Source organism: Helianthus annuus, chromosome 13 (genome assembly GCF_002127325.2).
Source record: "Helianthus annuus cultivar XRQ/B chromosome 13, HanXRQr2.0-SUNRISE, whole genome shotgun sequence".
In the NCBI taxonomy this organism is placed as follows: Eukaryota; Viridiplantae; Streptophyta; class Magnoliopsida; order Asterales; family Asteraceae; genus Helianthus; species Helianthus annuus.
The window spans coordinates 82341072-82394107 of NC_035445.2; the positions used below are offsets into that span (position 1 = coordinate 82341072).

General features: G+C 38.3%; 1 protein-coding gene across 11 annotated transcripts; it reads left to right on the top strand.

The window, feature by feature from the left end:
• The first annotated feature begins 23049 nt into the window (after positions 1-23049).
• LOC110898362 (increased DNA methylation 1) lies at positions 23050-37857 on the top strand. 11 transcript variants are annotated; one of them, XM_035982012.1, is made up of 22 exons: positions 23436-23709; positions 23848-24011; positions 25461-25556; positions 26247-26376; positions 26926-26981; positions 28201-28285; positions 29994-30067; positions 30825-30887; positions 31361-31435; positions 31532-31613; positions 32184-32243; positions 32323-32375; positions 32464-32630; positions 33951-34146; positions 34236-34293; positions 35049-35105; positions 35188-35433; positions 35903-35967; positions 36068-36124; positions 36234-36327; positions 37322-37462; positions 37568-37857. In XM_035982012.1, exons 7-22 carry the CDS (start codon positions 30012-30014, stop codon positions 37682-37684), a joined length of 1587 nt encoding a protein of 528 aa, XP_035837905.1. In that variant the 5' UTR covers positions 23436-23709; positions 23848-24011; positions 25461-25556; positions 26247-26376; positions 26926-26981; positions 28201-28285; positions 29994-30011; the 3' UTR covers positions 37685-37857. The 11 variants fall into 11 exon arrangements, with proteins under 11 accessions (XP_035837904.1, XP_035837905.1, XP_035837906.1 ...); XM_035982013.1 differs by having other exon boundaries at positions 23940-24011; XM_035982011.1 differs by lacking the exons at positions 25461-25556; positions 26926-26981 and adding an exon at positions 23050-23065 and having other exon boundaries at positions 23546-23709.
• Positions 37858-53036: the final 15179 nt, after the last annotated feature.

Consider the following 53036-nt stretch of genomic DNA (forward strand, 5'->3'; position numbering starts at 1 on the left):
AAAATTCTCCTTAAATTTTCTTAAAACAAGGAATAAATTGCTAAGCCAAGGGGTGAAACCCTAACCTTGGCAGTTTGTTCTGGACTTTATTTATCTCACCAAGGCCTCGATGGACTCCAACGACCTGAACTCACGAAGTATGACCTAGGGAATACGTGTTCAATGCCCAAGAATCGAGGCAAGGACACGAGCCCGAGCGTTGAAAGTGACAACAAGTCCGTTGCGAACAGTCGAATCGCTTTGGGTAGTCGATGTCTAGTAGCCGTAGACAATCTACCTCTCGACTTTTATGTGTTTCGATTCTGAGAACCGCAGCCGCGTACTCTGATAACTCGTTGATTTTATGTGTTTCTGTGTACTTTATCTATTTACATGTTTATATTTTGGACATCATTCGATTTTGCTGTCATTTCGATCAACACACACGACTCGCATTTTCTGTTCTATCTCAATTCGACATCCAGTTGTCGCAAATCTAGACGATACCATACTATGTTATGCTATACGACTAAGTTAGGCTATACGATGCTATTCGATATGCTATCCGAACGACACGCGAGCTTTGAAGAATAGGTTTCTATGCTTAATGTGTATTGTGCTTCTGTGTTTTTTTGTGCTCTACGTGCTTGTGTGCTTTCGTGACCTATGTGCTCTATGTGCTTCTGTGCTCCATGATTAGGTGTATATGTGATTCTGTGCTTATATGTTACGTGATTCGACGTGATTCTAAGCTTTAGTAGTCTAGACGTGTGAGGTGAGATTCGATTTCGTTATGATTGAGTCTCGTGACGATGTCTAATGCAGACCATGTCGTCGTCTGGATCACGACACCGTCTGACTCGTCAAGAAAAGAGAGACCGACGCCTCGCTGCTATCATCTCCAAGCAAGTGGCAAAAGTCGTGAGTGAAGTGTATGAAAATGCCAGCAAAACGTCTGAAGAATCCCGAGCTGAAAATCCTAAGGATTCAAGCAAGACTGCTTTCAGCTTCAAGCAGTTCAAAGCATGCGTACCCAAAGAGTTCACTGGCGAAGATGGTCCTACAACCATGTTTCACTGGTTCGACTCAGTCGAAGTCACTCTGCGCCAGAGCGGATGTCCTAAACATCTCCGCACTCTCAATGCTACAGGCGTCTTCCAGTCCCGTGCTCTAGACTGGTGGACGGCCGAACGAAACAAGCGTGGAAGTGATGCAGCTTATGAGCTAACATGGGAGGAATTGAAGGCAATTATGATCGACGAATTCTTCCCTCCTCATGAACGCCAGAAGCTGGAGGACGAGTTCTGGGTAATCAAGCAGAAGGATGGAGACAACGCTGCTCTCACTGCTCGCTTCAAGCAGCTTAGCATCATTTGTCCCGACCAAGTCAAGACCTCAGACCAAGCCATCAAAAAGTACATTCGAGCTCTGCCCGATTGTGTAGCCGACTTTGTTCACGCCGCCAAGCCAGCAACGATTGAAGAGACTTACCTACTCGCCGCTGAGATCAATGACAAGCGAGTAAAGTCTGGTTTTTGGGATAAGCAAACCAAGTCTCTGCACCAAGCCACCGCAGCACCCACCGACTCATCTGCTCAATCCTCCAAGTCATCGAGAAGAAAGAAGAAGCACAACAACAACAGCTCCGGCAACAAGAACTGTGCTGTGACAACCACTGATGCTCCCCTACAAGCTGTACCAGCTCAGCAGCAACAGCATCACCGCCCAGCCCCTGTGATCAATGCACCGCCAGCGAAGCGTGCATACACAGGCCCTCACCCACTCTGCCCAACGTGCTCGTATCATCACCCAGTGGGTCTAGCCTGTCGTTTTTGCGCTCACTGCAACCTTTACGGTCATTTCACTGCGAACTGTCGCTATGGTCCCCGTCAAGCCCCAGTTCAAGCCATTGTCAACCAAGATCTACTCCCTGCCCCTCAAGGCCAACCAGCAGCTCAAGCACCAGCAGCCAATGCTCGAGTCTGCTTTGCATGTGGTGACCCTAACCACTTTACAAACAGGTGCCCGAACAGGGTGGTTAAGCAAGAGCCCCAGCAGCAACAACAGCAGCCTCAGCAACAACAGCAAGCAGCCCATGCCTGTCACACCTCGGTTTCCACGTGTATCACCGGTGGGCCCGGTGGGGGATTACCGTGACGTAGTTGGCAACAATATAGTCAAACCACACAATTATATAAATGCACATCGGAAGCTTAAAGATAAATATATACTTCAACCTCTGGTGGTAATACCAAATGTATTACAGAAGTCGAATGTATCCACAGCGGATCAAAATAATAATAATTTATTGTTCATTCAGATACGGCATCGAGTTTGCGAGACTATTCGTGATGCCTAGGAAGCTATTACCAGCCCATTTCGTATAGTACCTGCACTTAATCTTTTGGGGAAAAATACGTCAGTTTACACTGGTAAATACGTTCAACTGACACATTTGAAAATGTTTATTAAAATTGATTTGAATGCACAAGGCACAAACTCTTTTATAACTTGGGAAAATTATTAAAATCTTGTGAACGTATTACATGTTCTTTTATGCGTTCAGTAGCCCGGATCGTGCCGGGTTAAAGATTAATAGACACACCACATTGCGTAAAACCGTAGTATAGAAACCAACGGCTACGTCTTTTAATTAAGTGTCGACAATATATACCGGGTGTACGCCTACACCGGGATGTCGAGGTCGTGGCCATTTCGTAAAATGATGCCAAGGATATCCGGGACAACGGTCATTAACCCCCCAAAGGCTTTTAAGAAACAAAACTGTTTAAATGAGCCGATCATAATATTTAATTAACCACCTAAGCGATGGAAGATATGATGCTCAATCAAGCGGTAAATATTATACCGTATCCCAAGCCCATATAGGGGAAATAAGTTAAAAGTATTTACCTTTGCAAGTATATTCCTTAATTTGATTAAATCACCGATAGCTTTTACTGGGGCTCCTAATCTGGAACGAAGGTTTTAATTAACCTCTTAGAATCCTAACGGGTCTTTATATTGGCCGTAGCCTAGACCGGTTGGTTCCGGAATATAAATATGGCTTAATCGCGTGAAAAGGCGAAAACCGAGAATGGAATGTGATTCTGCCCCAAACAAGTTCAGAGACTTGTTTTATATGGGTTCAAGGTTCACACTCTGGATTTTGGGGTCCAAATAATATAATTTGACCCGTATCGGCTAATTTATGAAAACTAGTTTCATAAGCCGAACCGTGCGCGCAATAGGCGAAACGGTTAACCATGAGAGTCTTACGCTTATTTCCTAAGTCAATATGCCTTAAAGAGGTTGTGGTATCAGTAGGATACCTACCGTGATGCCCGTAACGAGTTTAAGTTAATATTACGCCCCGTAGGGGTTTTCCGGTCATTTTAAAGACTTTTAAAGAGCTTTTCGAGTTCTACAGGAAATCTGAGTTTCCCGAACAGTTTCTAAAGTTTAAAATACTTTATTTATTATTTAAAATCAGTAGCAACTGGAATCGGGTCAAAAGACCTTGTAGAATTCATGTTTTGGCCGAAAAGGGCATATTCGGTATTTACCGAACTGTAGCCATAACCGTAGGTTATGAGCAAGGTAAAAATTATTAAAAATCTTTAAAATTCCCAAAATATTATTTTATAACAGTGAGTAAAAGTTTTGGTGACGAGATCTTGGTCTAGATAGGCGTTATGCTAATTGCGTCGTTTATTACAAAAGTTTCTTATAAGTGCGCTATTTAGCATAACTCTCATTCTAGACCTCGGATTGACGTGAAACTTTAAGGACATGCTTATAATTTAGTAAGCAAGGTTTTGGTCCATTCACGTGTCCGAAATACTCGTTTTATTTTCAAAAGGCCGTTACGGTCAACTTTTAGGCGATTAACGGAAACGCGTAAAAGACTCGGACAATTCATGAACCGATCACAGAGGTTTATACCATCATGTAACCTGGTCCTAAGAGAGTCCTAAGGCATATCTATACCTTACTAAAACGGGTCAGAACTGAAGTCAAAACAAAAGTCAAACTTCTGCGACATTCGGCTCCGAACCGGGTCAATATAGCAAATGGTCGATTCAAACGAGCGCAAACAAGTTTATATACTTATTATCATGTTTTATGAGTGTCTAAACAGGTTCCATAGCATATACATTACAGATTATGCACAATTCGCAAAAATAGCTTTCTGTTGACTTTTTAACCGTTCGTTTGACTCGACATTTGAGCTAGTTAGAGTGGTGATCAGAGGGAACCCTGTTAGAGGTTTATTACCCACATAAATACCAACTCATAACTACCTTTGATTCGTCACAAGACAGAACCATCACGGATTTATTTTAAAGTCAAACCGTATTTACGACGGTTTGGTTTCTAGCTATTTACTAAGCATAAATCAAACTTCAAAGGATCTAATGAACTTACAGAAGTTGAGACTTGCTTAGAGAGCAATGAAGAACACTTGAGAGCCTTTAGAATGACCAGAGAAGTGTTGTTGTGTTGTGATGAAAGTTATGAACACAAGTATGCTATTTATAGCCAAAGTCAAGGTCCAAGATCATCACACAACACCCTACAACTGATCATGGATGGATGGCATGTGTCCTAGGGAGTTATGGGTCGAGTAGGGGGCGCCCATGACCCTGAGAAACCCATCATTCATTGTTTTGGCGCTTAAAACAGCCAACAGCCAACAATCTGTCGCTGGGCGTTGCTTACGGACCGTGTGGCTTCGGACTTGCGGTCCGTAAGCCATAGGCGGATCAAAATCAATCATTCCCCTCCTTACGCTCCGTAAGGCATACCCTTTACGGTCCGTAAGGGGTTAAAAATAAATCTTTTTCAAATCTTTTAGTAATGATTACAAGATCTTGGTAATTAATTACCTGACCTTTCGGGTTTGAAGGGGTAACTTTGCGATATGGCCCTCGGTTAATTACAATTAAGGACCTCGCGTTATTTACCCGTATCGTTAAGCCCCTGTTTAATTTATTTATTATTCAGAAGGCTTTAATTTATATTATTGACGCTTTTAACCCTTCTCACACGAATTCGATCGTAACTTTCTCGTTTTAAAACGGAACTTCGCGGAATTTATACAGTATATTCTAGTGAGCGTATAATACTGTTACAAAGCCTTGGGAACGTTAAAGGGTCACTCAGAGGTATAATTAAACATGTTGACACAGTTAACCCCTGTGGTTTGTAATCTCTCACTTTCTTCCGCGTTTCACTTCCGTACGATCTATGATTTACTCGTTTGAAGGTACAAGCATTATTTAGGGTTACTATACAGTATATTTACCCTTGATTGACATTTATAACCCTCGAATTTATATACTTTCAAGGTTTGTCAATATTAGTCCTTTATTTAATATCAATGCCACGTGTAATCAAATGACACGTGTTAACACATTATTGGACACAAAAATTCGAGGTGTTACATCCTCACCCCCTTAAAATAAATCTCGACCCGAGATTTACTCAAATAAATAGGGGTACTTTCCTTTCATTGTGGCTTCGACTTCCCACGTATATTCGGGACCTCTACGAGCATCCCATTTGACTTTTACAATCGGTACGTGCTTTCTGCGAAGCTTTTTCACCTGTCGAAATCGACAACGGTTTCTCCACGAATTTTAAGCTCTCATCTATATGCACATCTGTGTGTGGGATCACCAATGATTCATCGGCGAAGCACTTCTTGAGATTGCAGATGTGGAACACATTGTGAATTCCATTGAGCTCTTCAGGCAAGTTCAATTTATAGGCAACTGATCCGACACGTTCAATGACCTCAAAAGGTCCTATGTACCTCGGACTCAGTTTACCTTTCTTGCCGAAACGCATCACCCCCTTCCAGGGTGATACCTTAAGCAACACCTGTTCACCTACTTCGAAGTGAAGATCCTTACGTTTTGGATCGGCGTAGCTTTTCTGCCTATCGCGGGCAGCTTTGAGACGTTCCCGGATCTGGACAATCTTGTCCGTTGTCTGGAAAACTATCTCCGGTCCTGATAATTGGACCTCTCCTACTTCCGCCCAACAAACAGGCGATCTACACTTTCTACCGTATAATGCCTCGAAAGGCGCAGCCTTTATGCTGGTATGGTAGCTGTTATTGTAGGAGAATTCGATTAGGGGTAGGTTCTTATCCCAGTTACCACCTAAATCGATCGCACATGCACGAAGCATGTCTTCTAACGTTTGAATGGTACGCTCACTTTGACCGTCCGTCTGTGGATGGTAAGCCGTACTGAAGTTCAAACGCGTGCCCAAAGATTGCTGGAAACTCTTCCAGAAGTGAGACGTGTACCTGGTATCCCTGTCGGAGATAATAGTCACAGGTATGCCGTGTAAAGCTACAATCTTATCGACATAAAGTTGGGCTAACATATCGGAGCTATACGTCTCCTTGATGGGTAAGAAATGAGCTGATTTAGTCAGCCTATCGACTATAACCCATATTGTATCGTTTCCTTTCCTGGTTTTAGGTAACTTGGTTATGAAGTCCATAGTTACGCATTCCCACTTCCACTCGGGAAGTTCAGGATGTTGTAGCAAGCCAGACGGCTTTTGGTGCTCGGATTTGACTTGAGCACAAGTCAAGCACTTTGCTACATGGGCGGCTACAGACTTTTTCAAGCCTATCCACCAATAGTTTGCCTTTAAATCTTGATACATCTTGTCTGCACCAGGATGGACAGAATATTTGGAACTATGGGCTTCCTGGAGGATAACATCTCGTAGTCCTCCATAAATTGGAACCCATATACGTCCGTTCAATCTAAGGATTCCATCCTTGCTAAGAGTCAACTGCTCCTCAGTTACTCCTAACTTTTCATTAGGATAATTAGCTTCCAACACAGCCTCTCGCTGTGCAGCTAATATCCTTTCAATTAAATTGTTCTTGACCTGAATGCTCTTGGCATTGATTCGAATAGGTTTTACCCTTTCTTTTCTGCTCAGGGCATCAGCGACTACATTCGCCTTGCCGGGATGGTACCTGATCTCGCAATCATAGTCATTCAATGTTTCCATCCAACGGCGTTGCCTCATGTTCAACTCTTTCTAGTTGAACAGATGTTGAAGGCTTTTGTGATCAGAATAAATCACAAATTTAATACCATAGAGGTAATGCCTCCACAATTTCAGTGCAAATACAACGGCACCCAACTCCAAGTCATGGGTGGTGTAATTCTTTTCATGCACCTTTAATTGTCGTGAAGCGTAGGCAATAACCTTGCCCTTCTGCATAAGCACACACCCCATGCCTGTGTGTGATGCATCGCAGTAAACTACGAATTCTTCTGTACCCTCAGGTAAGGTCAACACAGGTGCGTTGCTCAGCTTTTGCTTCAGGATTTCGAAGGATTCTTGCTGCTTTGGGCCCCAATTGAACTTTTCTTTCTTCTTGGTTAGGGAAGTCAAGGGCGCAGCAATCCTCGAAAAATTCTCAATAAATCTCCTGTAGTATCCTGCTAACCCCAGGAAACTACGAATTTCGGTAGGAGTCTTCGGCTCTTGCCAGTTCATGACTGCCTCTACCTTAGCGGGATCCACCTGGATACCACGCTCGCTTACAACGTGACCCAAAAACTGAACCTCTCGTAGCCAGAATTTACATTTCGAGAATTTGGCGTAGAGTTTCTCACGCTGTAGTAATTCGAGAATGCAACGGAGGTGCTTCTCGTGGTCAGCTTGGCTTTTAGAATATATAAGAATATCGTCGATGAAGTCGATGACAAATTTGTCCAAGTACGGCTTGCAGACGCGATTCATGAGGTCCATGAACGCAGCCGGTGCATTTGTGAGCCCAAAAGGCATCATTAGGAACTCGTAATGACCATAGCGAGTCCTAAATGCTGTCTTATGTACATCTTCATCTCTGACCCTTAGCTGATGATAGCCCGACCTCAAGTCGATCTTCGAGAAATAGCTTGCTCCTTGCAGTTGATCGAACAGACCGTCGATCCTTGGCAAAGGATATCTATTCTTTATGGTAACTTTGTTCAGCTCACGATAGTCGATACACAACCGCATCGACCCATCCTTCTTCTTTACAAACAGGACAGGTGCTCCCCAGGGAGACGAACTAGGTCTGATAAAGCCTTTGGCCAACAGTTCATCCAACTGGGTCCTCGGTTCCTTCATTTCCGTCGGAGCTAGTCTGTAGGGCGCTCTCGCTATGGGAGCTGCTCCAGGTATGATATCTATTCTAAATTCCACTTGTCTATCTGGTGGCAAACCAGGTAGTTCTTCAGGAAAAACCTCGGGATATTCAGAAATGACAGGAAGATCCTCGATCTTCGGCTTAGGTTCTTCAATTATCACCTGAGCCATGTAAATTACACAGCCTCTGTTCAAACATCTAGAAGCTTTGAGCATAGATACGTCCTCGGGTAATCCGTACGGCATATCTCCTCGAATGGTAAGTGATTCACCACTCGGAGTCTTTAGCACTATATGCCTTTTTCCGCAAATGATTTGGGCCTGATTACGGGATAACCAGTCCATGCCTAGAACAATGTCGAACCCTGCTAGTTTGAAGGGAAGTAGAGATAGAGGAAAAGAGTGGTTCTTAATGGACATTTCACATCCCTCTAGAACAGTAGAGACGGTTTCTATCGTGCCATCTGCTAACTCTACCTCGTATTTCACATCTAGGGTTTTGATAGGCATATTTAATAGTTGGCAAAATTTTTGGTCTACAAAGGATTTATCGGCGCCTGAATCGAAAAGTACTCTTGCAAATATATTATTTACGAGAAAAGTACCTGTAAGCACATTGTCGTTCAGCACAGCCTCCTTTGCATCCATGCGGAAGACTCTCGCATTTGTCTTTTTGGTCTCCTCCGCCTTCCTGGCGTTCTTAGGGCAGTTACTCTTGATATGCCCCTTTTCATTGCAACCGTAGCAGGTTGCGTCCTTGATCTTCTTGCAATCCACGGTCTTATGATCCTTGGACTTGCACAGTCCACAGGCAAAAGTCTTTGGCTGAGACTGTGAATTCGACCCAAACCTACATTTCCCAGAGTGGGGTTTCTTGCAGATTTTGCAATTGGGTCTTTCACCAGTTTGCCCATCTTTCTTCGTCTCCGACCCTCTTTTTCCATCACCGTTTCCACGGTGCTTCTTTCCTGACCTTCGTGAGGTATCATCCTCACGTTTCCTCTTCTCAGCCTCCTTGCTCCTTAGCATCCTCAGACGGACAGCATCTAAAGTGAGAGACAAGGAGAGGTCAGTTACTGACCTGAAAGTCGTCGGCCGAGAGGCCTTTACACTCGCCTTTATCGCAGGCTCTAAGCCCCCAATGAAACGGGCGATTCTTCTAGGCTCTGGTGTCACAAGGTACGGAACCAGGCGAGACATCGTATTGAAGCTCGTCAAATAAGCCTGGCAGTCCAGGTTCGTCATCACCAGTGACACAAAGTCAGCCTCGATCTTCTCAACCTCATGCTGAGGGCAGTAGTTTTCCTTAATGAGAGCAATAAATTCCTCCCATGTCATCTTGTATAAAGCAGACTTACCTGACGCCTGCACCAACGCTCTCCACCATGCCAGGGCCTCGCCCTTAAATGACTGGGACACAAACTTCACCACATCCTTCTCCGCACACCCACTGATGTCCACAATAGTGTCCATCTCATCCAGCCAGGTGATACAATCCACAGCACCCTTCTCCCCTGTGAATTCCCGGGGCTTACAAGACACGAAGTACTTGTAGGTGCAACCCTTGGCACCGGACGCATCAGTATATTCTCGTTCACGACGAATACTATTCTCAGCGGATGAGTGGTTATCATCATCTTTCTTGGGTTTGGAGAGTGGTTTGGATTGTGACTTTGGTTTGGAGGGTGGTTTTGATACCGATCTGCTATGAGACTCGGTGTATTGACGATCAAGAGCTGCCTGAACAGCATTGTCAATTAGAGCCTTTAACTGTGCGCCTGTCAAATGCACTGGCGCATTGTCGTAGTCATCTTCATTTGTATGGCTATTCTCTCCATTGGGATCCGCCATTTGTAACTTGAATCTGTTATAGAAGATAACAAAATTTTTATTTAGAAGCTTATTATGGAATTGTCTTTTATGACAATTCGTTAACCATGGTAACAGAGACCATATTTAGTTAACTTATTACTCACTTAGTTTTAGGATCTGAATACATCCTATTTTAGCTATAACAATAATATTGGCGGCATAAAGCCTAATCACGAGGATGTTTTATAATATTAGCCGAGATTTCAGAGAATCAAAGGCATAGAGGTTTGAACCGTAGTTCTCTTACCCCTTTCTGGCAGGGAGTCATAGACCACCACTGTCTTTTGTCTTTATAAGACGATTATTACGGCCCATAGGCACTACACCACTAATGGATGTTTTAATAAGGTTGGCCCGTAGGCACTACATCACTAATGGATGTTTTAATAAGGTTGGCCCGTAGGCACTACATCACAAATGGATGTTTAATATGATTGGCCCGTAGGCACTACATCACTAATGGATGTTTAAATAAGGTTGGCCCGTAGGCACTACATCACTAATGGATGTTTTAATAAGGTTGGCCCGTAGGCACTACATCACAAATGGATGTTTAATATGATTGATCACCTTCATTGGTGATTTAACCCACGATTTATAAATCATTTAGTTGGGTTTTGAAATCCTTAAAGGATTATTGTATAAGAATGACGTGCGTGATTTTAACGAATCACATCTGCCATGATTGTTAACATGCTTGCAGCGGTTAACAGGGAATCTGAATCTTTTAATTAAGTCCTACCATCTTGGCCGGATCTTAAAAGACACCAGGCTAGGTTTCACTCGTAAGATTCTTTATTTAGGCAGATCAATTTAAAAGGAATGGTTTTGATTTATTTCATACATATTAAAACAAAACTCATAACATACATTCCATAATCTTAAATACAATCACATATTGCCCTAAACGGGTCTTTTAAATAGTACATACCTCCATAGAGGTTTAAAAATAAGTGACAAGTCCGCGCAGGGACTAACATAAAATAAGTGTCCATGCAAGGACTAAAAGATAAGTCCACGTAGGGACTGAAATACGATAAGTGTCCACGCAGGGACTTATTTCAAGGTAGAAATTACATTAGTACAACTATTAAGGGCTAGTGGTCACGTTTCTTCTTTTTGCCCTTTAGTAGGTTCGCCAAGCCTTTGAGAAATCCTCTGTGGCTCTTTTTCTCTTCCTCGAACTCTCTCTCCACACGATCTAGTCAATGGAGTATCTCTTCCTGTTCAGGAGGAGAGAAACGTGGTTGTGGCGCTTGTTGCGGAACTGGAGGTCTGGGAGGTATTGGATACCCATGAGCTGAGTAGTCCGGTGCTCCCATGTTCCCATGAGTTCCGTCAGGATAGCGTGCATTATATCTAGCCGACACCACATATGGGTCGCGCTCATAATTGTAGTTGTAATGTGCTTGTGACGGTTCGAACGGGTTGTAAGCCGTTGGACCCGTGTAAGCAGGTATGGGTTGGTCGTACCCAAATGGTGGCGAATTTGGTGCAGCTGGTGCGGAGTTCGCCTCCTGTATAGGACTTGAAGGTCCTTCTTCTTGTAGTGGCGGATAGTGGCTACTACTAGAGTGTCGAGGGGTGCTAAAGTGGATACCCCCTCCTCCTCGTGTGGACATACGAGCATTCGTCCTCCTACGCCTTGGCGGATCAGGCATTACTGGTTGTGCCGGTGGCGGAGGTGGTGGCGTAACTGCCACAAAGCGTGAATCCTCAGAGGGATCTTGTGGATGTCGCGGTTGTTGTGATGTCTGTTGAGGTGGCGTGTAGTACCACTCATGTCGGTCAAACAACGCTTGGAAACTGTCTGGTCCCTGATAGGGTGTGCCATGGAAGGATGACCCATCAGAGACTTCTATCGGATGCGTGGGCGTACCACGAGCAGGTTCTGTTGGATCAGTATCTTCGTCCATATGATCCTCGGAGAAGTGATCTTGTGGCCCTAGTGGAACAAAACCTGAAGGTTCCTGTATGTAGTCAGCTGGATTAAACTGACCTATGAAGTATGGAGTAGGGTCGTCATAATTCCGGTGCGATACCGAACGTTGTAGAGGTATGAAGGAAGGTTGTGGGTTGTTGGGATCATTCTCTGAGTTTGGCCCAAAGGAGTGCCGGTATGATGGCGTCGAGCTGTGCGAGGTGGAATGCCTCGCGAGTTCGTAAAGGTCTCTTCGCCTCTATGGTTCTTCACTCCTTGTAGTCGAAGGAGCTCGCGTACCAGAAGGTCCGGCTTCGTGATCATGATGAGTAACGATCTCTCCTCTGCCTCTTCTTCCCCTTCCTCTTCCTCGGAATATTACTGGCGGCATGTTTCCTGCTTTATAAAATTTTAAATACCAATAATAAAAGAAAAAGACAAAATTGGAATAACAATTCGAATTTGTCCTAAGTTATTGTCTAGACTCAAGTATGTGCAATTGTGTCACTGAGATTAAACACAATGCCTAACGTGTTTAATTCACTCAATGTTGGCTCTGATACCAACCTGTCACACCCCGGTTTCCACGTGTATCACCGGTGGGCCCGGTGGGGGATTACCGTGACGTAGTTGGCAACAATATAGTCAAATCACACAATTATATAAATGCACAGCGGAAGCTTAGAGATAAATATATACTTCAACCTCTGGTGGTAATATCAAATGTATTACAGAAGTCGAATGTATCCACATCGGATCAAAATAATAATAATTTATTGTTCATTCAGATACGTCATCGAGTTTGCGAGACTATTCGTGATGCCTAGGAAGCTATTACCAGCCCATTTCGTATAGTACCTGCACTTAATCTTTTGGGGAAAAATACGTCAGTTTACACTGGTAAATACGTTCAACTGACACATTTGAAAATGTTTATTAAAATTGATTTGAATGCACAAGGCACAAACTCTTTTATAACTTGAGAAAATTATTAAAATCTTGTGAACGTATTACATGTTCTTTTATGCGTTCAGTAGCCCGGATCGTGCCGGGTTAAAGATTAATAGACACACCACATTGCGTAAAACCGTAGTATAGAAACCAACGGCTACGTCTTTTAATTAAGTGTCGACAATATATACCGGGTGTACGCCTACACCGGGATGTCGAGGTCGTGGCCATTTCGTAAAATGATGCCAAGGATATCCGGGACAACGGTCATTAACCCCCCAAAGGCTTTTAAGAAACAAAACTGTTTAAATGAGCCGATCATAATATTTAATTAACCACCTAAGCGATGGAAGATATGATGCTCAATCAAGCGGTAAATATTATACCGTATCCCAAGCCCATATAGGGGAAATAAGTTAAAAGTATTTACCTTTGCAAGTATATTCCTTAATTTGATTAAATCACCGATAGCTTTTACTGGGGCTCCTAATCTGGAACGAAGGTTTTAATTAACCTCTTAGAATCCTAACGGGTCTTTATATTGGCCGTAGCCTAGACCGGTTGGTTCCGGAATATAAATATGGCTTAATCGCGTGAAAAGGCGAAAACCGAGAATGGAATGTGATTCTGCCCCAAACAAGTTCAGAGACTTGTTTTATATGGGTTCAAGGTTCACACTCTGGATTTTGGGGTCCAAATAATATAATTTGACCCGTATCGGCTAATTTATGAAAACTAGTTTCATAAGCCGAACCGTGCGCGCAATAGGCGAAACGGTTAACCATGAGAGTCTTACGCTTATTTCCTAAGTCAATATGCCTTAAAGAGGTTGTGGTATCAGTAGGATACCTACCGTGATGCCCGTAACGAGTTTAAGTTAATATTACGCCCCGTAGGGGTTTTCCGGTCATTTTAAAGACTTTTAAAGAGCTTTTCGAGTTCTACAGGAAATCTGAGTTTCCCGAACAGTTTCTAAAGTTTAAAATACTTTATTTATTATTTAAAATCAGTAGCAACTGGAATCGGGTCAAAAGACCTTGTAGAATTCATGTTTTGGCCGAAAAGGGCATATTCGGTATTTACCGAACTGTAGCCATAACCGTAGGTTATGAGCAAGGTAAAAATTATTAAAAATCTTTAAAATTCCCAAAATATTATTTTATAACAGTGAGTAAAAGTTTTGGTGACGAGATCTTGGTCTAGATAGGCGTTATGCTAATTGCGTCGTTTATTACAAAAGTTTCTTATAAGTGCGCTATTTAGCATAACTCTCATTCTAGACCTCGGATTGACGTGAAACTCTAAGGACATGCTTATAATTTAGTAAGCAAGGTTTTGGTCCGTTCACGTGTCCGAAATACTCGTTTTATTTTCAAAAGGCCGTTACGGTCAACTTTTAGGCGATTAACGGAAACGCGTAAAAGACTCGGACAATTCATGAACCGATCACAGAGGTTTATACCATCATGTAACCTGGTCCTAAGAGAGTCCTAAGGCATATCTATACCTTACTAAAACGGGTCAGAACTGAAGTCAAAACAAAAGTCAAACTTCTGCGACATTCGGCTCCGAACCGGGTCAATATAGCAAATGGTCGATTCAAACGAGCGCAAACAAGTTTATATACTTATTATCATGTTTTATGAGTGTCTAAACAGGTTCCATAGCATATACATTACAGATTATGCACAATTCGCAAAAATAGCTTTCTGTTGACTTTTTAACCGTTCGTTTGACTCGACATTTGAGCTAGTTAGAGTGGTGATCAGAGGGAACCCTGTTAGAGGTTTATTACCCACATAAATACCAACTCATAACTACCTTTGATTCGTCATAAGACAGAACCATCACGGATTTATTTTAAAGTCAAACCGTATTTACGACGGTTTGGTTTCTAGCTATTTACTAAGCATAAATCAAACTTCAAAGGATCTAATGAACTTACAGAAGTTGAGACTTGCTTAGAGAGCAATGAAGAACACTTGAGAGCCTTTAGAATGACCAGAGAAGTGTTGTTGTGTTGTGATGAAAGTTATGAACACAAGTATGCTATTTATAGCCAAAGTCAAGGTCCAAGATCATCACACAACACCCTACAACTGATCATGGATGGATGGCATGTGTCCTAGGGAGTTATGGGTCGAGTAGGGGGCGCCCATGACCCTGAGAAACCCATCATTCATTGTTTTGGCGCTTAAAACAGCCAACAGCCAACAATCTGTCGCTGGGCGTTGCTTACGGACCGTGTGGCTTCGGCCTTGCGGTCCGTAAGCCATAGGCGGATCAAAATCAATCATTCCCCTCCTTACGGTCCGTAAGGCATACCCTTTACGGTCCGTAAGGGGTTAAAAATAAATCTTTTTCAAATCTTTTAGTAATGATTACAAGATCTTGGTAATTAATTACCTGACCTTTCGGGTTTGAAGGGGTAACTTTGCGATATGGCCCTCGGTTAATTACAATTAAGGACCTCGCGTTATTTACCCGTATCGTTAAGCCCCTGTTTAATTTATTTATTATTCAGAAGGCTTTAATTTATATTATTGACGCTTTTAACCCTTCTCACACGAATTCGATCGTAACTTTCTCGTTTTAAAACGGAACTTCGCGGAATTTATACAGTATATTCTAGTGAGCGTATAATACTGTTACAAAGCCTTGGGAACGTTAAAGGGTCACTCAGAGGTATAATTAAACATGTTGACACAGTTAACCCCTGTGGTTTGTAATCTCTCACTTTCTTCCGCGTTTCACTTCCGTACGATCTATGATTTACTCGTTTGAAGGTACAAGCATTATTTAGGGTTACTATACAGTATATTTACCCTTGATTGACATTTATAACCCTCGAATTTATATACTTTCAAGGTTTGTCAATATTAGTCCTTTATTTAATATCAATGCCACGTGTAATCAAATGACACGTGTTAACACATTATTGGACACAAAAATTCGAGGTGTTACAATGCCCGAACCTTCAACATCAATGCCCGTCAGGCTCAGGCGGATAACAACGTGGTTAATGGTACGTTCCTTGTGAATGGTATTTATGCATCATGTTTGTTTGATACTGGAGCCGATAACTGCTTTGTGTCGTTTGAATTCGAGAAGCTCCTTAGTCGTAAGCACTCTTATCTGTCCTCGTCATTCGAAGTCGAAGTCGCTACGGGAAGAACTGTTGCCGTTAATTCTGTACTCCGTGATTGTACTCTCGAGCTCAACACATCTTTCCAATCGACCTTATTCCGATGCAACTCGGAAGCTTTGATGTCATAGTAGGCATGGACTTCCTTCGCGAAAACCATGCTGAAATCGTGTGCTTTGAAAAGATGATTCAGTTCTCGCTTGCAAATGGTGATCTACTATGTGTGTACGGTGAAACAACATCGAAAGGTCTCAAGCTCATGTCGTGTGTTCAAGCTAACAAGTATCTCCGCAAGGAATACCGAGCCTTCTTGGCCAACATTGTAGTAGCGGAGAAGGAAAAGAAAAAGAAAGTTGAAGTCAAAGACGTTCCAGTGGTTCGTGAATTTCCTCAGGTGTTCCCTGATGATCTCCCCGGACTACCGCCAAGTCGCGATATCGACTTTCGTATCGACCTCATTCCTGGAGCTAACCCCGTTGCCAAAGCCCCTTACTGACTCGCACCATCCGAAATGAGGGAACTCTCGAATCAACTCCAGGAATTACTCGAAAAAGGCTTTATTCGCCCAAGCACCTCTCCTTGGGGTGCGCCAGTCCTTTTCGTCAAAAAGAAGGACGGATCGTTCCGGATGTGCATCGACTATCGGGAATTTAATAAGCTAACCATAAAGAACCGATACCCCTTGCCTCGAATCGACGATTTGTTTGATCAGTTACAAGGTGCCTCATGTTTCTCGAAGATCGATCTGCGTTCAGGCTATCATCAACTACGGATTCAAGAGGAAGACATCCCCAAAACCGCTTTTCGGACCCGTTATGGCCATTACGAATTTGTAGTTATGCCCTTTGGTCTAACCAACGCACCCGCGGTTTTTATGGACCTGATGAATCGCGTGTGTAAGCCTTATCTTGACCGTTTCGTCATCGTGTTCATCGACGATGTCTTGATTTATTCCAAAACGAAGGCCGAACACGCGCAACATCTACGTTTGGTTCTCGAGTTACTCCAGGGGAACCAACTCTATGCCAAGTTCTCCAAGTGCGAATTCTGGTTGGAGGAGGTTCAGTTTCTGGGTCACATCGTGAATAGTCAGGGTATCCATGTCGATCCCGCGAAGATTGAAGCCGTCAAAAGCTGGATTACGCCTAAGAACCCGTCAGAAGTTCGTTCTTTTCTCGGGTTAGCGGGCTATTATCGACGATTAATTGAAGGATTCTCCAAAATCGCGGTGCCGCTTACCGCTCTTACTCATAAGGACAGGCCTTTTGTGTGGGGAAACGCACAAGAGACCGCTTTTCAAACCCTCAAGCATATGCTGTGCAACGCTCCGATTCTTACGCTGCCCGACGGAAGCGACAATTTCATTGTCTACTGTGATGCTTCTAACCTTGGTCTCGGCTGTGTCCTCATGCAGCAAGACAAGGTTATAGCTTACGCATCTCGTCAACTCAAGATCCACGAGAAGAACTATACAACCCATGACCTCGAGCTAGGCGCAGTTGTCTTTCCATTGAAGATTTGGCGACACTACCTGTATGGCACTAGGTGTACAATCTACACTGATCACAGGAGTTTACAACACATCTTTAATCAGAGAGAGCTTAATATGCATCAACGCCGATGGGTAGAACTTCTCAACGATTACGACTGTGAGATTCGTTAACACCCAGGCAAGGCGAATGTGGTTGCCGACGCGCTCAGCAGAAAGAGTTACGTGCTCAGTACCCGAAACATCCAAGCCCAGCACAATCTCGAAACCCTTATCCGCGAAGCTCAACATGCTTGCTTTAACGAGCATACATTGAAGAAAGAGAGGATCTATCACGATGGAGCTCAGTTAGTAAGCAAATCCGATGGGATATTCTATTATCTGGACCGAATTTGGATCCCTAAGCGGACCGAATTGCGAAAGATTATCATGAATGAAGCCCACAAATCCCGGTATTCTATTCATCCCGGTGCAGATAAGATGTACCAGGACCTTCGTTATAAGTACTGGTGGCCGGGCATGAAACGAGATATCGCCCTCTACGTTGGAAGTTATCTAACTTGCGCAAGAGTCAAGGCTGAACATCAAAGACCTTCTGGCTTACTCGAACAACCGCCGATACCTATATGGAAGTGGGAGAGTATAGCTATGGATTTCATAACAAAACTCCCGCCCACGCCATCAGGTCACGATAGTATTTGGGTTATAGTTGATCGTCTAACGAAATCAGCCCACTTTTTACCGATACGAGAAGACTATAAGGTGGAACGACTAGCCCAAATCTACACCGACGAGATTATTTGTAATCATGGTACGCCTCGTGACATCATTTCAGACCGTGACGCTCGGTTCACTTCGCGATTGTGGGAATCGTTTCAAGCGGCCCTTGGTACGTCGCTTCATCTGAGTACTACATTCCATCCTCAAACCGACGGACAGACTGAAAGAACGATTCGTACTCTTGAAGACATGCTCCGAGCGTGTGTCATAGATTTTGGTGGAAGTTGGAACAAACACCTGCCATTGGTGGAATTCTCGTACAATAACAGCTACCATGCCAGCATCCAAATGGCACCTTTCGAGGCTTTGTATGGCAGAAGATGTCGATCGCCTATTGTGTGGCACGAGATCGATCACTCGCAACTAACCGGTCCCGAGATTCTACAAGAGACGACTGACAAAATCCACCAAATTCGAGACAACTTGGTGAAAGCGCGGGATAGACAGAAAAGTTACGCCGATAGAAAACGCAAGCCCCTTGAATTTGACGTTGGCGACTACGTACTCCTAAAGGTATCCCCTTGGAAGGGTGTAGTCAGATTCGACAAGAAAGGGAAACTAGCGCCTCGATATGTTGGACCTTTTAAGATTCTGGAAAGGATCGGAAAAGTCGCCTACAGACTCGAACTACCGGAGGAACTCAGTAACGTCCACCCGACTTTCCGTGTGTCTAACCTCCGAAAATGCCTTGCTGATCATGATCTAATCGTACCACTCGACGATCTTCAGGTCAACGAAACCTTACACTTCGTGGAAAAGCCCGTCGAAATCATGGATCGCCAAACCAAGCAACTCAGGCGCTCATGCATCCCTATCGTGAAGGTCCGATGGGAGGGCAAACGAGGCGCGGAGTTCACTTGGGAACTCGAAAGCGACATGAAGGCCAGGTACCCGCAGTTGTTTAAATAGATCTGAAGCGTCAAATTGGTCAAACGACTCACGGTGATGTGCAGCTTCGAGCCTAATTTCGGGGTGAAATTCCCTAAACAAGGGGAGGCTGTAACACCCCGTGTTTTCGAATGTCAAAGTCAAAGTCAAAGTCCAAGTCAACTTTGACTTTCTTTGACTATAGATAGCCTATTTTATGTTTTAGTTGTATTCTGTGGAGTAAGTGCTGTAATCAGAAAGAATCGAAGTAATCGAATGTTTAATCAATGCAACCGATTTACGACTGTGAATAGTAGGAAGTAACAATGCGATAAAGTTAATCAATCAATAATCAAGTTAATCGATTCATCAATCAAACTCGAGACTTGAATTATGCGAACTCGCCGTCAAGTTACCTTGAAAGTTAGACGTTGAAAGCACGACAAGTAATTAAACAACCAAAAGTTAGACGAAAGGTCGACCAGGTCAGACTTGCTGGCCGAACGGCTAGGCTGTTCAAACAGCCCAGCCGATCGGACATGCCAGCCGATCGACCGGGCCAGCCGATCGACTAGCACATGGCGTCTCACCTTTCAAACTTCCGGAGGTATGGTATTGACGAAGTGGTGTTCGACCGAATATGATACTCGATTGGTGAACATTACTATTCGGATCATGAGATACTATGCTTCAACACTTGATCAATTTTACAGCTCGTTCGTAGTAGGGAATGCCAGCTGATCGAACAGTCTGTTCGATCGAGCGACATCCTGTTGAGAACCACTTCTAAAGTTCCCAGCCGATCGGTTAAGCCGGCCGATCGAACGGACCGTTCGATCGATCGACCTGAAAGGTAAGAACACTTTAGTGTTCTCATATACTACAACAAAAACTTCAAAAGTTCAAATCCTCAAACACAAACACACTAGAGGAAGAAACAATCCACTCGAATGGCCCAGCCGATCAAGCCTACCGGCCGATCGAACAGGACTGTTCAACGGACATACCAGCCGATCGAACAGCCCGTTCGATCGAACCTGCCGTTCGATCGACCAGCCTATTTGATCCATTCACACTTGTTTACATTTCCGCGTTACTCATTGTTATGCTATCGAACTATTCAGGCTAATCCTGCTCTCAGCGCTCCCTTCAATCCATAATCAATCACTGTGAGTATACTCGATCCCTTTTTGCTTTTAGCACTTTTGGGTGTTACATACGTTGCTTATATCAAAACACAATCGATCACACTACCCAAACTATTTGAACGCTAACCAATATGCATGTATTACGTGACTTAATGAATGCTTGTTGATTGTGTTTACACGTGGAATGCTGTCTACCTGCCTTAACGACGTAGTACTATAGTTTGGACTCAGCACCCGTTCACACGGGGGTTGTTAAGGACAATTACTTGCATGGATTACGGTGGTAATCATGTATTGCGAACCGTCTCGGACGGTCAACCCACAGTCATTGGTATCGATAGATCAATGTCGATAATTAACATGCTTCGTTTTCCTCTGTGTACGTGCTGGTTATGCGTAAACTATTCAAACTCTATATGTTATTATCAAACTTGTATGCTCACCTTTACATTATATGTACTGACTTTATTTTAACGTATGTGACAGGTATTTAGGATGCTTATTTGCTAGGAAAGCGAGGCTAGAATAAGTTTCTAGAAGCCCCCAACAAATGGTTGTCTGCCAAGAACAAGCGTCTGGGGCATAGTTGTCTGTAGATCTTGTCCTCTGGCATTACAGCCAGAAAGTCAACAGAATAGGGGTCTAGAAGCAGATAAACAATTGCTGTAAGAATATTTGAATCTGAGTTGTCGGAACAGAACTACTTGTTTGGTTGTTATCTGTAATAATATATTTGTTTATTCGGGATACGGTATGGGACGTATCTTTAACTGGATTTTATGAATAGTTGTTATGGAAACTTCTGGACAATCTGTTTCGCTCAGTGCCGCGCCCCGATGATTCTGCCATCGGTTGGGGTGTGACAATGATAAAGAGACTAAGAAGTGAGACACATACGGATATTCAAGTTTCTCCTAAAAATCTTAGTGATCCTAATCATTCGTGTGCTATGGAATTCGACAACTTTGTTCAAGTGGTCTTAGACAGTTGCATTGAAAAGAACATCAAGCTTGCAGATGCTTTACCAGACAGTGAATGGGGAAGTTTTCTCATAATGTTGAAAGGGTAAATGAGTTGGAGAACCGTGCGTATTAATGATTTTATCGAAAAGCTTCAGGCACAAGAGTTGAACCAAAGGAAAAAGTCAAAGATAAAATCTAAATTCATAGCTAAGGATCCAAGTCTGTACTTGAAGAATAGCAGCTCAAACATAGTTCAAGGACTAAAGATTCATACAACTTTTAATATGAGCCCAGGGATAGCAGATAATGTGTCTTACATAGATATTCCAGATGACTAGTTCAGGGGGTTACAATTATTTACCAATTTCAAGTGAGGGTTTTTGGCTAGAAGTGCGTTTGTAGGAACATGAAAGGAAGTTATATGGGTCAAAGTTCATCTTCAAATGTTCAAGATTTCTCAAACTTTCCACATATACAGCAACAACATCAACCAACACAACAACAATATTCACAAAGTCAGAACAATTCTCAACAAAACTTACAGTGCAATGTTTCAGTTACTTTGTCAAATCACATAACACAATCATTCCAAATGCCAAAGAACATATGGCATTGCTAGTTGCGGTTCTTACATCATATGAATGTTTAGTCGCAGGGAAAGTGGGAAACTACAATTTGGTCAAAGAATATTATGACCAGATCGACCCGGAGGAAATGGAATTAATTGATATCAGATAGTGTTTAGCAAGTGTGGTTAGAAGAGCTCAGATGTTTATAGAAATACTGGCATAAAAGATTTGGTTATAGATAACATGAAGTTGTGTTTTGATAAGAGCAAGGTAACGAGTTTCAACTGTGGAGAAAGATGTCACTTCAAACGCAAATACAACAAACCAAAAGTTGAAGGAAATCAAAATCCTAATTGTATTTACGCCGACATTTTTTAAAGATTAACACAAGTGCTCATTAGACGTAAAAGCTTAAATGACCCGATTTAAGCTTGTCTTAGGAACATACGACTCATTAGACCAGAACCCATGAGGTCACCTAATAGCCATTTTGTATATTGACCTTTTGATTTTGTTAAAATTTGTATAACTATTTATTTTTAATAATATAACCTTTATCCTTCTACTGCATCAACTTTGTAAACAACCGGTCACCGTATACCTCAAGTAGGGCCCACCAAAAATAGGGGTGTGATAAAAATAAATAAAAATACATGGCGGAATACATGCAAACACCTAAAATTCAATATCTGAGAAGCACAAAAACAAATAAGGATTACCACATAGACTTGTGGATAACTCTCAGGCATATGCCTCAATTTGTTATCTAAAAATGATTAAAATATATAAATACAAATTCGTTGTGGACACACTATCATTGAAAAAACATACATGACCTACAAAACCATTACATACTTTGGACCCTTATCCAACAACGCTCTTTGATGCATTTATTTCTTTGCCAGCTTCCGCATGTTTAAAAGCATGACAACCATTCTCATGGACACATAACGACAAAGGTTGTGAAGATCTCAAAACTTGTATATATGACTTATCAAACTAACCTTGACTATCCTACCGTAGGTGATCCATCCCTCTTCAATTATGCAATATTTGGTTCCTTCCAAGGAAGGAAACAAAAGCTTGATATCGTCTTATTACTTTATAACTAGCTATGGCGGTTACAAAAGTTACGAAGAAACCTTGTTCATAAACCCCACCAAAGAAAATCCATGATGAGTATCCGTTCAAACAAAGCAAACCACAGGTAAGTAGGTACAACTTGTTAGTATGCACAATCCACGTTTCATCAACACCAATTAAGATATATATCACTCATGTGTTATTACTATGTATTCCCGTTTTGATGTCAGTTACAAAAAAGAAACATCAACACCAAGTAAGATACGTGATACTCATGTGTTATTACTATGTACTCCCGTTTTGATGTTAATAATAAAGACGAAACATCCCGCTAATGTTTTGAAAAACTTGTTATCGTAACCAAATATTAATGATTCATGATTCATTTAACTTACGGTATAAAAAAAGATAAAAACCGAATACACAACTAAAATGGAATAATAGAAAACAATAAAACAGGGTCCGTTTATATAAGTTTTATAGTTTTGGGGGTTAATATCCTAAATTAACATTCCACACTGAAACCCTAACGATCGATCGATCGTGTTTGAGAAACCTGATTCGTGTTCATATCGTTTGATAAACCTAATTCTGGTGTTGTCAGCACTGAAATTCGTCACGATGAATGTGGAGGAATTCGAGGGGAACGAAGAATCATTTGCTTTCGAATGCGAGGAAAGAAAATGGCGATTCAAACAACGAAGAATTCGGAACAGAAGATTATGTTGGAGGATAGTCCAATTAACTTCACAGAATGTTCGTAACAAGGTAGAAGACTACCTACTAACTGTTATCACTTGCGTTTAATTGATTTTAGTTGTTACTCTCTTGGTTTTAAAAAGCTAGAAGCGCACAAAAGCTACAAGAGGCGCAAATGATTATATATTTTAAATATATTTTCTACAGGTTTCTTCCATCGTTTACTCGGTATTTAGAGACACAACTAAGCCTTTTATATGTTTTAATATGGAAATAATACACATGTACATCTTGAAAAGCATGCTGTACAACAACCTGCTGCACGGAAATATGGGAATTACATGAGGCGCGCCTCAGAGCCTTTTTGCCAGGTATGCTTTTTGAGCACACCTTATGCTATTGAGCCTTGTTGCACATAGGTGCGCTTTTTAAAACCAAGATTACTCTTTGATGTTTCCTTAGGAAAGTTAAAACGAAATACCAGATCATGCCCTTTTTAGTGAAGTTTTGTTGTCGGTTGCGCTTTAAATATATATGCATAGGGGTGGGATAATAATCTAATATAAAAATGGAGTAATGGGATACTACGCGAAGCAATGGATTTGTGATGTGACACTTGCATCTTAGGGTGATGGTAGATGCCTCACCTGAATTACAAGTGGTCTTAGATAGTTGCATTGTAATCACATACATCAGCATTTTGAAAAATGTCATTTTTTGAAGAAATATATCAATACTATACTAAAGATAATAGAAGTTTCATTTGTGGTATATTAACGATCTTGGCACACCTCAATCTTAACAAATGAAATAGTGTGATCCATGGCCCAAAACACTTTGTACGCTATGCATGAAAGTTATAGTTTGTATTTGATTGCATAGGGGACGTTTCAATAAAACGAGAACCGTATAAGACACAACACTTGGTTTTCAATAAGCGCACCTGAGGCGCGAGGTGCCCTAAGGCGCAGGCCTTTGCGCTTCAGGCTACACGAGGCGCGCAGAATACAGGAAGCACACCTGAGGCACACTTTTTTGACAAACAAACTCCTGAGGCGCGAACCTCGTGTATTTATCAGATTTCTGTGTGGCAAGTTGTTGTAAAATAGGTTTTTTGGCTTGTACATGTAGGTAAAATCATATATAAACCTTATTTATAGCTATATTTTGGATAAGGGATGCTAAAAACCTATGAGTTATATAAAAAAATTTATATGATCACTTTGGCTTTGCGCTTCGTGCCTCTGTTTTAGACCTCGTCGCATTTTTTGCACTTATCGCTTTTTAAAACCTAGATAACACATTTGTATGAAAAGAGTTACATACATATCACTTCCCTTTCTTTATGGAGACCAAATCACTTAGCTTCATGGTTTTAAAAAACGCTTGCGCCTCAGGTGCGTCTTTGGGGTTTTAAAAAACGAGCCTGAGGCGCGCCTCATGGGGTTTTTATTGTATATGCCCCTCAGAGGGGATGAGGCGCTAAGAAAGGTTGCGCCTCAGGTGCGTCTTTGGGGATTTTGATAGTTGTTTTTGATGTTTTTGACTTTTTGTGTCAATTTCAAGCATTTCATGTCTTTTTTATGTGTGTTTTTGATGATTTTGATGAATCTGATGATGAAATTAGTTAGTATTATTATTTTTATAATATATATAATTTTATATTTATTTATTAATACCGCCTCGGCCTTACGCCTCGTTTCGCCTCGAGGCTTACGCTTCGTGAGGCGAAGGAAAAACGCCTCAAAACTTGTTTCCGTCCTTTTTTAGTTTTTTATTTTATAAGAGATCACATAACTTATCCTCCTGATTTAATCAAGGCTCTAAGTTTTGTAAGCAAATGGTTATGATGCTCGAGGGATTGACTATATGATGCAATGTGAGAGAACCACTTGCCTTGCAATTGTGTTAATGAGGTGTTGTTCTTAAACCTTTTTGCATTGTAACTATTTTGGGACATAATTTGATGTGTTGAAATTCAAATATGGTGATATTTGCTCTCTCTCTCTCACTCTCTCTATATATATAGGGTTGGGCTATAATGGATGGAAACTCACTTGAGTTGAGAAAACAAGTGAAACCCCGTGTAACTAGTTTTTTCTTATAAAATTCTTAGGGCATGTTATATACATAATTTCAAACGTTTTTTCGATTATAAAAAAGCGCCGAAAGACTAAAAAAATAAGTTCAGCTGTTACATATGTAACAACGCTGCGATTTAGTTTTTGATTGGTTAAATTTCAGTCCTATAGCAAACTTTAGTGAAATTAATAACACTTTCGTGGAAATGTGAGTTAAGTGTTGCAACATTGTTGACATTGACTGTTCTATATAATCAAGTAGGAGCTAAATATATTGTTACTGCACATTTTTAAATACCTTGGAACTGAAACCATATTAATCTATTTGTTCATAGTTTTAAGCTCCGGCCCAAGCCCGACGGGTATGGGACAAAGAATTACAACCGGGTACGGGCCTGGGATTACCAATACCCGGCCCAAGCCCGGCCCATTGCCATTCCTATAATAGTAAAGGCTAGATATGTACAATGATATTGAACCTATATCGATTTCAAGGAAAGTACTAATATCTTTATGATTATTCAGGTCATCAAAGTCTGATTGGGATCAAGATCAAAGGGCATCCTTTCACATTAAAAGAGAAGTTCAATGATAATATTCAAGTTGATCTCTTACAATCCGTTATCTCTTAAATCATATAGCGGCATGTATGAAGGTAACTTTTTGTGCCTTTTGATGTTTTTATTTTCAAAAGATTAGAAGGTGCATTAGTTGGTATTCTAGAAAGCAAGATTTGTTGACGAAACTGGATTATATTATTAATCTTGTCAAAGGTTGTGAATCTTTATAGTAAACATGCAAATAATATACCACTTTTTTTACTGGTCTACAATCGTCTTAGGGGCTGTTTGGTAGCCTCTTAACGATTCCATTAAGAGGCTACCTCTGAATTAGTCAGCATTAAGTGTGTTTGGTTCATTGATAGGATACCTCTGAATCAATCAATAACCTCTTACCCGTTAAGTTTCTAAACGACGCTAAATGAAAATTATACCCCTTTATCCATTCACCTGTGTTCACAACCCTCAGCCGGCCACTCACGCACCACCTCCTCCACCATCGACCAATCAGGCTGAGCCAAGTCAGTCCTCTTATTGGTTCAGACCTCTTAATGGCTTAGTACTTACTTACTGGCGCATAGGTTGCCAAACAACCCCTTATTCTTTTCATAAGGTTTTGAATCTTCATACTTTGAAGCGTCTAGGTCCCAAAAGTCAAGGCGTGAGGCGTGCACATCACATACGCGAGGCGTTGCTCTAGGTACAAACCAAAAAGTTCTATTTACAATTAGAAGTTGTATCTCTGTTATCTGTTTTACATATCAACCCTTTTATCAAGTAATCATTAAAAAAAGAACCCTTTTTACCAAGTAACCCTTTCACATTTTCTTTAACCCCTTGGTTGTTTTTACATATTAGACTCCTACATACCATGGTTTTGACCCAAAAGTATTTGAGGCTTTGCCTCAAGCCCCTGATGCGTTTTCTTGAGCTTCTAGCGAGTCTTCTAAAACTAATGACAAACTATAGTCTTTTGAAATAGCAAAATTGCATCTCTACCTTAGCGCCTAACGTGTGTTTTTAAATAGCAAGATCGTGTCTCTACTTCACTCTCATAAGTAGGTTATGTTTTTTTTTCAGTGTAAGATCATAGGTTATGTAATAAAAATTGGGGTTGTTGCTTTGGCATTTGTTGCGATACATTTTTTGTAGAAGTTTTATGCATTAAATGTAAAGGCTAAAAAGCATTTTCTCATTAAAACATTATTATTTATTATAGTTGTATCTCTAAAATAAGAAATATTTATTTTTATGTATTCTAAAAAATGCGATTTTATATTTGAAATCTATGTTGTCAAAGACCCAAGGCGCAGGCGAGGCGCATCGGCCTCGCCCGGAGCCTAGGCGCAAGGCGCAAAAAATGCGTGGGCTTTTTTAAGAAAAGTGCACAGAGAGAAAAAATATAAAAATATGTTATGCTTTGAAAATAAAAAAGATTCCACATATAAAATTAAAAAAACTATTATATATGCCAAAATGAGTTTCTGAGCTGGAATTTGGTTGAACTCGTGCGTGCCCGCACGTCCTGCGGACACGAATGCAGCTCCAAAAACCCGGGCCTGCGTGGGGCAGTTTTTTGCACGCACTCGGTTTCGTTTTTAATGGTCATTTGTGCTGTTTTGCCTTTTTTCCTGCGCCTCAACAACGTTTTTTGCGCCTAGGCGCGCGCTTTTTGCCCCTCAGCACCTTTTGTTCAAAAAAATCCCATTTTTGCGCCTAGGCTACCACCAGGCGCTATAGGTGCGCCTCGCTGCGCCCGGGCGCCTAGGCGCGCGCTTTTTGCGCTTTTGACAACATAGTTTGAAATTAAAAAATGCAAAATTTACATTTTCAGTCTTATGTTTACACTTTTATATCTGCCTTTGGGTTTATGACTTATAAATGTGGTTGGATTTTCGACTCCTTTAAATATCCTCTAGGGTTTGTATTTCATCAGCCGCTTCTCACTCCCATCGGTGCCACCGATAGTCTCTCTCTTCTGCTGCTCCGTCATCTGCATCCAAGGTATACCGATGATGTTGTTTTTACTATTAAATTTTCTGAATCTATAAGCTGATAATTTTCTACTTGATTATACCGAAACTGTTGTAGAAACTAGAGATAGAGATGGAAACTTACTTATGGTTTTTGCATCGATCTGGTTTGTTGGATTTTTATCCGCTAACAAGTGATCGATCGCACCTCATAAAAGATTAGTGCTATGGATTTTGTTGCTATTTTAGTGCAAACATCCTTCGATGTGTATTATCTGTTTTAAAGATCTGGTGTAAATGTCAATTTTTAATGAAAACGGATTAGCGGTGTTGTCGATTTTGTTTCAAAAAGTGGTTCTTGTTTTCCATAAAACTTTCATCTTTGGTAAATATCTCTTTCTCAATCTTCTTTCTTTTCTTGCTCTACCAAATTAAAGTTTTTCAATCGTGTTGTATATATTTATGTGTATCCTTATAAAACATCAAGCTGATATCTTTAAAATTCGGAGCTAGAGTTTGTATTTAATACATTACATTTGTAGTTACTAACCAATCAATTTCATTTGAAAGTTTTGATCCCCAAATCATTTGCAGCTACTAACTAGTGGTGTAAATGAGCCGGGCCGAACCTGAGCCTTCGACTACTTGAGCTCAGCTCGTCATGTTTTTATGATGCTCAAGCTCGAGCTCGGCTCGGCTCGGCTCGAGTCTACTTATTTGAGCTCGAGCTCAGCTCGCGAGTAAAACCCAAAGCTCGAGCTCGTTTCGATATCGCTTAAACGAGCCAGAGCTCCGCTCGCCAATGTTATTAGTTTAAATCATATTGGCCTAAGTTGAAATTGACTTGGGCTTTTTAGAATTGGGTTATAATCATCATTATCATTATAATTATAATCATAGTTGTTAAAAGCCATCGCCTCTTGCGCCTAGGCCCATTTTTCAGGCGAGGCGAGGCAGTTGCGCTTTAAGTCGAGGAAATTGCGCTTTAATCCTCCAGGTGATGGTTCAGGCGCACATTCCGGCGAGCTTCCTAGATTCCGGAGAGTTTCCAGCTAAATTCTCTAAATTCCGACAAGATTCTAGCCAGATTTCTACTTTTATTCAAGGAAAAATACTTTTCTACACTAATACACTAATATTTTGGTACTAATTAGATGATATAAAGTGTTACATAATAGACTTTGTTTATTTTATTTGAAGAATAGTTTTTTTTTTTCAAATACATAATATATTTTTAACTTTTTTCCATTATGCGCTTTATTTTTCTCAGGCCCTCGCTTTTTTTGCGTTTTGCGCCTAGGCCCCATGCGAGGCCTATGCGCCTGGAGTGCGCCTAGCGCCTTTAATAACTATGATTATAATATATATAAAAAAAACTAATATTTTGATTGTGCTCGTTTAGGCTCGCGAGCCGAAACGAGCTTTGTATTTCAGGCTCGAGCTCGGGCTCGATAACTAAACGAGCTATTTCAGGCTTGAGCCCGGGCTCGTTAAGGCTCGGCTCATTCGAGCTTTTAATCGAGCTGATCCCGAGTAGTTGTCGAGCCTCTGGGCTTGTTTACACCTCTACTGCTAACCCATCAATTTCATTGTGAAAAGAGTAGATGAAAGTGAAAATGAAATTTCTATATATTGTGGCCAACTGCTTATCTATTCCCATTCTTTATGTGTAGAAGACAGTATCAAGTTTATGGCTTTTCTAATATCTCCTTTTCTATCATCCTTTAATGTTTGCATAGTTCCATCATTTGGGTATTATGGATATGGATTTACATTTACCTAAAGAGCAGAGTCAAAAGAATGTGGTGAAAAAGTGAGTTCTCTTATTTTAAACTCAATAAGATAGACCCCTTAATGTAGAGCTGTTCAAAAAGCTCGTGATTTGAGGCTTGCTCGAACTTCGCTCGAGAAAAGTTCGAGAAAAAGCTCGGCTCGAAGTCAGATTGGTTTTAAACTACCCAACTCGGCCCGGTTTGTAAACGAGCCGAGCCCGAGCCAAGGTAGGTTTGGTTCATGACTCGCTCGTTTGGCTGGGTTAATTTAAACCCCAAGTTCTATTAGAAATTTAGAATATATATATAATCTAATATATATATATATCAAGCAATGTTGTTTAATTAGTAATATGGTTATTTTTTTATTGAAAGAAATAGATTGTTAAGCTATAGTTTTAATTAGTAGTATTTATTTAAAAAATATAGATTAAGGTAACATGGAATCTTTTCTTGTTCATTTTATAGTTTGCCCAAAATTACCATTCTATTAGCCTAAATAATGATTTATTTATTGTTTTTTGGTTTTATGTATACCTACCATTATGTGTAAAAAATACAAAAATATAAACTTATTTTAAACAAACGCGCCGACTTGACGAGCCACAAGCTGGCTCGAGCTTTTGACGAGCCGAGCCCAAGCACAACTTTCCAGCTCGTTAATTAAAATGAGCCGGCTCGGCTTGACTCTATTTTTAAACAAGCCGAGCCTGAGCCCACCCTGGTTTGGCTCGGCTCGTTTACAGCCCTTCCATCTCTAATTCTCTATCATGACAATTTTGCGGCTTGAGTTTGCAGGTTATCAGAGTCAAAAGGTGCTGCAGCCTCCCTACATAAAATTAAACACAAGATATTGAAAAGGTTGGTATATGGTCTATGAAAATTATGGTACTGAAACCAATATTAATATCTCGCCTCCAATATAAAAGTCTACCACATTATAGTAAAAGAGTAAATTACGTTTTTGGCCCCTGTGGTTATATCACTTTTACTATATTAGCCCAAAATAAGAATTTTTAACATATCTGCCCCCATGGTCTCTATAACTAACCATTTTGGCCCCTAAGTCTAGAGATCATGGGGGCCAAAATGGTTAGTTATAGAGACCATGGGGGCTAAAATGGTTAGACTTTGGGGCCAAAATGGTTAGTTATAGAGACTAGGGGGGCAGATATGTTAAAAATTCTTATTTTGGGCCAATATAGTAAAAGTGATAGAACCACAGGGGCCAAAAACGTAATTTACTCATAGTAAAAAGTAAATGTGTAAAATGATGTTACACTTATATCATCTTATCTAGGAAAAGGATTAACTTTTATTTTTTGGTGATTCAGATCGTCGGAGTCTACTTCCAGACAGAGATCACACAAGACCTCAACTAAAAAGAGTGATCCAAAAATAACATACAAGTTTATCCTTAACTATAATTAGTTACCTCACAAATCGTACATCAACAAGCACGAAACTAAATTTATGTGTTTTTTCGGACGTTTTCATTTTTCTAGGGATCAACAGAAGAACCGATCAGTACTCCAGGAAAGACTCTTACCTGATCGAACTCCGCTAACTTATATATCCAAAGGAGAGGTAGTGAATTTCTATAATACACGCTCTAATCTTGGTTTGAAATTGCGTTATGCGCTCCGATGCGTTTAGTCCAAAAATATGATGCGCGATGCGTGATGCGTGATGCGTGATGCGCGATGCGTGATGCGTGATGCGCGATGCGTGATGCGCGATGTGAACGCATCACGTATGTGATGCGTTCTTTATAAAAAATAGTTAAAAATTATTTATACATAAAAACTTATAAAAACATACTTAAAGTAAAACAACTGACGTAATTAGAAGGTAAGAGTTGTGTTTTTTGGTTCAAATCAAGCATACTAAGATGTTAATTATGGAAAAAACCGAACACAGTTCATAAAATCTGGAAAAAAGCATAAGAAACAATGTTGCGTGCATCAGAGCGCATTATGCGATGAGCACATTATGCGAAATGCGCGCAATATTCTCGCATCACGTAAACGCATCGTATCTGCTGTTGCGATGCGCTTGCATTAGCGCATCGGGCGTATTATGCACGCATTTTAAAACCAAGGCTCTAATAATATATAACTATGTTATTTCAATGAACTAATCTTCTCTTATTGACAGACACTGTTAAAAGGTTATACAAGTGGGCGTGGGATATTGTGTGGTTGCTGCGACAAAGTGGTACTTGTTTTTTCGAGCCGTAAGACATTTAGCTTATAAGATATTAAGATGAATTAATGCTCTTATAATCTTTCAATAGGTTAGCCCCACAACGTTTGAAGACCATGCTGGCAGGGGCGAGAGTAAAAAACCGTGAGTTTCTCCAACAAACATACATACATGTTTCCTCAAACTTTTCAGGATGATTAATTGGTCTTTATGTCTTAATTAATATTGTCAGATATCAGCATATCTTTCTCCCAACTGGAGTCTCGCTCCATCAGTATGCATCTACCTTGAAGCTAAATTGTCACAAAAGGGTAGAGAACAATGATCTCCTGTGTGTGGTTTGTCGGAAAAGTGGAGACTTACTGTTTTGTGATGGATGCCCTAGGTCTTTTCATAAAGGTAGAGTCTGAATTGAGTATTGATTTTGTATATACTAGAAGGGTGCCCGCGCGATGCGGCGGGAAACACAGACACTGACAGGGTGTGCATGGTTCGGTCGGTTCGGCTATTACCCTCAACCAAAGCCGAAATCGAAGTCATCGATTAGTCTATTTTATTAACAAATCGGTTTTTGGATAATCAGTTCATCTTATTTGGTTAGATTGGCGTTTTTTGGTTCGCTTCGTTTAATAGCCAAAACCAAAGTTGGGCTAAAACATTTGCTTAGAAATACATAAAATTGAGGTATAAATACATTAAATGGATGTATAAAGCTTGAAATGAAGGTATAAAATATGAAATAGATGAACTGGAGGTATAAAAGCTAGAATTATATGAATGGTTTGGTTTGGTTTGGTTAAACGAGGGTACAAAAAACCAGATAACCATTTTTTTTGTTAATTCGTTTTCGGTTAATCGGTTGTCAGTTAATGCAGTTTTTGGTTGATTTCGGTTCGATTTCGTCTGTTTTGCTTCGATTTCGGTTAATGATTCAGTTATTGCTCACCCCTAGACATTGTTAATCACGTAACATATCAAATCTTTTAATTAAAATACTATAGCAATACTATACTCAGATTAAAGAGAATAAAATGTTCGTATTTTTGGTGTAATTTCTTTAAACAAAATACTAAGGTACGAAAAAGTTATGATCATCAAAAACTCATGGGGGTAATTAGTTTTTTATAAGGAGATAAAATTTAACTAATAATTAATAAATTAGAATCTGGTTAAAGATGAAGGATTAAAGTGTAATAAAGATGAGGGATTTAAATGTAATTAGTGTTTGAAAGACTTATTTACCCTCGTTTTAGGGTTGTACTTTATGCATTAAACTAAAAAAAGTTATTAACTTTTGGCTATCTTAAAATACCTTCCCTTATGCATTATAATATAGTATAGATTATCATATGAGTAAATTACGTTTTTGGCACCTGTGATTATATCACTTTTACTATATTAGCCCAAAATAAGAATTTTTAACATATCTGCCCTCATGGTCTCTATAACTAACCATTTGGCCCTAAGTCTAACCATTTTGACCCCCACGGTCTCTGTAACTAACCATTTTGGCCCCCATGATCTCTAGACTTAGGGGCCAAAATGGTTAGTTATAGAGACCATGGGGGCAGATATGTTAAAATTTCTTATTTTGGGTTAATATAGTAAAAGTGATATAACCACAGGGGCCAAAAACATAATTTACACTTATCATATTGAGTTATTATTTTTGTCATTTAATCCTATATTTAATAGACGTGTATTCTTTTGGTCACACAGAATGTATGTCTGACACAATCATCACTTCCAAGAAACAGTTTTGCAAACAATGCCAGTTATCTATTAAGCATTTGGTACCGAAAGGCAATACTGCGAAAGATGGGAACGTTTCTGAAGCGGTCCCTAATGAACAGAATGCAAAACAGTGTGTTCAGATTGATAATCCATTTGATCAAGTTGCGTGTGTATTATGCAGGTAACATTCATTGTATTCAATATATATATCGTTGTTATTTGTCTATATCAAGTCATGTAATCCTGTTTGAATAACTTTGTTGTATCCAGATCATGTGACTTTAGTGCAGATGGGTTTAATGATCTAACGTCTATCGTATGTGACCAGGTTTGTGAATCAGTGCAAATTTAGTTCAACTTTATTACTAGGTCTGTAAACGAACCGAACGAACACGAACAGAGGCATGTTCATATTCGTTCATTTAACTTTAACCAAATACGAACACAAACATATAATAGAACAAATTTTTTTGTTCATCTTCTTTCATTAAGAAAGTGGTCGTGTTCGTGTTCGTTTATATTCGTTCGTTTAAACCCTAAACGAACTGTTCACGAACGCAAGCTAACAAATTCAAATGAACATAATTTAACAAACATAAAACAACACAAATTGACATAACTCAGCAAACATAAACAAACACAAATGAACATAAAATAGCTTTTTTTTTTTTTTTAATTTAAGTTAATGATTAATTATGGTATGTTCCATTAGAAAGCCAATTTTTATTATTAAAACACCCAATTACTAATTCGTTATATTTATACAAGTGGTTAGAAAAACTCTTTTAGGTTCATAATTATATAAAGTACTTATGTATTTATTAAAATCCAAACGAACAAACATAACGTAAATAAACGAACATAAAGGAACAAACACAAACGGACGTTCACGAACATTACCGAACGAACAAAAAGTGTGTTCATGTTCATGTTCGTTCGTTTAATTAAATGAACACAAAATTTTGTTCAACGAACTCCCGCCGAACAAGTTCACGAACAGTTCATGAACGTTTGGTTCGTTTACAAGCCTATTTCTTACTAGTTATTAGATTTATCCTCTATTCTCTTTTCCATGCTTCACAGTGTGAAAAGGAATATCATATCGGTTGCTTGAAAAGAGACAAGAATATTGTTCTGAAGGTTAGTGTGTATGCATTTTTTACTTTTGCTTCCATCTAATAGTGAATGTCTTATATGTGACACGTATCTCCATGTGATATAGGAATTGCCAACTGGCGATTGGTTCTGTTCCTCGGATTGTCATAGCCTTCATCGTTTTATTAAATTGTTGGTAGAGTATGGACCGTTGAAGGTTAGGGATAGTGATATGCGGTTCGTTAAAAAGAACGTACAGGGCAGTGATGTTGACGGTCTCAAATACATTGATGCAAGGTGGTATGTTTTTAGTGGCAAGGATGCTTGTGAACGGGATAAGTTGTTGCTTGAACAAGCTGTTGCTATATATCATGTGAGTACTGTATATATTTGACATTGCTAAAAATTATTGGAAACAATTTGTAACGAGTTAAATGCCATTTTAATCCCTGTGGTTTGGGTCATTTTGTCACTTTAGTCCAAATGTTTCATTTTTAACTTGTGGGTCCAAAAAGGTTTCACAGTTGCCATTTTAGTCCACTGGGTTAACTTCATCCATTTTTTTCTGTTAACGAGAAGGCCAATTCGGTCATTTGATATGGCTGAATTGCCCTTTTAGTTAACATCATTATATACAAAATGACCGAATTAGCCTTCTCGTTAACAGAAAAAATGGATGAAGTTAACCAAGTGGACTAAAATGGCAACTGTGAAACCTTTTTGGACCCGCAGGTTAAAAATGAAACCTTTGGACTAAACTGGCAAAATGGCCCAAACCACAGGGACTAAAATGGCATTTAACTCATTTGTAACCATTTATTCTGTGGTTTTTGTTTTAACAGGTGTGCTTCAACCCGATCATTGATTCCCATACACAAAAAGATTTCATCCCGGCAATGGCTTACGGGTACTTATGCAAACAAAATAGTTTCTAGTTAGTGAATAATTTTCTATTTTTTTCGTTAGCTGTAAAATATTTTATGTATATTGTTAACTTTAACTAACAGGATGCAAATGGGTTCGTCCAACTTCTCAGGAGTGTATTCTGCATTGTTAACAATAAAGTAAAGCGACACTTCCATTTTTTTTACAAATAATTATATAATCTTGGGTGAGTTAAAGTCATTATTTTTTTTTAAAAAAAAAGTCACGATTCTTATGCTGATTTGGCAGTTCAAAAGTGATTACAGCTGGCATGTTTCGCGTATTTGGGCGTGAATTCGTAGAACTTCCAATTGTTGCTACCAGCCAACCTTACCAAGGAAAGGTGTGTAACTAGAGTTCCACGAATCAATTCCCATACAATATTATTGATATTAAATGTTTATAAAATTTGCATAGATTTTAATCCCAGTAAGAATATGTTTCAAGTTAATGAAATCGGCATTAAGATGTATATGCAACCTCACAACATCCTTTGCTACTGAACTTTAAACTAGGGGTGCTGAACGGGTCGTGTTAGCAGGTTGGCGGGTTTAATCCGACCCAAGCTCGAAGATTTTAGATGAACCCGAACTGAACCTGAGAATCGTGTCACATATATGAACCCGAACACGACTCGTTCAACCCGAAATTTTTAGTTTTTTAATTTATTTACGCAAATTAATATATTAAAATTTTACTACAAAAAACACAAATTTATACGATACAATTACATTTTATTCATAAAATTTTATGTCAATTTCTGTTTCTAAGTTATAACTATGGCATAAAATACACGCCCGATATAATTGATGACATAAAAGATATTGTAAAAAAATAAAATATAATATAAATAGGTTAAAACAAGTCAACCCGCCAACCCGATTGGGTTGACACGAACCCGACCCGTTTAGCTAAACCCAAACCTGCAAATTTCGTGTTAGGTTCGTGTCAGAAATTCACACCCATACTTTATATTTAGTGTGGAAAAGTAAAAGTGGGTCAGGTCAGGTAACGTTTTAAATTGGGTTTGGGTAGAGCAGACAAGTTTTAACACGGGTCAGGTCGTATTTTCCTGCCAACATTTCTTTTTCTCTTTTTTTGGTATTTGTAATTTTATAATGTATTTTTAACGGCTACCCCAGTAAACTATTATCTAGTTTGCCCGAATAAATCGATCTATTAAGTTGAAATCATTTAAATAAAACTTTGGGTGATATTTAACCCGTTTCATTTCCTAGTAAAGTATTTATTAGTTTTTATATGTTATAGGAAAAATATCTTTTATGTAAATGATTCATCGTCCGTGATTGTGAGATTATTACATTCAACTTTCGCAGGGCTACTTCCAAGTTTTCCTCTCGTGTTTTGAAGAACTACTTTCACATTTACGTGTTAAGAAGCTCGTGATTCCGGCAGCTAGAGATGCCAAAGGGATGTGGATGAAAAAATTCGGTTTCAGAAGAGTACCCCCGAAAGAGGTATGTTGTTTTTTGCATTTAGCTTGAATTTTTTTTTTATTTTTTTTTTTTATTTTTTTTATCATTTGGATGACATAACTCACGTGTGGTTTGGTCGGTTTTTAGCTAGCCAAATATAGGCAAACACAAACATCGATGGTGGCATTTCAGGGAACAACCTTGCTACAAAGGGATGTTCCACAAGGTATCGTAACTAGTATGGGAAGACGATCCGTTAACTAGTCTCAACATGGAGCAGCGTCTTGCTTGTTTTTTTTATGACTTAAACTGGTTTTTCTAGGTAGATGGTGACCTTTTTAGAGATGTTTAATGGGTATGATTGTTGGAATATTAGACCATGTTTGCTATATTATGGATGTCTTATCAAGATTTGGATCTTTTGGTTTGCATTTTAATTTGTGATGTATTTTATATCTTGTTTTAAAAAAGCGCGCCTCAGCACGCTCAATGTTGATGAACCAATGACGTGAATCGGCCTAGTTGCTTTCGCCAAACGCGTTCGTGTTTGGCTATGAAATAGGTGGCGGGAATCAGTGAACTATAGCTAAAGATGTTGCGAGCTCTCGTATTCCCTTTCGACTTCAGACCATTAAGAAATATATTATTTGGTTCAAATGTAAGTGAATACTTCAGTGGTCCGTCTGTGATTCAAATTTGCCGTTCAAAAAAGTAAATAAATAAATGAAAGTGGCTAAACTCCTGTTCTTTCTTCTCATTATTATTATTTTTTTATTTCTGATTTGTTTCTTTCTTAATTTTAATCTTTTTGAGATTTTCTAAATTTTACATACTTGTATAAGTATATTTGCTTTCTTAAGCTATTGTAGTTCATCCACAAGATTTTGATTTTATAAAACTTGTTTTAATGGTCGTTTTCAACTTTTCATCTTTTAAACCTATATATATATATATAACTAGGTTAGAACACCGTGTATTACACGGGTTGAATAAATGTAATTTTATATATTAAATAATAAAAAGTTATATTTTTATGAAGCCCGTATATTGTACGGGTTAAATAAATATAATTTTATATATCAAATAATAATAAAAAGTTATATATTTGAAAACCATGTGTGTTACACAGATTAAAATGTAATTTTGTATACTAAATACTAAAAACATCGTATCTTTAAAAAAAGTCGTATATAATCGGGTTGAATAAATCTACCAAATAATAAAAAAATTACATCCTTAAAAATCTCGTATGTTACACGTGTTGAATAGATCTAAAAAAGAGTTATATATTTAAAAATCATGTGTATTACACATACTAAATAATGTAATTTTGTATATTAAATACTAAAAAGGCCGTATCTTTAAAAAACCCATGTATAGTTGGGTCGAAAAATTTACCAAATAATAAAAACATTATATCCTTAAAAACCTCTTGTATTATATGTGTTGAATAAATCTAATTTTACATAGCAAATGATAAAAAAAAAGTTATATCTTTAAAAACTTCGTGTATTACACGGGTTATATAAATGTAACTTTTTATAGTAAATAATAAAAAAATTATATTTTTCAAAACCCCACATTTTAGACTTGTTGAATAAATATAATTTTGTATATCAAATAATAAAAAGTTATATTTTTAATAAATTAGGATAACATTTAATATTAATTATTTTTTGTATATTTAATATAAGATAAGTAGGAAAGAGAGATATTTGTTTTAAAAATATATTAAATTAACAATTTAGATTTGAGGATAATATTTTATTAAAGTATGATAAGATTTAATATTAATTTATTGTTTATTTATTTAGTTAATATATAATAAGTATAGACTTGAGGATACCTGTAACAACCCTCGTCAAAAATATTATTTATTGTATTATTTTGTCCAATAGGAAACCCTAATTGAGACCCCCAAGTAATACTGCATGACCCCTAAAATTTTCAGAACAATTGGAATCAGGATCAGGGCCCTAAAACTCAGGGGGGGTATTTCCTAGTTAGTATTATCCAAACTGTTTTCGATAGAAATTGAATTTTAACAAACCGTCGACTCACCCAAGCTACTGAGATGTAACATTTGTGCCTGTAATCATCATGAACAGTTCAATTATCAATAAAATAATTTTATTTGATCCCAATATTTGTTTGGTTGTGTTTCACATTTTTCATGTTTTGACTTTTGTTCAAATTCAAACTCTACATCACTTTCTGGAGAATTATACGCAAACTGGTGCGTAAACGTACTCAGTTTAATGCGAAAAATACTCCGGAACATCAACATATACTCAATGTACCTTAAATAACCTTTACATAACTTAGAAATAAGTTTTGAAGGCTTTGGTATAGCAAAAACAAGTTAATTCGCTTACAGGGACTAAAATTGACAAACTGCGAAAGTATGCCAATTTGAACTGTAACGAACATTCCGGAACATGTCCATAAGTTAAACATACCATAAATATCCTTTACATAGCTTAGAAATAGGCTTTGAGGGGTTTGGTATGCTAAAATAAACTTTTGGGTCATTCAGGGACTAAAAGTGTCAAAAAGTGCACAAGTTTGCACTTTTGCGCATAACTTACGTTCTGAATACATCCGGACATCCAAAAATTTATGTAAGCATCCTTATATTATGCCTTAGTGTTTGGCATAAGAAAAATCCATTCGTCGCGTCATTTGGATCGTCTTTCGCGCTTATGCGCATTCCGTCGTAATTAAGCGAACATCGCGATCGTATGGCCAAACGAGCCAACATCCGGAACATTTTTGGGGATGTTTCATGTCCACAATGTTTAGGCATCATTTTGGGGCCTTAAAGATGGCTTTACAGGTCTTAAAAGGGCTGGAAATAGCTTAAAAACGCAACAGGGGCCAAATATGTAAATTCTGCAAGTGGTGCAGATCAGACGGGGCAGGCGACCCGCGTAAGATCTGCACTCCCTTTCACGCGGGCCGCGTGAGGACGTCTGACAGAAAGATTTTGCATTTAATGCAAAATCTGGCCTTTCGTTCGATCACGCGGGCCGCGTAAGTCTTCTTTCGCTCTTTTATTCGCTTTTCGAGTCCGAAAGTCAACGTTTTGTTGACTTTCTACATTGACCAGCTTATGGTCGATGCGAAGTTCATGGAACTTCATAACGTGAGCGTGATCACGATGGTTATGGTCCATAGTGACCATACCTACTGATCACCACGTTATCTAGGCTCAGTGACGAGTCGTAGTTTCGGCCAAAATATGCATTCCTGCATATTTTGTAACCAAACTACTCGTGGGCATCAAAGCCGTTTGTTTTGATGTCAAACCTGTTTTCTAAACTTAGTTAAGCATGTTCTAACATGCTTAGCTCGTCACGTTTAGTATAGTGCTTATATAGGGTCGTAAGGTAAGCGAACTAAACCATCGCTTATACTTTCGAACCCGACCCATTTGGTCGATCTTTAGGATCCGACCAAACACATTAGGTGACCATAGCTATAACCTCCCGAGGTTATACCTTGTGGTCACGATGTTAAGCGTTCCGAACGCGTTCTACGCGAACGACGCGTTAGGGTAGCGTAAGCTACCTAAACGGGTCGTGATGGACCGTAAGCACTTAGGTTAAGTTTCATTTTAGTATGTAGGCTTTGTTAAACCATATTACACGAGTCTCCATACTCGTTTGGTTTACGAACCCGCGTACTATCCGATCCTTCCGATTTGGTCCGGTATATTAACATAAGCTACCTATTAGGTGCCGTTGATATTCCGTGATCTTTAGCATTTTCTGGTTATTATACAAGGAACTCAAAGCAATCTCAGGTGAGTACATTGAACCCCTCTTTTACTGTTTTCCAAACTGTTTTGGGGTGAAACACATGTGTCTATCTGTTACATTCATGCTTTCCATGTTTTCACATCATATGCCTGCTATGTTGTTAGTACATTATAGTACACGATTTCATTACATTTTATGCTATGTATGCCCATTGTGTGCGTACTTAATACATTGATTTACATTACATTTTTGTTGCATATGTTTACTCAGCATATGGACACATTGATTTACATGAACATTTCTGCTGCATATGTTTACTCAGCATATGGGCACATTGATTTACATGAACATTTCTGCTTCGTATGTTTACTTAGCATACTTAGTACAATTGTTTACATCACATGCCTTCATTTTGTTATGACATTTGGTTTGTTTAACATGGGACAATACATTCATTAACATTGATCACGCCGTTCGTTAGTAGGTAGTGGTACCATAGGAATTGACAACTCCCATTCCTGAAGTCCTGGGTTTGATAGGACTGGAAGGAATGACCGAATTCGATATACATAACTTAGATAAACCTTTAATTTGTTTAAGGGTTTATCGCCACAGTCTCAAGGCTTGGATGTATGCATAGTTTACAATACCACATAAATGTTAATATCAATAGAGCATGCATTTTTCCACAGAACATGACGTTGATTTAAACCACGTGTTACTTCAACGACTTGTTTTGTGCATTTTACATATGGTTTAAGTTGATACATTTCGCTTACCATACATGATACATTTTGGGATGCACATTACATGATTTACATTGAACATAAACACGTTGACATTGACATACACATTTGGTGGTTTACATTTGAACATAAACATTTGACATGGTTTACACAATAACACTTGACATTTGGCTTACACATGAACAATTTACATGGTGGATTGGTTTGGGTAAATGATTTAAGTAACGTGGCGTGTGTGATATGATACAAACATGGTGGATACGCCGCTGGTACTTCCTATATATAAATGTTTGTATAATATTACATATCGTGGCGTTATCTAAGTCATTTCAGTTTAGACACATTACATTTTACATAAGTAACATATACTTCACAAGACATTATTTTCACAAACAACTTATCGTATTCAACTCATTTTACTTGGTTATTCATTTAACCTTGCACTTATTTATACATATCCTTTGATGTTATCGTTTTTCAAATGGTTTACAAAGCAAGACAAATTACAAGGTTCATGACTGACTGTTATTAAACATTCTTTAAACACAAGTCATGAATCCCATTTTCACAAAAACTATGTATCTCACAGGCATTTTTATGCTGACGTACCTACTTTCACATGTGTTTTCAGGAGCTATTCCATAGGATGATGATCATGACACTAGGGCGGACCTGTGCCTTAGAGACTAAAAACGAAGCTAGACTAGTTTAATCATGATTATAAACTTTGTATTTTCCTGTTTTGAAACAATGGAACACTCTTGTCAATAAATAAAATGTAACTTTAATTTCCATGGTTGTATAACAATTAATTCTGTCCACAACACTCCCCGACGTTTTCCGCCGCGGTTGCATGTTATACGCGGTCGGGGTGTGACATGAGACGCGTGGCTACCCCATATTAAAAGTGACCTCTCGCGCCACGCGAGAGCCTCTCGTGACACGCGAGCGCGCCGTTTTTCCAGTATAAATAGAGGAGTTTGGCACTTGATTTCCTGCGTTGGTTCGACGGTAAAATTCAATTCGTACACCCAGATATCGTCGAAATACTACAAAAACCCACATAATCTCGAAATTCTGCCGCGATAACAGGGTAATAACTCGATCGCTGTTACGATTCAACGTCCAATCGATTGTAACTATCCAACGATTGTCCGGGTGTTGCTCAAGTTGAGCTTATACTTTGTTATTCATCGTGATTTCGACTTGAATATTTGAGTGCTGTTCGAATTCGGACTATGCTCTGTTATTCGTTGCGAATCCGATTGAATTGTTAAGTATTGCACTTGTTAATCGTTGTGAGGGTTTAATCTCGTGAATTGTCGTAACTGCTGTATTAGTTACAACCCCGTTTGTGTGAATTAGGTTAATCAGTAGGCTAGACTCTGCCCAAATTGAATCAGCAATATATCAAGGCTTATCTGTAGACTAAACTTTGCCCGTAGAAATCTGCAATGTGAGTTCATTTCTCTTTTCTCACCGTTTGTGAGTCCATACTCTTTTATCATATTTTTATCACCTTTTTGTGATACAATTATGTTTACAAATGCCTTCTAAAATCCTAAATGGTTACCTGTTATACTTACAGTGATTAGATTTTTATATTCTATGAATAAATTGCTGGTATAGGAAGTTTTATACATTATTTGATCCTCGTTACTATTAGCCAGAAGGTTAGCTAATAATAGCATGACCACAATTATAACTAATATTATCTTAACATTAATTTGTTAATAAATTTAATGTATGTTTAAGAATAAATCTAAATGGTGGATACCATAATAAAGTCAAGTATAATGTATTCTATTTGTAGTCAGGTTACTATATCATGATATTACAATTAGTGAATTGACATATTGGATAAGTTATAATAGTTGACATAAAATGTCATTATTCTGGATTACATGATTTTGTGCCATAAATAATATATTTGACAAAGTAATGTCATAGGACATCATCATGTCCAGCGTCACTAGTTGAAAGAATGATCAACAGTGATATGACCAAAGACACTAGTTGAGAGAATGATCAACAGTGTTATATTAGAATCACTAGTTGAAAGAATGATCAACAGTGATATAACCGGAGTCACTAGTTGAAAGAATGATCAACAGTGATATGATCCCGTCATAGGAATTGCCTAATGACAGATAAATTGAATAATAGTAAAGTATAGTTATTTGATAAATTCACTATTGGACGAAAGTAAGCCAATGAGTGATATTATTGCTGTTATATTGGAACTGCCATCATGTGACAAAATACTGATTGAGTAGGGTAAATACAAATAAATATAAAAACTTTAATACTGTAAGGTATAACAATATATTTTATAAAAATGGAATGATCTCACTCAGCATTTCCCGCTGACAAAACCTTTTTCAAACATGTTTCAGGTAATTACCATAGATTGGAATAAAGGCTGGATACGGCACTGAAAGGCATCAAGAAATGGCTTATTTTAATCAAATTAAGAAATATTGTTTTATGAAATAAAAATTATCCTTATTAAAGCTACCATTGTAAAATGGGATTTATCCCATCTATTTAAATCAAATCCGGTGTTTTCTAAACTCTGATATTTTTCCTAACTCACGGTCCTGATGAAAATTCCGCTGCAATGTTTTTCAAAAATAATCACCGGTACCACTGGGCTGTTCGCGGCTCCCGATTACGTCCAGGGTGGGGTCGGGGGTCGTGACAGAAGGTGGTATCAGAGCCACTGATCGAGCCATTACTTTGAGCCTATAAGTGTTGTGACAATTATACTTAAACTTAAATAAAAGAGTTAGGAGATTGCTATTAACTGGTAGCACATCTGATAACATTCAAAAGTTGAATAAGAAAAAAAATGTCTTCGTATAAGTTAAGCCACTTGTTTAAGCTAATTAGGTGTTCTTTAATACCTAAACAATAAAGTTAGGAAACTAATACAAATTAACTTATGTGTTGTACATGAAGGTAGAGGATCCTGTAAAAAGTGGGACTTTTGTAAGAAGTGTAAGAAATAATCTTGGAATGACAAATGTCCCTTTTCTTAATTAATTCAAAAGGGTACATTAGTAATTTACCTTTTCTTATCAATTAATTGTGTGTAACTGTTTTGGAGTTAATTTAGGAGATTATATCATCAGAATCAATCATTAACTAGTATTATATCATCTTCGTTCATAAATTCAGGTTCAAAAGTATTTTTTTTCTCTGCAATTTTGGAGCAATTTTTTCATTACGAAAATCACAAATGGAAGAAAGCGATACAGGTTCATGTGTGGTGTTTTATTGCATAAAACAATTGTTTGTATGGTGTCGTTTATATACAGATTGCGTTGAGGAAAAATATACAATAAAACTTACTGTGTTTTCATGGATTTCATCTATATTTTTTTTTCATGAAAAAACATGAGTTATTTGATAAAGTTTGTTTTATATAATGTTTGGTATGAAACGGGTTCTATTAAGTTGTATGGTGTTATATTCATAGAAGGTTGCTTGGGATTCCAGATAAAACATCATGACTTGAATCATGGCGTGGTGTTTTATCTGGAGACATTGTTCATGGTATGGTGTTTTATCTGGAGACAAAACACCACGCCATGAACAATGTCTCCAGATAAAACACCACGCCATGAATAATGTCTCCAGATAAAACACCACACCATAAACAATGTCTCCAGATAAAACACCACGCTATGAACAATGTCTCCAGATGTTTAAAACACCACGCTATGAACAATGTCTCCAGATGTTTAAAACACCACGCCATGAACAGTGTCTCCAGATAAAACACCACACCATGAACAATGTCTCCAGATAAAACACCACGCTATGAACAATGTCTCCAGATAAAACACCACACCATGAACAATGTCTCCAGATAAAACACCACGCCATGAACAATGTCTCCAGATAAAACACCACGCCATGAACAATGTCTCCAGATAAAACACCACACCATGAACAATGTCTCCAGATAAAACACTACGCCATGAATCTGATTACAGTTCTTCTTAACGTAAAACACCACGCATTGAATCTTATATAAAACAAAGAGGCTTCCGATTTAGATCTTGGTAATTAATTCCTATAATTAAGGAAAAAGGAGTGAATGTAGGTGTTTTTGGTTGTGTAGAATACGGTTACCATATTTGAAACATTGAAAAAGACACTATTGCCCTTCAATTTTACATAAGGTCCCTCTAATTAAAACACAATTTACATTTTTATACCCTATTGATCTCAACCATTAGATCAAATATCCAATGGTTTAAAACACTTCTTACCCTTCTTACATTTTAGACACTTTTTACCATATTCCTACCCTGTACATGAATATGTATATGTCAATATGCACATATAATATCATGGAGGTATTATTTTGTTTTAATTATTCTGTGATATTAATAAGTGAAAGTATTTGCAATCCCGATGTCGAATGAAGTATCACATAATCCAGAAGTTCATGCTAATAATGAAAATCCTTTGGATAAAAACGCTATAGAAAATCTAATAGCTCAAGGAATAGCTAATGCTTTACCTTTAATAATTAAAGCTGTTAAAAATCCCGTAGAACCCACCAAAGCTATGAACAGTAAGCATACCCGTGACGATAGTTTTAACCATAGTGTCAATAGTGATAATAATGATATTACCAAAACCCCATTTCCCAAGAAGAAGAAGGCGATGACTCTCGGGTGTACCTACAAAGAATTTCTAGCCTGTAAACCAACCGAGTTCGCGGGCAGTGAAAGTGCCACGGCTGCTCTGCGATGGTTGGAAAAGACAGAAGTTGTTCTTACAATCAGCAAATGTGCCGAAGAAGATAAGGTGATGTATGCATCTAATCTCTTTAAGGAAGAAGCCTTAGAATGGTGGAATACAATTCTTCAGGCAAAAGGAAGGGCCATGGCTTATGCCATAAACTGGGAAAAATTCAAGGAAATGGTAGAAAGAAAATTTTGTCCTCCTTATGAAAAGGAAAGAATAACTAACAAATTCTTAAATCATAAAATGATAGATGTGAATTGTCGTGAATATACGACAACATTCTTCGAATATGCAAGAATGGTACCAACTCTGGCTTCGCCAGAACCCGTACTAATTTCTCGTTATATTTGGGGATTAGTTAGCGAAATCCGAGACATAGTCAAAGCCGTTAGACCACAGACTATTGAGGAAGCAGTTGAACTAGCTAACATGCTGACAGATGGACTAATCCGCACAAGAGAAGAAAACAAGAAAAAAGAGTTAGCCCAGAAAATTTTCCAAGAATTCAAGAAGAAAGAAACTGAACCGTCATTGGAGCAACCTATCTGCAGAAACTGTAACAAAACGCATTCAGGACGATGTCATTTTAGGAAAACACCTTACTGTGACTTCTGCAAGATGACTGGGCATATAGAGGAAGAATGTAGAAGGAAAACTAACGTCTGTTACAATTGCGGGGAAACCGGACACATCAAACCATATTGCCCGAAACTAACCAAAGCATCTGACAACAAGGCTAGAACAACAGACAAAGCTAAGAAGAACGCGCAAGCATACGTACTTACTACACAAGAAGCAGAGATGATTCCAGACGTAGTCACTGATATATAATATCTAAGTTAAGTTATTATTTGACCCTAGTACAAATAAAAGTTCATAAATAAATACATTCCGTCAAATATTTCATCCATTTCAGATCCATAACAAACTTGTTTGGTTTTCACTTTCGTTGAATCATTTATTTGGTCACGATCACCTTGTGGTGACGTTTTCACAAATTTGAAGCTTGTGCTAATCTCATTGCACCTCTTACATACGGGTTTAATTATTCATTTATGTTGAATCCGCTTTGATTTATTCTATCAAAACAATCTTAACACAATCGTGTGCTAAGATAATGATACACAAATTCATTTCATATTTCCGTGTATCTATCGAGTGTTTCGTAATCCTTATTGCCTTATCATCTTCGATCGAAAAACTTTCTTCAATTATTTCAATTTCAATCCAAAATAATTTATTGAAACATTCGGATTTACTTCATTTGATTTACATCATGGTGAAACTCGTTTCATTCACCGCTACTATTTCAATCACTATGACACCTTGTGGCGTCATAATAAATTTGTAGCTTGAGCTATTTTCAATTTCACTCCTAATGTACGAATTCTAATTTTGTTGATTCATTATCTTAAACAGTCTTAATACAATTATGTGTTAAGATAAGAGTACACGAATTCATATCATATTCCAGTGTACCCCTTAACGTTTCTTTCATCATTTATCGAAAATTCTATAATAACTCATTTGATCTTTTCATTATCAATTGAAAATCCTATTCGAAATAAATCTCCAAATTTACTTCATTAAAGCTTTCAGTTATTTACACGGTGAAATTGTTCAGTCACCGTAATTATTGAATTATTTCGATCATTTCGACACCTTGCGGAGTCGTTACAAACTTGTAGCTTGGGCTAATCCTAATCATACGAACCATTCAAAACCACGTATGTATTTCGTTTGACTCATCCTTTGAAAGTAGTCTTGATGCAATTATGTATTAAGACAATGATACACTAAACCCTATTGTATTTCGGTGTATCCTTGCAATTTAATAAATGTCAACACATTTTTCATTTTGGTCCGATAGCTGACAATCATTTTCGTACTTCTATTTTCATTCTGAACTTGTTGATTCTGAATTTTCTTCAGTTGCCAATCAAAGTAAGTTTTCTTTTAACAATACATTTTATTATAAAACTCATTCACAAACATTCGATTGAGACATCTATTTGATCATATATCTTTTGGCTTGAACCTAGTCACATCAGAAATTATATCATTTCATCTCATCCGTCTGACATCAATTTCTTGAACTAATTCAGCTGAACCATTAAGTCCTATTTATTGTATAACTCGTATTCACAAAATTTGATATTTAATTCTGTGTCATTTTGTTGACTAAATTATGACATAAAGCTGAAAGAAATATCATAACCCAAATCTCGAGGACGAGATTTTATTAAGGTGGGGAGGATGTAACAACCCTCGTCAAAAATATTATTTATCGTATTATTTTGTCCAATAGGAAACCCTAATTGAGACCCCCAAGTAATACTGCATGACCCCTAAAATTTTCAGAACAATTGGAATCAGGATCAGGGCCCTAAAACTCAGGGGGGGTATTTCCTAGTTAGTATTATCCAAACTGTTTTCGATAGAAATTGAATTTTAACAAACCGTCGACTCACCCAAGCTACTGAGACGCGTGGCTACCCCATATTAAAAGTGACCTCTCGCGCCACGCGAGAGCCTCTCGTGACACGCGAGCGCGCCGTTGTTCCAGTATAAATAGAGGAGTTTGGCACTTGATTTCCTGCGTTGGTTCGACGGTAAAATTCAATTCGTACACCCAGATATCGTCGAAATACTACAAAAACCCACATAATCTCGAAATTCTGCCGCGATAACAGGGTAATAACTCGATCGCTATTACGATTCAACGTCCGATCGATTGTAACTATCCAACGATTGTCCGGGTGCTGCTCAAATTGAGCTTATACTTTGTTATTCATCGTGATTTCGACTTGAATATTTGAGTGCTGTTCGAATTCGGACTATGCTCTGTTATTCGTTGCGAATCCGATTGAATTGTTAAGTATTGCACTTGTTAATCGTTGTGAGGGTTTAATCTCGTGAATTGTCGTAACTGCTGTATTAGTTACAACCCCGTTTGTGTGAATTAGGTTAATCAGTAGGCTAGACTCTGCCCAAATTGAATCAGCAATATATCAAGGCTTATCTGTAGACTAAACTTTGCCCGTAGAAATCTGCAATGTGAGTTCATTTCTCTTTTCTCATCGTTTATGAGTCCATACTCTTTTATCACATTTTTATCACCTTTTTGTGATACAATTATGTTTACAAATGCCTTCTAAAATCCTAAATGGTTACCTGTTATACTTACAGTGATTAGATTTTTATATTCTATGAATAAATTGCTGGTATAGGAAGTTTTATACATTATTTGATCCTCGTTACTATTAGCCAGAAGGTTAGCTAATAATAGCATGGCCACAATTATAACTAATATTATCTTAACATTAATTTGTTAATAAATTTAATGTATGTTTAAGAATAAATCTAAATGGTGGATACCATAATAAAGTCAAGTATAATGTATTCTATTTGTAGTCAAGTTACTATATCATGATATTACAATTAGTGAATTGACATATTGGATAAGTTATAATAGTTGACATAAAATGTCATTATTCTGGATTACATGATTTTGTGCCATAAATAATATATTTGACAAAGTAATGTCATAGGACATCATCATGTCCAGCGTCACTAGTTGAAAGAATGATCAACAGTGATATGACCAAAGACACTAGTTGAGAGAATGATCAACAGTGTTATAATTAGAATCACTAGTTGAAAGAATGATCAACAGTGATATGATCCCGTCATAGGAATTGCCTAATGACAGATAAATTGAATAATAGTAAAGTATAGTTATTTGATAAATTCACTATTGGACGAAAGTAAGCCAATGAGTGATATTATTGCTGTTATATTGGAACTGCCATCATGTGACAAAATACTGATTGAGTAGGGTAAATACAAATAAATATAAAAACTTTAATACTGTAAGGTATAACAATATATTTTATAAAAATGGAATGATCTCACTCAGCATTTCCCGCTGACAAAACCTTTTTCAAACATGTTTCAGGTAATTACCATAGATTGGAATAAAGGCTGGATACGGCACTGAAAGGCGTCAAGAAATGGCTTATTTTAATCAAATTAAGAAATATTGTTTTATGAAATAAAAATTATCCTTATTAAAGCTACCATTGTAAAATAGGGATTTATCCCATCTATTTAAATCAAATCCGGTGTTTTCTAAACTCTGATATTTTTCCTAACTCACGGTCCTGATGAAAATTCCGCTGCAATGTTTTTAAAAAATAATCACCGGTACCACTGGGCTGTTCGCGGCTCCCGATTCCGTCCAGGGTGGGGTCGGGGGTCGTGACAATACCTTCAATGAATGACACGTCACGTGTCCAAAACTTGCTTTCTTTTATTATAGTAGATAGATTATTCTTTTGAAAAGCATTAAATATCGAAGATTTTTAAAATTATTTTGTTAATGATTAGCATGAAAAATTTAATATTCTTTATATACTTATAACTTTTAAATTATTATTAAATACTAATTCTAATTCAAAATTATGAATATTAATGAAATAGAATGATTTTAGCAGTACCGTTACTAAATTATGTTTAATATAAGTTAATTACAATTAATTTTCTAGTTGTTTGTTATTTAATATCTTTGTTTTAAAAAATGACCATAAATTACGTTGTAATTACTTTATTCACACACACATTTATATTTATATATGTATATATATTAATAATAAAAATTTGTATTAATTTAGATTAAATATTATTATTATTAGTATTATTAATAATTTTAATCAATTAAATGAGGGAATGCCAAGTGTCCCAAAACAGGTTTCTTTTATTATATAGTATAGATATATTATATATATAAGGGGAAGGTTCATTGGGGAACACTTAAAAAGTGGGGAATATCGGGGAACCAACTCAAACGAACTCCGATTGGACTCATTCCAGCGGCGTTGGAACCGGCTCGTCGAACCCTAACTAAGATCTCTTAACCCTAAACCCTAAATCCTAACTACTAAACTCTAAACCCTAAAGCTAAAAAATAAGGCTAAAACCTAAGCTAAACCATAAAATCTAAACTATAAACCCTAAAAGCTAAACCCTAAAGGCTAAATCTAAAGCTAAACCCTAAACCCTAAGGCTAAACCCTAAGGCTAAACCCTAAAGCTAAACCCTAAAAGCCAAACCCTAATATATTTAGGGTTTAGGGGTTATGATTTAGGGTTTAGGGTTAAGAGATCCTAGTTAGGGTTCGACGAGCCGGTTCTAACACCGCTGGAATGAGTCCAATCGGAGTTCGTTTGAATCGGTTCCCCACTGTTCCCCACTTTTTTAATGTTTCCCAAATGAACCTCACACATATATATAATTAACCCAATGTAAGTAGAAATCTGCAAATTTCATCAAACACCAATTTCGAAAACAAGTCACATACAAATCGAGATGCAAAGGATATGTATGTTTTCATATAAACATATTACGTTTGAAAAATGTAATAAGTTTTCATATAAACATTCAAAATAATCAAATCTCAAACATCTCTTAAGGCTTTGTGTGCTGTGGGCTGGGCCTATCTTCATGTCAACCCATAAGGGCCTACGGAGTGGAGCGCTAAATTTATGTTTACCGAATCGGTGACCATTGCCCAACAATTTTACCGATCAAAGTTACCGAAATTGGAGGTGTCTTGGTGTTTTCGGTTAAGGTTCACCGAATCGGGGAGAGGGAGGGAAGGGGAGAGAGAGAGGCGTGTGTGGTGGGGTCCATGTCTTCTCAACCAATCACACATTTTCCTTTTTTTAAATAGTTTACCTATTCCAAAGTGTTTAAGCACCGCCAACGTTTTTGAGCAATAGGTAAACAAAATAGGTAAAATGACGTGGCACTGTTTGATCGGGTGATTTGAGAATTTACCTATTCAAAGTGTCTAACCACTCTCTACACCTTAAGGGCATTAACACTATGTTCCAGAGTTTACTAAGGGAAGGAAAGGAAAGGAAAAAGAAAGAAAGTAAAAATATTTTGTGTTCCAGAGTTTCATTTAAGGAAGGAAAAGAAAGGAAATAAAACATGTCGTGTTCCCGAGTTTCATTTAAGGAAGGAAAAGAAAGGAAATGGCAGGAAAACTAGGCTAAATTCTTTAATTTTTCTTTCCTTCCGATTTGGGAGGAAGCGGTGGGAAAGTCATCTTTTTTTTTTTTCCTTTCTCGTCCTTTTCTTTCTCACTTTTGCTTTCTTTTCTTTATCCCTCGTTAAGTTAACTCGGGAACAGAGAGTTTTGAAGTGAATGTAGCAATACGTTTGATTTTGAAATATGTGGATATGTGTGTAAATAAAATTTGTGGGCCAACAAAGAAAAAACTCACATAGTGTAGCCAATAATCTAAAGCATAGCAAAAAAAAGTCCTCATTGATCACTAT

Coding starts and splice junctions, on each gene's coding strand:
- LOC110898362 (XM_035982011.1), top strand. CDS start 30,012: ATGGATATGGATTTACATTTACCTAAAGAGCAGAGTCAAAAGAATGTG. Junction 32,244..32,322: donor GTGGTTGCTGCGACAAAGTG/GTACTTGTTTTT, acceptor ATCTTTCAATAG/GTTAGCCCCACAACGTTTGA. Junction 35,106..35,187: donor ACAAGAATATTGTTCTGAAG/GTTAGTGTGTAT, acceptor CATGTGATATAG/GAATTGCCAACTGGCGATTG.